Source organism: Spea bombifrons, chromosome 4 (assembly GCF_027358695.1).
Source record: "Spea bombifrons isolate aSpeBom1 chromosome 4, aSpeBom1.2.pri, whole genome shotgun sequence".
Taxonomy (NCBI): domain Eukaryota; kingdom Metazoa; phylum Chordata; class Amphibia; order Anura; family Pelobatidae; genus Spea; species Spea bombifrons.
In genome coordinates this window covers 84689324-84757114 of record NC_071090.1, presented here as the reverse complement: position 1 = coordinate 84757114, position 67791 = coordinate 84689324, and the positions used below count along the sequence as shown (strand labels likewise).

General features: G+C 38.7%; 1 protein-coding gene across 1 annotated transcript; it reads right to left on the bottom strand.

The window, feature by feature from the left end:
- Window positions 1-7204: 7204 nt before the first annotated feature.
- TMC3 (transmembrane channel like 3) lies at window positions 7205-27015 on the bottom strand. The gene is made up of 22 exons (XM_053463764.1): window positions 26907-27015; window positions 26041-26184; window positions 25491-25566; window positions 20378-20459; window positions 18864-18970; window positions 17616-17714; window positions 17208-17350; window positions 16856-17003; window positions 16383-16426; window positions 15971-16118; window positions 15361-15470; window positions 15208-15280; window positions 14385-14615; window positions 14034-14162; window positions 11977-12044; window positions 11493-11621; window positions 10449-10559; window positions 9834-9959; window positions 9370-9448; window positions 9246-9288; window positions 8901-9156; window positions 7205-8146 (listed from the first exon to the last, which is right to left on the bottom strand). Exons 1-22 carry the CDS (start codon window positions 27008-27010, stop codon window positions 7294-7296), a joined length of 3303 nt encoding a protein of 1100 aa, XP_053319739.1. The 5' UTR covers window positions 27011-27015; the 3' UTR covers window positions 7205-7293.
- Between the last annotated feature and the right edge of the window lie 40776 nt (window positions 27016-67791).

Here is a 67791-nt window from a genome sequence, read left to right as displayed (position 1 = left end):
AGTCCTTCCACTTCCTCTTGCGACCGCTGCGAACCGGAACCTACGAAGAACATCCAAACACCGGCGACGAACACCGGACACAAACTGGAACTCCAACCAGAAGTCAGAAGAAGGCGAAGAACAGCCGACGACCTCCGACAACAAGAAGACCGGATCCATGGCAGGCTCCAAACAGGAACAGGGGAGTCCGCATGGGAAAGAACCTCAACAGCAGGTAACGAAGGATCTCAACCCGGAGGGGTACCACCCGGACAGGGCATCAAGCTGAAAAGCAAAGAGAACACGTAACAGTACCAGATACCAATGATACGGTAAGGGAGAGCACAGGTACACAGAAGCTGTAATATCAGAGGCAGTAATCACCACAAAAGCGCCGAAATGCACTAATGACAATAACAGGAGGAAAAGACACCACAAACGAAAATTACCTCACCATGGATCCCGAAGCTAAACGGGAGGGAAGGGAGGGAAAATACTCGCCTCCTGTCTTTATTAAAATTATAATTATTCGGGCACCCAGGCTAGAATAATTTCCAATTTTAAGGCAAGACAGGAGGCTTCCTATTTTGCAGTTTTAACGCCCGACACCAACGCGGGAACTGCAGAGGATAGCGGACGAAAGTAAAAGGTGCGAAAGGTAGCTGCACGAGACCAGTCCGCCGCCGACAAAATATCGCTCAAGGCCCCCCCAGCCCGAAGAGCGCCCGAGGCCGCCGCACCCCTGACCGAGTGGGCGCCAAAAGAGGTCGCTACACCCGCCAGGGAGAGCAACCAACGAACCCACCTGGCTAAGGTAGGGCTCGAGACCGGCTGAAAAGGCCGAACATACGAGATGAGCAACTGAGAAGAAGAGGGAGACCGAAGGGCCGACGTACGTGCCAGGTAAGCCTGAACGCATCTGGCAACGCAAAGTTTAGGATCGTCGGACAGGTAAGGGTAGGCTACGGAAGAGGACAGAGATTTAGTCCTCCTGTGAATGGAGAAGCGAATACCGTCAGGCGAGAAAGAGATAGCCGAGGCATCGAAAGCCCGAACGTCAGAGACCCTGCGAAAAGACAAAAGACATAAGAGCAAGGTAAGTTTAGCTGACAACTGACGTAAAGACAGGGAATCGTTATCGGGCCAGGCCCGAAGGAAATCCAGGACCAGGGCCACATCCCACAGGGAGTCATACCGAGGGGCCGGAGGCCTGGACAATCGAATGCCCCGTAGCAAACGGCACACCAAAGGAGCCTTACCCACAGGCTCACCCGAAAAACCTACATGGCCAACAGAAACGGCTGACCGAAAAAGGTTAACAGTCCTATAAGACTTACCTTCCTGAAACAAGCCGGCCAGGAAATTAAGAACACCCTCTAAAGGGGCCGAATAGGGATCCATGTGTTGTCCCAAACACCAAGAAGCCCATCGTCCCCAAGCCGCCCGGTAAGACTTCCGGGTGCCCGGAGCCCAAGACTCTCGGAGCAGGGACTGAGTGACCTCCGATAGGCCCTGGACAAGCTGGGGTCCCCCGAGATTGTCCACAGGACCAGAGATCGGCGTCCCTCTAGGAGGAGGGGGTGAAACCGCCCCTCCGGGTCCGTCAGAAGAGACGGAAACACCGGAATGGCCAACGGATCCTGAACCGACAGTTCCAGCAGAGCCGGGAACCAGGGCTGCGCATGCCAAAGCGGAGTCACCAGAACCAAGGAGCCTCCTGCACGCCGAAGAAAGTGGACGACCCGAGGAATCAGGGCGAAGGGGGGAAAGGCATAAGCGCCGGACACCGGCCAAACCTGAGTGAAGGCGTCCGTCGCCAGGGCCTCCGGATCTGGAAGCCAGCTGAAGAACTCCCGGAGCTGGCGGTTCGTCCTCGACGCGAAGAGGTCTAGGTGTAGAGGCCCTCGGAGACGCAGGATGTCCTGGAAGACCCCCGGGTGAAGCCTCCAGTCGCTTGCATCTCTCCAATGTCTCGAGAACCAGTCTGCTAACAGGTTCTCCGGACCCGGAAGGTATTCCGCCTGCAAGGTGATGTTGCGAGGGAGACAAAAATCGAAGATGCCTTTCGTCAGATCGGCGAGAAGCTTGGAGCGCGTACCTCCTAGGCGGTTGATGTACCGCACCGCCGAGATGTTGTCCATACGGAGAAGGAGACAGCAATCGGAACGGTCCCTTGCCAAGCTGCGGATAGCGAACGACCCCGCAATCAGCTCCAGACAAATGATATGGAGGGATCGCTCCTCCAGCGACCAGGAGCCTCCCGTTGCCTCGGTGAGGGATGCTGCACCCCAGCCTAGGGAACTGGCGTCGGACTCCAGGATGAAATCGGGTTGGGACCCGAATATGGCCCGGCCGTTCCAGGCCTCCATATGACGAAGCCACCAATTCAACTCTTGACGAGCTTCTTGATCGAGCCGGATCGGCTGATCGTAGGAAGGAAGAGAGCGGAGGTGTCGCGCCTTCAAGCGCTGGAGAGCCCGGTAGTGCAAAGGGGCTGGAAAAATGGCCTGGATGGACGCTGAAAGCAGACCCACTACTCGAGCTAGCATGCGAAGGGAGCAAACCTCCTTCCGCAAAAGGACGCGGATCTCCTTCCGAATAGTCACCATCTTTGACCTCGGGAGACGCAGCATAGCCGCCTTGGAATCTATGATGAACCCCAGGAACTGAATCCGCTGACGAGGAACCAACTCGGACTTGAGCGTGTTGACGATGAAGCCCAACTGATGTAGCGACCGGACCACAAAATCCGTCTGTCCCTGGAGGAGAGTCCGACACCTGGAGAAAAGAAGAATGTCGTCGAGGTAAACAATACACGTAATCCCCCGAGAGCGGAAGAAAGCCATCACCGGCTTGAGGAGCTTCGTGAAGCACCAGGGGGCCGAACTGAGGCCGAACGGAAGAGAGCGGAATTGCCAAAGTTGATCGCCCCAGAGAAACTGAAGGAACTGCCTGTGATCCGGGTGGATAGGGACCGAGAGATAGGCGTCCTTGAGGTCCAACCTCGTGAACCAATCCCCTTCGGACATAAGGTCCCGTAAGAGATGAATACCCTCCATTTTGAAGTGACGGTAAGCCACGAATGCGTTGAGGGACCGGAGATTTATTACGGGGCGAAATTCTCCGGAGCGTTTCCGGACTAAGAACACAGAGCTGAGGAACGAGACGGGACCCCTGGACCGTTCGATAGCTCCCTTGGCCTGGAGAGACCGGAGCTCTGACTCTAAGAGATATTGGTCTGACGTGGATCTGACCGCCGGAGGAGGTTTGCTTACCTGGAACGGGGGAGACACGAAGTCTATCAGATACCCGCGAACCGTTTGGAGGATCCAAGGGTCTGACGTAATCCGCACCCAGTTGCGGAAAAAACGGGAGATCCTGCCAGCGACCTGTGGATGGGAAGAGAGACAGGAAACATCTGTACTCACCGAACCCTGAGCGTCCTCTGGGGAAGCCGGTAGAAGCTCTGCCTCTGCTGCCTCCACGTTGTGGAAAGGGTCGCTGCTGGAAAGCCCCACGGTAGGACGGTTGAGGCTGCTGGGGGTATCTGGAGCCTTGGAAAGAGTAACGGCTGGCGACCCGGCCCCGCGGTCGTCCAGCCCTGGAGGAAAAACGAGGGGCTGGCTGGAAAACCTTCCTCATGGAGAGCTTCGCTTTATTCCACGAAGACAGGAGGGAAACATGACGATTGAGCTCTTTGACAAAGGCGTCGCCAAAGAGCATTCCGTTGGCGGCTGCCCCCAAATCTTTGGAGCCCAGTTCTGCCAGCCGAGGATCCATACGGAGCAGGACCGCCTTACGCCGTTCTGTGGCAACGGCGACGTTGGCGTTTCCCAGAAGGCAGACAGTCCGGAGAGCCCATTCCCGGACAAGCTTGGGATCAAGGGGAGAGGCCTGGAGATAAGCCTTGTCTGCTAAAGACAAAATTTGGGTAATGGGGCCAACAAGATCCAGGATCTTATCCTGGGCGGATTTAAGACCCTGTTCCAAGCCCTTTCTAGGGTATCGCGAGGCGGACAAAAGGGCGACCACATTAGGGTCAAGCTCAGGAGTGAGCGCCACCTTGTCGGGAATGCAGGGACGGGGACATTCAGCCCGTAGCTTATTGCGCACCTCCTTAGATAACGGTTTGCGCAGCCATTTGTGAATATATAGCGCAATGTGCTCAGGAGGAGCCCATTCCGTGGCTCTGGGATGGCGCATTGTGGTGGGGTCGAATAGGGCAGAACCGGAGGGGTCTACGACCGGTAGGTCCGTAGATGTAGAGGCAGAGTGGGGGGTAACCGAGGGGCCTCCGGAATGATGGGGTTCATTAAGAAGGGGTTCCTCCACCAAACACTCACGTACGTATCGTGAGTCTAGAGTCCTGGACGAGGCCAGGTTAAGTGACGCCTCAGAATTATCAGAACCCTCTGCCTGCCATTCGTCTAAAATGGAGAGGGGTAGTTGGAGGGAATCCTCATCATGGTTTGCTAGTGGACAAACCAAAAAGCCCTCAGGAGAGGACTAAAAAGACAAGGAATAAAGCCTAGGGAATCATTCCATAAAAGGCAAGAAACATACAGAAGATAATGTAATGGATAATATATCAAATATTATTAAAACAGAAATCTGTAAAAAACGAATCTGACCTGTCACTATCGGTGAGCAGCAAAGAAAGAGGAAGTGGAAGGACTGGCTAGGGTGTATATACCTTGTGGTGTATGCCTATTGGTTGTTTTTTCTTTGTCAATGTTTCTTTCTTTGCTGCTATTGGTGAGAAGTAAAGGAAGATATGCAAAATAGGAAGCCTCCTGTCTTGCCTTAAAATTGCTAGCAGCTAACATCAATCACACTCATATCATGCCCAGGAAGCCAGTACAATAACTTTATGTAATATATTTTTTTTTCCAATTTCGGCCCCCAAAATTGCGTCTTATACTTGTGGAAATATGATACTTTTTAGTCCTTTATGTGATATACACGCTGTATGTCTTTCAGAATTGTCAAAAACAAATCTGAATGCTTTCTTAGCACTTTCAGCAAATGTGATCAAGGTGTGATTGAAACACTGGTACTTGTGCTAGACAGAATGCACGGTATTTTAATGGTAGTCTGCAGATTACCGGTAGACTGCACGCTAAGGTAGCACCGGGAGCACTTTCCTGCCACTGATTAACTTTTGTTATCCCTGCACGTTAGCCATTATTTTCTCAATGTGCTAGCCAGCCTGTTCCTTTAGCCAGTGTTACCTAAATAAAAGCCATATTATTATATTTTTTTAGAACATGTGACTAATCGGCAGCATTCTGTTCTTTCTCCAGAGAAAGCCTCTGCGTTTGACTCTTTAACCCCTTCGCGACCTTTGCCGGTTCAGGACCGTCATGACAAGAAGGTCACTAAATGACCTTTGACGGTCCTGAACCGTCAAAAAATTAAATAAGCTTAGAAAGTGATCAAGGCTTAAACGGCCTTGCTGCAATGCCTTGATGTCGAGGCATTCAGCAAGGCCGAGATCGGCATCGGGGGCCATGTCTGGCCCCTCCCCGGGGCGTCAACAGCCGCCATACATTGTATGGCGGCGGACGCCCGTTTTAAAAGCGTTTAGGAGGCAATCAACGATCGCCTCCTAAACTTAAATGGTGTCGCTGGAATGCCTCGATCAGGAGGCATCCAGCGACACCAAACACTTACCTCTGGGTGGGCTGTGACCGCTCCGGAGAGCGGTCACAGCCGCAGCTGCCGGTGTTCTTCGCCATCAGCAAGATGGCGGCGGCCTGGGAAAATAAACAATAAAGAAGAAAGCGTTCGCTAGATAGTCTCCAGACCCTCTAGAGAACTCTGGCTCCACTTGCTGGTTGAATACAGGTACTGCATTCAACCATGCAAGTCAATGGAGCCCAGCTTTCTAATCACTATGTGATTAGTAAAATATTAAAAAAAAAAAATTAAATAAAATGTGCTAACATTTAAAAATAATTATGCAGTGATGTCACTAGATGAACCATCCAGTACCAGCAAAATGTGTAAAAAAATATAAAAAAAGTATTAAAAAAATAAAATAAAAAAATAAAGTTTATTATTTTGAGCAAGTGCTAAAATTTCTCAAAAATCTCAACAAAGAGTTAAAATAAAAGCACTTCAAATACCCAAGGGGTGTCTAATATAAAAAAAATGGCTGATGGGGTAAATTGGAGTGGCCTAGCTCAAAGATAGGGCATAGGTACAGACTGACCAAAATGGAGAAAAAAAGCGCACTTCCCAAATGTGGCATTTTAAATCTGAAACAACCCGACAAACCCATGCATGTGGGGTATCACTGCACTCAGGAGATGTTCCTGAACACATATTGGGGTGTTGTTTGATATTGACATATACCAAAACCTGTATATCTATAACTAAAGTACAATTTGTGTGGAAAAAAAATAAAAAAAATTACTATTACAAAGTTTGACAAAGTGTAGTTCTATAATTGGTGCATGGAAAGGGTTAAAATAACATCATTTGGAATACCCTGGGGTGTCTAGTTTTCAAAAATATGTGGTTTGAATGGGTTAAATTGAGTTAACCAGCTTCAAAGATGTTCCAAAGAGGAGATGTAGGCAGACTGACCAGATTTGTTAAAAAAGATTTGGAAATCATAAAACGCTGCTTGTACTTATTGCCCTATAACTTACAAAAAACAGCAAAAAAACATAAAAACATTGGGTATCTCTAAACTCAGGACAAGTAGTAGAATCTATTTAGCTAGTTTTTTTACTTGCTTTTTTAGGTGAGTAAAAGATTTTTCAAATAAAAGTCATAAAATGTGTTTTTTTTTCAATTTTTCACCATGTTTTTTTTATTTTTTTTTATAGTAAATAAGATGATACGATCAAAATAATGGTATCTGAAGAAAGCCCATCTTGTCCTGAAAAAAACAATATATAATTTATGTGGGTTCACTAAATGGGTGAGGAGAAAATTACAGCTGGACACAAGCTCCACAAAAGTGTCAAAACAGCCTCGGTCCCACAGGGTACAAAACGAAAAATGAGCCCGGTCCTTAAGGGGTTAATAGAAGTATTGTGTGTACAGGTAAACACGCAGTAGGAGTGGGTATGCGGCTGATCGGGTCAGGAGCACGGCAGTGGCTGGCACTGAAAGGGTTAAGATTGAAAGTTTGAGGTGTTTGCAGGCAGCCTACATTATCTAGACCAGTGCTGCCTATCCTGGTGATTGCCATGGACCACAAACAATTGAAAATGCAGAGTAAAAATTCCAATGTATTTAATGATTTTCTGTATAATAATTTTGTACAATATTGTATGTAGAATCTGCTCAACTAATAATTTCCTAAACATTGGAACAAATTAACTCACTAAATGCAGAGGCTTTTATGTCAACATGGGCCTTTGCCTTCTTTCTAGTTAGTTTTCCACTGGTTTTTATATATTTGTCCTTGTTATGAATAACTTGAATGTACTGGTCAGTGCTGCTGTTTTGCTGGTCACTACTGGATGTATTGGAAATTGAGTCAGACTCTGTAGGGCATGGCTCATGCTTTTGTTTCGATTTAACTTTGTGGTGGCGTTCCACATATTGTTCATCAAGGTCTATATTTCTTAGATTTATCTTTTTCCGATGGTGGGTTTTGTCTGAGTCAAGGTGGAACCCTCCTTCCCATGATTTGTACTGCATTTTCACCAGATCTCTTCCAGATAAAATCTGACTGTCTGTGCGTTCTCCAATGTAAAATCGAGGAGGGTGTCTAAGATCTGATAGTGAGCGAGGGCGGTGGGATCTACGTATTAAGTCTTTTTGCAATTCTTCCTCTTCTTCCTCACTCAGATGGGGTGAATAAGACCGACGTGGAGTTTGAACAACGTACCTCCTGACATTTCTCGGGTATAATTCCACTATGTCGCCAGTCTCTTCCATTCGGAAGTGTCTCGGTAAACGAGAAGTTGAACGTATAATCTTCTTGCGAGAGTCGTGCTCATTTACAATAAAATATCTTGTATGGGGTCTTTGAGGCACCATGCTTGATACACCCGCTGCACGATGATCTGGAGTTATCTGCCTTATCCCTCTTCTGAAGAGAGGCTCAGACTGGGAATCTTCAACATGCTTCTTGTGATGATGTGTTGGGTTGTAGCTCTTGGTCCGACAGGCATCACTCACACTTCTCATCTTTCCACTTGGGGGCCTCCAGGAAAAAACAAACAAACAAAAAGAACAATAAAACATTAGGAACTAATGAAAACGCGATAGACCCAACTGCATACGCCACCTAGTTATACCTTATAGTCAGCCCCATTTATAGGACAAAAAGTCATGCTATGAAATGGGACCCAACATTATTAGGCTTTTAGGTGGACCTATACATTACCTGTACATATTTTTTTTTACACTTGATTAATGTCACTGGTTTAGAGATACAGTATTTGATTTTACCTTTAATTAACAACTTTACCCAGCCCTGGTAAGTGAACCAAGCCTACGAAGTGTATTACTGCTGTGTCTTTGTAACTTTGTCAGTTAAATGATGTGACACACAGTGGAAAAAGCTCTTCTCTGGCTACTATAAGCTATATAGTGGGAAAAAATACATGTTGGAGGCATTCTACCATTCCACACTTTTATGTTACTGGAGGCAGTTTTCTGTATAAAGGACAAATCTAGTGCAAACTGTAAAGTCATAACTAACACCACAGCAAACAAAAGAATGGTGCTATTGTTTTGCTCCACTTTTACAATTTTGCACCAGAATTATTTTTTTTTTTAAATACATTTGACCCAGCTGTCAATATATCCATAAACTGTTGATATTTTTGTACATACAGAACAGGGGTTCTGAATGAATAAACTGCACAAAAACTGTAAAGTAGTTACAGTTTTTCCTTCTATTGTGTATGTTGCGCATTTATTTGTTTATATGTCTATATTTACACTGTACATACCGATTTGTAACATTCTCATGTCTTTTTTCCTGGATTCCCGACACAGAAGGACTTATATTTGGAGAGTGTAAAATTCCCGGCCGTGTTGCAGATTGAGAGATTGTTTGAATTCTACTGTTCTTGCTTACTGGCGATTCAAAATTCACTACACTACCATTCTTTCTTGGTGTGGATGACCGTGCCGATGACTCCTGGCTGACTATGTCATTGTCTTTCTCTTGCTTTTTGTCATGTCCATCAATATTCTGAAACCGAGCTGACAAATGAAGAAAATGCTCACTTATGACACATTGCAGTTTCCTTAAGACTTAAATTAGACTAAAGATACACAATCACCAGACGTACCTACAGCCAACTTAAAAACTTTTTTCTTGTCCTCAATTCTTTCCTGTGAAAGACATTTAATAAATAACAGCGGTTGTCTGCTGTGACATGGCTCAGAAATCTATGGTTCTGTGCTTAGACTTACGGTTTGGATCTGTGCTCTCAGTTGATTATTGGTGAACTTTAGTGATCTCGCAATACTTTGTAGATAATAAATTAACATGCTGAAAGAGAAGATGTAATTTCACAATAAGAAAAAGATAGGAAATGTATGTATTGCATGGGTAAATATTTGGTGTGGAGAGCAAGGAGGCACAAATCTTCTGCACCCTCCCACACCAGGGAAAGGGGATACCAATGGCTCACCCCAATTTATTTTAGCGGAAAAGTACTTGAAGATGCACTCATGATGTTAATCTTGGACCAACTATGGTATCCACAATAGTGTGAACATTCCTTCTTTTGAAGGTACAATACAACTGAAACTACATCCTGAAGCAATATTGGTTACCTGTATTTTTATTTAAAACTTCTTTAAAATCTTTTTTGCCCATTTTTGGACACAACAGCAAGCACCAAGGTGCTATGGGGATAACATTTAATACTTACAAGAGAAGAAGCAAAGCAGGGACAACCACCACAGGACTGCTCACATAACTCATCACTTTGTTAAACCAAGCAGGAAAATCAGTTTGAATGGTTTCAGAAATAATGTCATAAATTTTCTCTTGCCCACTGTTGAGATGACAGACAGGTTATAGAAAAATGTCCAATATTTCTATAGAATTAAACAGTTGTCTGCTTGTAATAGGGATCAAAAACTCAGGAACAGGATATAGATAGTGGTTTGGAGTAACCCATTATTTGTTGAGCACCATCTGGACTTTATATTTTCTAAGGACCGAGCTCGCCCACTTCCAGACTAGTATTAAAAAACTCAGAAAACTGGCACCGGTCATCGGACACAGGGGTGCCTGGCATCCAGGATACGATCATTGATAATCCTAGTAGGCCGCGGTGGAAACAGTGGCCTAGTGCACAAAGGTCACGAAGAAGTGACAAGCATTGAATGCATAAGTCTGTGATTATATTGTATAGAAGTAGAGGATTATACAGTCACACACTGATATCTCTGTATAGCTAGACATGATTTAAATTGTTTCTGGGTGTACAGGACTTGTGGATTCCTAGATGTGTTTTTAGTGTTTGGGTAATATAACTTACCTAAAGGGTCCACAGTTTATGGATGGCTTATACCTTACAATAGAGAACACTGTTGGCAACATGCATAGGAATAACATAAACAGAAGCATAGCCAGGTAAAAATTATTAGATCTGCAAAGGAAATAAAAAAAAAAATACATATATATTTTTACTTTTTTAATTTTTATGCTACTGAATAATGTGAGTATTTACATGTTACAGAGTAAGTTATAAATGCAATGGCAAAGCTTATCGGCTCATTCTTTCTTAGTATTTCACCTTTAACAGTCACTTTAAAAATGTAATTTTCCTAAATTATACATTAAATATGTTGATTAAAATAAATATTAAAAAACTGCTTAAATAACCTAATTCACGTTGTATGTTTGTCATTCATCAGGCCATATGAAAAAAATGCTTGATCTGCCTCTTACCTTGTACCAAAACCAATTACAATTTCTTAATATGCAGTGCATACTATATATTTAATAAGGATTAATATGGCAGGGTTAGGCAACTCCTTGGTAGAGCTGAAAATACTATGAATAGAGACCAGTATGATCAACATAGAATAAATTACATAAGAAATCTGAATGGTGTAGATGGTTATTTCTCAACACGACCAAGCACCCTGGTTTTGGATATATTTTACCAATCTGTGATCTGAGTCCCAGCGTATTGGTTTATCAAACAGACTGCTTCAAACAGTAAGGGTACGGAGATTATGCATAGCGCGCATGCACAGAACTGGTCAGAACTCCCAGCTGAAGCCACTCTCTCAAATGCTCTAAAACACAGACCCCAAAACAAAGGATGTATGACTTTCTACTCTGTCCAACAGCACAGCAGCTTGAACAATGTACTGAACAAGCCCTTATGCTGAATATCTATTCAGCCTCTCTGATATAACATGTCGCTTTTGTCCAAAATGTGTTAAACGTTAGATTGATAACGACTCCAGAAATGTTTTCCTTGCATTGCTAATAATGCAATAATAATAGTAATAATGCAGACTTATGGTGTAGGATATGTGTTTACAGATATCTCACGCTACCTTCTACTAACCTTGAAGCTCTGAAAACTTGCTGATGGGGAACATTGCATGTCAGAACTGCCCAGCTCCTTAAATACATCAGCCCAATCAATTTAAACACATTGAATGCTGGTAGACACGGAGAGAAAAAGGCTCCCATCCTGCAACAAGAATTACATTTCAGATCTATAATTTAGTCTATGTTACATGCAACTAATTAAATTCCAGGATATTTAATAGTTATGCTTAGAATGCTGTTCAATTATTTTCTTTTTTGTCATATAAGCATATCTGGGCATTATACCCGTGGGCTAAGGAAATCGGAGATGTTTACAGGGCCTCTGGGTGAGGGTGTTTAATCTGTGTGGGGCTGGGGGGAAATCTTTGGCCATGTTCTGTACCCATTTTAAAATCTATATAAACCTATATACATGGCTGGTACCTTCTCGTATCATACCCACTTTTCTTCCCTTCTTTCTATTAGGGGCAGGAGAGCTCCAGGCAGGTGGTACATACCAGATCATTCCTTGGTTGTAGATCAGATGCAGCACATTCTCTGCAATTTTGAATTCACCATACTCTGGCTAAAATAAATTGGAAAACACATAAAAATCTTAACATTCCTTAAGCATTTCACAGGCTTATTACATGGAATAAGTTCCCATTTTTGGGGCAAAACACGGTGTGTTTTATGCATTTTTGCTTTTATTAGCGAATAAAGCTTTGGATTACTCTTAATCTTGGACCTCCATTTTTATTTTATTTTTAACTTGGCTTTTATCCTGATTTTTATCTCACTGGAGCTATTTCCTTGGCGGCCCATGCTGATGAGGATAGAGCAACCTTTATTTGCTCTCACAAATGTAGTTCATTTATTTAAAGCCTATCCCATTACCACAGTGTACCCTAGGTCTTGCATCATTTTATGGCTCTACATATCCACTCTGAAAACCTGTGACCTAGGTATATCATCAGAAGAAGCCACACCCACAGGCGGGGATTATACTGCCCACGCTGCTACAATAGAGCTATATTTAGCTCTATATAGTGTGTTTTTTATGTTATTATTCGCCCTGGCTCCATTAGACATACTGCACTATTTTTCGTTTTTTCTTCATTTTTCAAACCTCCATCCCCTGGTTATACTGGAAGACCCTTACAACCATCATACCCTTAGGCGCGACCGCCACACCCATCCCAAGGAGTAGGTGAGTGCTTGAGTGAAATGTCAAGTTAAGTGATACAGTTACCATCTATGGATGTTTTCTCATATGCATTTCCATGTAAAGTTATTGCTTAATAAATATAAAAATATTGTAGGAGTTACCCTTTAAGATTGCTCACAGAATACAAGCAGGTTCTTGCCTATGTGTTACAATGCAGATGGTTGTGTTCACATCCAACAGCATGCCCCCAAAACAGATGCCAAACGTACTCCGCTCAAAAAATTCAGGTATGTAGTTACATAGTTACATAGGCTGAAAAAAGACATGCGTCCATCAAGTTCAGCCTTTCCTATATCTGTTAATTTGTTGCTGTTGATCCAAAAGAAGGCATTAATAATTTTTTTCCCATTTTTGGACAATTTATTCTTGGTTCACCAGCTTTGCCTTCACATACAAACTTTACCAGCATAGTATTTTATATTTCTATGCGACACAGATATGAATGGAGAGCCTCAAATAATAAAATTATCCATACATTTTCTAGAAAATTGCTTGTGAAAATGCACAGTAAAACATTGTCATTGGCAAGCATACTTTTTGTTACTTTGGTAGAACTGATTAATGCATTCTTTCTTAAAAAATGTATCACCAAAATAACACTATACTGTTGTTTAAGTTAATTTTTAACGGAATGTGTATGTAATGTAGTTCACTATACCCAAAATGATACACATTTGTTTTAATTGCACCACCTAGAGGACAGAGAGGGAATTGTTGCTGACCACATCCACTGTGAATCGTAAGGCAACCCTACAGCATCTGCATTTTTGAAGAAGGTCAGCAAAAGATCAAACAATTGACATCTGTTGTTTGAAGCCTCAAGTTCATGTCTAAATACTGCAATTTATTTGAACAATTATATAACTAGAATTAGTACAATGAGTAAATAGGGGTATTGATGCACTGCAAGCTTATATCATATAATTGTTATTACATTAAATACAATGAGGAAATTCAATTATTTTTTATTACCATTTATACTGCAAACTAACTGATTATCCTTTCAAGTAGAAATTATCAATCAGGAATGCTATATGTATAAACATTGCAAAAATCAAATCATCTCATGCCCCTAAACACTAATACACTGGATTTTTTTTCATTGCTATTATCCTAAATTATTGGTATACCTTACCAGTCCTAGTCATATCTTAAATATAATGTTATAAAAGCCTAAAGTTGTGTTAATAAATTGTTCCCTCCAATGCCTACACACTTTTTTTCTGCAAACACCTTCTCCTATGCTACAGATATCCTCATGATGGCTTTCTTAAGAGATTCTGGAATCAATGGTGGTAAATAGACCATAGTTTGAGTTTGTTATACTAGAAGGCAAGAAATACTCACAAATTTGCTTTCCAGATCCCAACAGCAACAGTCACTCATATAACGTACAAAAAGGCCCCGAAAGAAGTCGATAAGAAGAATACTTGCCACTGTGAAAATCATATCAATAATAGACAGTTTCAGCATCTCCTGTAATAAAGACATATTTATATTATTTAAAGGCTGCCAACATGTATGCGTGTATGTATATTTTTTATTTACAAAGTGCTAACAGGTCATATAATGAGTAAACTAGTCTACAGACTACTACAGGCAGGAATACATTAGGAAAGGAAGTCCCTGCCCCATAGAGCTTACAGTCTAAGTAACATACCTTTTTTACTGTTATCTGTTTAATGTACATCTTCCTACCTGTCCAACATAGGTTTCCCAACATTCATTTTTTTGAAGTGGAGTAACTGAAACAATGGACGAAGATGTCTGGTTAATGAATGCCATGGTTTTTGTCATATTCTGCTCCATATATAATGCCAGGGTCGAGTTTTCTAGACCTGCCACATCAGGAGTAACTGTAGGAAGGACGGTGATAGATGTTGTGGCAAAAAGAGGTGCTGAATCTATCAAAGTGTCATTGCCACTGTTCTGAAAAAACATAGATATAAAACCTTATTATATATTCTCAATAATGGCACAGATCAGGAAATAATAATTATAAGTATACTTTATGTTTGTAATACAAATGTTATGGCCAAGGTATAAGTGTTAAGTCGTCATTTATTTTCTGGTATTTTGCCAGAATATTCAATAGTTAAAGTGCACTTATCACTGATAAATTCTAAAGGTAAACATTTTACTTTGCGTCAGCTGATAAAGGTCCTCTGTACGCCTATGAGGATATACCATTAAAAATCAACGTTTCCAGCTTAAATAGCCATCTACAACATTAGGAATGTCTACGCTGTATTTTTGATCCACTTGATGTTATCTTAATGGATAAAATGTGCTTTTCTTTCAAAACCAAGAACATTTCTAAGTCACCCCAAACTTTTGAACGTAGTGTGTATATGCTACTGGTTCCACTAGCACAATGTATATATCTTATGTGCCATACTTGCCTGCAGTGGACCTTGTCATCCACACATCATTGGATAAAAGGTCCACTTTAAACAATGTCATTTGCTTTAACAAGTGGCAAAGCACTCACCAATACAGTTAAATGTATTACCGTACTTACACTCATGCTATTTACTTTGTCCAGCAAGGCAATGATTAGGCTGTAAAGGTTTCCGAGATATAGTACTAGAACCCTGAAAAAAGTGATAGTTCAACCGGTTAATCATTAGTATACACGTGTTGGACAATTACTTCAGACTTTACTCCATCCTACCTTGCAAGCTGGAACCGTAGTGTAGTTCTTGGATGATACATCTCCAATGCAGCGACCAGCTCAAAGGCTGATGGAGCAATCATGGTGATTAGCGAGACAACCACACTCACCTAAAAGAGGATGTCAGATTTTGTAAGTAACATTTTGTTTAAATATCATTAGTTCATAGCAGCTTGGGGCAATGTAAGCACTGGTGATATAAACAAGGACTGGGCAGCTTTTGAATTTCAAGGCCTACTGCTGGAGATTCCAAAATGCATTTTACGTCTAGGTTGGCCAATTATTGGATCACCGAGAACTGAGTTGAAACCACTCTTATCCTACAAAATCTATACGTAAACTTACTTTGAAAGAAATACAAACCTTAATAACGTTTTTACAACTTCAAATCATGGCTGACATAGAAACAATTAGTGTGCAAATTATTCAAAAACATTAAAATATGTAAATAAAGTACAAAACATGGTGACCATATTTCCTAACACATGCTAAAACACAAGCTAGATTGACTGGATAGGAATTGTCTAAATAGGAAGGTAGCTGTTTCCCTCATCCTATCTTGCACCCGGTGTTATATATCTGACTGTCCACAGTATGTGACTTCTCTTACCTCATTTTTTTCCCAGAGTGTAAGTTCTATTTTTGTGCGTTCCAGTTTTTGAGATCTGTCCACCACAAAATATATGATATAGATGCTGCCAGCGAGTGAAAGTAGGACTAGAATGTTTGCGAGAATCCGGAGGCTTATTGTTACTGCTCTAAATAGAATTGTTACAGCAAAGAAATAATGGTTAATAACAGAATGGTAATCTCAATAATTACATATTTCTATATTCAGTCTTCCAGGTTACCATTAAAGTATTCTTAAGGTGATATATACGTAGACAGCCGCTTCTGTCTCTTTGACCGCATTGCTCCGATCAAGCTTGTAACCGATGCTACGCAAGTGACATTTTTTTATTAATCAAATAATCAGTAATCAATCAGGCAACATACACGATATCATACTCTGTTGTACTTACAAATTTGTACTTTTCCTTTTTTCCTGCTCCTCTAAAATGGCTTCCTGTGCCGAGGGACATAAATAAGCAGTACACTATAAGCAATCAAAATGCAGTTTTGCATTACTAGAACAAGTTATAACACATGCATTAAAAGTATATGGATGAAACCTACTTACTGTAACATACTGTGTATAGACAGAGACTGTGAAGCATAAGTCATTTGTCTGTCTGAAACGCTAGTTATCTGTTCTCGATGGCTTTAATAGTCATTGGCCAGGGTACTCTCAATAATATGAAAACAAATTGTAAAATAGCCAGGGGACATCTCAATTTTATCACACTTCCACTAATATGAAATAATTTTATTATATTATCACATATAAAGTATTCATTAAGCAGACATTTGTGCTATCAGGAATTTTAGTATAGAAAATTAGCTGAAGCCTACATTTTAGCTTCTAAAATATATAAATTAAGCAATAAGCACCTACCCTAATACTGTTAACAATGGCAGCCGTTTTGCTCTCCGCAGCTTCTGGATTCCCGATAAGATAGTCCCATGCACAGAAGATTCTCCAGCAGAAAGTGTAGTTTTCATCAGAAGCACTTGCCAAGCTCAGACGGGAGTTCCTGGCCATCCTAATAAAAAAAATATTGTCTTTCTAACAATATACCATATTTCATATGTAGCTTTCTTATATTAAGAAGCCTTTTTTTGAATGTGTATTTAACTGTATTTGTACATGCAATTCTACTAGTGATGTTCACTAATAAAATACAGGCTGTTTGGATGGAACATTTGCATCAGTCTTTTCTTTCCGAAAAAGAATTCATAAAAATTACTTTCTTAACAATGTAATGAAACTGTAGGCGAACACTGCCATTCCAACGAGGAAATACGCCAGCGGCAGACGGTATCCAGCTCTTCCTATTTTTCTTTCTCGACCATAGTATCCATAAAACAACACAGAGTATTGCAGATAACCCTGCAAACCAGACAGAGCTCTGTTAGAATACAAGGTACTGCATCATTCTTGGAGTTTATCTATTTAATTATTCTCTGCTTGTAAGCATAACATATTTATGTCCAAGATACACTGGTGTGTTTAGCTGGAACCATCTCTTGGCCAAGAACATCCAATCATAATTAGCCAGGATGTCTATTTTGAGATATGCCTGTATATGTTATGTCTTTGTTTCTGATTTTCAATAGATAAAGCAGTTATAGAAGTAATAAATTTTGAGCCTTGCCCCCAATGACCAGATGGTATTGAGGTCCTGTGCTGATGAGACTTCCTTATCAGGGATTTTCTTATTGATGGTGCTTCCAAAAGGGGCCCCAGCTAGGATCTGATGAGAAGAAAATTAAAAAGAGAGATCAGCTGAGAATGCACTAAATAAAATCAAACTGAAGGTGATACAGTATATTACTTGTTCATTTTACCAGCGGAAGAAAAACAATGCTTTATATTATACCCATGCTTTATATCATACTTTCCTTTTAAGTGAACATAAAGCGAGAGTCTCGCCAACTATTTACCTAATATAGGACATGGTTCAACTAGAACACAAGAAACACTACAACTGTCTCTTTGTTTGGTAAATGTGTTATGAAAATGTTAATCTTCTGGGGCAAACATTTTTAGGGGGCACTAATCATTTTTTACATATTACAAGCATGTTTTGTTACATAGATTCTTTATAAACTTAAAGTTAAAAATGCCTTATATCTGTCCTTCAACTGTTTGTGACTGAAAATCAAATGGATGAAAGGATATAATTTATAATAGCAGCAAATCAAACAATCGCAACACCTCAAGGACATAGTGGGATCAGAATAGCAATCCTTGCAATACAGTGCAAACAAAATCCCCAACACAATTCACATCAGTCACGGCTCCTAGCGTGCCGTAATATAGGTGATAAATGGCATGCGTCTTTTATGGAGCTTTAAGTAGTGGCCAGGAGTGACTACAATAAATTAGCCTGAGATATGTATCACATAAGGTTGATGTAAATCAGACGTTGGCCGAAGGGTTCAGAAAGCAGTAAACTATTGTTGACATTGCAATCTAATGCACTTGTCAATCCAAATATTTACTGAAATATAGCCTCATGCTACATAACAAATCACAGTCTGTAAGCGTTCCCAAAAGTTTAGCAAGTCATTTTGTATTCACTTCATAATGAAGAATGGACACCAACCTTTCAGGGGTTGCTATCATAGTTAGTGTCTGGCACACTAACATTTCCAGTTCATACATTGCCTTACCTACTTTAACACAAACCATAAAAAAAATGTTGTCTATTATCAACCCTTCGAAACATAACCTCTGCCCGAAATTACTTTTTATTGCTATTTTTATGAGTGGGCAAAGAATAAAATGTGCAATAATAATTCCTTGAGGAGCCAGCAATATATGGTAATTCAGGGTTTGTACACACATTAATATTATTGTTTTTCCAGATACTTACAAATGACAAGACTACAAGCCTTACCTCTGGTAATACAACAAATGCACCAGTCAATATTGTGAGAACAATGTTAATCCCGAACAACCATCTCAAAAAGATAAAGTAGGATGCCACCCCAGATCCGAAATGACCTGATACAAAAGAGGAAGATACGTTATCTTTCTGTTATAATGGGGAGACCAACATTCTCTCTATTTTTAATTAGAAGCTGCATGCTTGCAAGTTTATAGTCCAGCATTGCCACAAGCCGGGGGAGTCTTATTTTTGTACTATGAGACTCACAGAATATAAACACAAAGATCCTATCACAGGTTGCATATGTATGCATGTACAACCACCACCCAAGACTGTGGCCATACAGATGGCTGCATTAGCAAGCATACTCATTGGCCACTTTATTAGGTACACTTGTTCAATTGCTTGTTAACATAAATAGCTAATCAGCCAATCACATGGCAGCAACTCAATGCATTTAGACATGTGTATGTGGTCAAGACAACTTGCTGAAGTTCAAACTGAGCATGGGGAAGAAAGAGGATTTAAGTGAATTTGAGCGGCCTCCTCGGGTATCAACCAATGAAGGGCAGCTGCTCTTCATTGGTTGATGCCAGACGAGTCCCCTGGAGGTGACGAATAGAGTTGCTCTTACAGACCTTTAACTCCTGACGGCAAAGCCATTGGTCTCCCCAGGCCAAGTTGTCCTGAGGTGCACCTTGCCCTGCCCTTTGCCAGGGAGAATAAAATCCCCATTCCTCCGAGGCCAAGTTGCTCAGAGCTGTTATTTAAGACTCAGACATGGTTCTGAGCAACTTGGCTTGGGAGGAACAGGGATTTTAATCTCCCTGGTAAAGGACAAGCCAAGGGGGAAGCTTGGAGCAGCTTGACCTGGATAGACCAATGGCTTTGGGGAAGGATTTAAATTAAAGGTCCGTAAGAGCGACTCTATTGGTTGCCGGCAGGGGCCTCCTCTGGCATCAACCAATGAAGGGCAGCTACTCTTCATTGGTTGATGCCAGAGGAGCTCCCTACCGGTGACCAATAGATTCGCTTGTACGGACCTTTAACTCCTGATGACGAAACTTGGCCTGGGGAAACCATTGGTCTCCAGGAGTTAAAGGTCCATAAGAGCGACTCTATTGGTCACCAGCAGGGGCCTCCTCTGGCATCAAATAATGAAGGGCAAACCCATCTCCGGACCAGTAAGATGCTGATATAAGGTAAAAATCTTTCCACTGTATAAAATTTCAGGCCCTTGTCATATCTATATCTTGAGGAAGGCAAAACTAATACAAACTTTTACACTCTTCTTTTCCACACAAACAGAAATATGAGATTGTGGTCTATGGGTGTCTGGGGTTTTTTGGTGGAGAAACATGACAAGTGTTTTTTTTTTGTTTGTTTTTTTTTGGAGGGAGATATTCCTTAAAACTCTACTCCAGTAATAACCCTGTCATATTGCTAATTCTTAATATTTCTTATTATTGTGGTTTTTATACAGTTAATATTAACAGGTTACTTATGCATTTCTTAATACTTACTTTCTATCTTCTTTATCCTCATTTCCCATGGGATAAAAAGGACAGCAAAGTTATAGGACAGTCTGGCAAATTTCCTCCAAAGCTACAAGAAAAATGCTAAAAATTAGTTTTATGTATAACCATAAATATGTAACCATAACCATGTAACTAAGAGGTGGCTTTGTCTTACACATACCTGTGCAATATGTTACAAATACAAACACTGTATCTAGAAATATTGCTATAGAGAACAAGTTGAAGATTTTGTATTGTAAACTACTTTATGTGCAATGAATATAATTTGAAGAAAAAAAAAAGTGTTTCATGTGAAACTTCTATTGGAGATGCGTGTAAATTAACATAATATGTTATGCCTATAGAGAAAACAGACAATTTCAGGATATTTTGATGTCCATCTAACATATTTGATTATTCATTGATGTTACAGCTAACAAGTACCTCTTTAATTTTTTTGGTCGTATCTCCTGCACTAAACATTTTATGGTGATTAATCACTCCAGTTTTTGCTAGAAGGCACATTTTCAGTCATCATTGCCTAATCAATACTTAATTAGCTGCGGTTGTCTCAATTAACTTTTTATTGCAGCACAAGATGAGGTTGGTACTGTCACTAGTGCCAGAGTTAACACGGCAAAGCCGTGGACTGTAATGCTCGTGCAGTTGTGGAGCAGATAAGTCGATAGGAAGTTACAGGGACAGTAACGTGTAATACATGCATACATTTTCTACCTCGGGTGTTAATTGGAAAATTATTACAACGCTAAAAACACAGATTGATGCTCACTAGTAATATTTGGGGTTTGTTTACTAAAGAGTGAGCTGGCGGGTGAGTTGCAGTTTTATCTGGCTGACTTTGCTATGAAGGTCTAAGCCATAAATAGCTTGTATGGGCCTATATAAAAAAACATTACAATAGTGATGTTCTTCTAAGTCTTACTTATTGATCTATACTTTATGCAGGACTAGCTCAGTACTAGAGAAATTTGCAGGGGACCCAGCTTCCATGATTTTTTTGGAGGAAACTCCTGCTTTGGTGAATGAGCCATGTTAACTAACTCTGTCCCCTAAACTGTGTTTACTTGATAACTATTGCATTAAAGCACTAAAGACAATTGTTTGCGACACAACTTTATTTCTAATGTAAGTACATATATGAATAAAAAGAATGGCATTTTACATATTTATTCTACCCTCCCTCCCAAATATTTAAATGCTAAGTGCTAATCCGATAATAAAAGAGGTTCCTGTTCAAATGCGTAACATAGTAAACATTTATTAAAACAGAATTAATAAATACTGCAGACTAGAACAAAATGTTCCAACATCTTAGGTTGCATTGAAGACTCAAGACATGCATTTATCCAATGTATGTTTTATCTACAGCTTCATCTTCTCGGAGGTTATTCCATGCACCAACCTTCTTTTCTGCAAAAAGATCCTATCATTAAATGTAGATATTTCTTTATGTTATCTAGAATCAATACCGCCATACTGATTTTTCTGTAATGACTAATTGTATAGCACGTATTTTAGGAATGTATTTAGTACACATAGAAATTATTGCATTTTCTGGAAACCAAAAATGAAGTGATGCCTGGGATTTAAACTAATGGATGCATCATTCATTTCCCAGGAAGTTAATTAATTTTTACAGCACTCTCATTCATTAGTGCCTAACTAAGGTACTTAATTAAACCAAATACGAACCAAGGCTGCGAACTGTGCCAGAATGGGCAGAACTGGTTTCTTTCGTTTCAGCGCAATTCTTTATTTGTATTAAGAACAAGTCAGCGGGTTAAATTAATGGCACATAAATTAGGCCTTGATGTCACTATGCAAGGCTGCACTGCCAAAGATAAAAGTGTGCTTCCCCTTTCCGCTGTCATCAGTATTGTAAGACTATACACGTGTGAGAGAATGTGTAATCCAATAAAATGTTTTTATTACAATGAGAGAAAATTCCAACAGGGAAGATCCTTGACATGATTTAGTTATTTGCAAAACAGAGAGCTGCATATTCTAACAGGCTGGGCTTTAGTTGATGTAAATAAGGTATCGAGACTAGTACATAGTACAGCTAAGAGCCAGACAGTCTGCCTAGTTCCTGGTCCATACCCTGTGATTCAGTGGATGGTGAGCTTTTCCGTTTTAAAGTACAGATTACAGGACCCCTTGCAAACACTGTTGATGACTTCTACGTATGCAGAGTGATGATGTTATAGGAGTGTGTAAGGGATGTGTGGGAGATGTGTGGTACAGCGACATAATGGATTATTCACATGCAACCTAATCTACTGCCTAGAATCTATGTTGAGACTGGGTTGACCCTGGCAAAGCTGGTGGCCCACCACAGCTGACTTGCTCCTGTACTATACCCCAATCCCCTTGGTCAAGTGAGTGGGGACTGCAAGGGCCGCGGCAAGCATTATAGGGTTGTGTCTGTATTGTTATTTAAATCGAATAAAGCAAACACTACAGGGTTGTTCATTCGGTGTAATTTATATGGCCTAGTAGCATCTTAAAAATTCTCCAATTGCGTTAGGAGGCGGATGTGATAGAGCTGTGGAGAGAAAGGGAAGAGGTTGGTGAGGAGGACGGAAGAGGTTGGCAGAGCAGCAGGATTGTAATGTTGCAGACAAGGTTGACATTGTTGCAAAATATGAGGTCCCTGCCATGCTTAGCATGGTCAGCAGGAAGGTCATCATCCATGATGTCTGCAGGACCGTGTGGATTTATGCCTGCAACCAGCACACATCATACATGCCTCTGGGTTGTGATCAAACTGCACTGTGACAAAGCAGTGCAAAATATACACTTCTTTCTATTGAATAACTAAATTGCATAATGAAAGATACACTATCATGGGTACAAGAGAAACAAATAAGAAATTCTATAACTCTGAAATAATTTATTTTCTTATTCTTTAGGCACTATTTGGAAATCGTGTACAAGCAACATAACAAACTAATCACAGTTTGACAAAGCATTAGCATTGCTGGCAGAAGGAAGTTCTGGGCTTTGCACAGAAATAAAGTTGCAATTTCACTATAATGTCTCTCCCAGCAGCTGTATTGTTTCAATTACAAAAGACTGTGCTTTAATATGCATTTTCCTTCTATACTTGATACTCTCCTTTTAAATTTTAATAAGTAAATTCACCTGCCTGTGGATGGTATTCATGTAATGATACAGGGCATATGCCAATCATAGCTTAACAATAGATCGCTATAAAGCACAAATTCCGTCTCCAAGAAATCCTGCCCGTGGCAGTAAATTTGCTTCTCTGCCGATGCTCACAAAGACGATTACTACCAAGCATTTCAATGCAGGTTCTGTTTCCAACACAACCATATTCCAAATTTAAATACAGGGACAAATTGCAGGAGAGTTGTGGTTTAATCTCTCTTATTTCACATTACATTATGAAGGACCACCTCAGTAAGAGATAAAAAAAAAAAAAAAAAAAAAAAATTTGGTGGCTTTGATCCAAACCTATTGAAATTAGTGAAATTGTTTGAAAGTCACTTCACTGATTGATCTATACATGATGAAGACAAAGTACACATGACCAGTGTTTAACCTGTAAATGTATAACTTGAGTAAAAAGGCTTTAGTACTGTATTGTGAGCTCATTTGCCAGATTAGGGCAGCCCATGAGAAATAAGCCCTATCTCAAAAATTGTAATGATTCAATTAAACAAGTATCACTAACCTAAAAGATATGGAGATAGAGTTAATGAGCAGAGACCAAGTGTTCGCTAAAACATGAAGCTGCCAATATATTTTAATAGGCATTGAAAAAGATTCAACGGTTTTATTCGCTGATTCAGTATTTTGTTTATTAAACATATTTATTGGATGTTTTTATAGAAAAGCCAATTGAGGCTTAAGCACGAATACGATACGCTAGGATTAATTAGAATTAATTCAGTTAACTAAAGTGTTTTTAAATTTATATCCGAGGAATAATTTACTTGATTTGAGTAGAAATAATCCAAGATCATACTTATGTCACAAGGCATCAGTCATTTTAATCATATATCAGGTAAAGTCAATATAATGGCCCCCTGTGTCATAAGTCAATACTCTATCAATCCATAGGAACTGTCAGCTGTTTGCACTATTTACACGCTGAATAAAATCTATATAGTCATATAACATCAAATGATCTAGTGCATTATCGTTGATACTGGTTGTCTTTACAAAATACAAACTGAATGATGGGATGATTTTTTAGGGTCCCAGTCCGTTTCAAAAACTCATGTGTTCGATTGTATCAGTTAATTTTAAGATCCCCATCATTTATGGATAATGCATAAAACAATTAGACTCAAAAGACTTTTATTAATGGGTTGGTAAAGACTACTATTTTAGTGTATTTTAAATACATTTTGTAGCAAAGCGTAGCATACAATAAAAAAAGTTTATGATGTGGTATGTATACATACTAAATGTATACTTTTTAGCAATGCCAACACATTGCACACCAAAGAAGTGTGATAGTATGTATGTATGTGTATATATATATATATATATATATGTATATATATATATATATATATATATATATATGAATTTAGATATTCTTACAGTAAACATGGTTTTAAAAATAACCCTTGCAATTTTGGGAAATTCTAACATGCTTTTTTTCTATAGACCCCATTGAATCATTTAAGTGCAGATGTTTAGCTTGCATTGTAGCAGTATTATCAGTGGTTGTCTAGATTCTGCCCCTGAGAATGTGATTTTAAACAGGTCATAGAATAGCAAACCATAATTTTTTTCACTGTTAAAACTGATTTTAGGTTTAGATGGGTTATTGATTCTACTAATCCTGGATAAAAATAATTTGTGTATTACATATAAATATAGAGCATAACCAGAAAGGTGTCAACTATTGGCTCATGTAAATCAAGTGGCACTAGGTCTTCTTTGAATGGTTGGTTTGAAGGGCATACAATTTGCAATAATAGTTGGAAAATATTGTATGTAAGAAAAATAACAAGGAAAGACTGGATGAGTAGGGTAGGAATCGGTTGTTTGATGAAACGTTATGGACTGGCACAAGTATGCTAATTCCATATTGTAAATCATAATCACTCATGTCTCCTACCTCTGCACCTGCAGCCTGATAGCCTCTCGTTCTGGTCAATCTGCCTTCATACTTCAACACAATCTCTTTAGCTTGTCTGTGGAATAAGAATCCATTGAAAACGGTTACTTAGGACTAGTGGTGAGGATACCATTCCTTTGCCATCCTTGCTGACCACTCTTGCACTCATGGGGTTACCAATACACAGCATCATTCATACAGCTCCATTATATACATCTGCTACATCATGTTAATCTAATAATTTCATTAATGTTATAATTTGTTCTCTGTTTGTTGCGGCATCTGTGGCTGGGCAACAAATCATAAAATAAGCCAATTAAGTATTCCATGATAATAAATGATAACATTTCCCATGACTTGATTATATCATTTTACTAATAGGAAATATACAATATAATCTCTCAATTATATAAGGGCATGCTTTAGACATATGGCATAGTTGATGTTAAACAAAAACATCTTGCTGATACAAGAAACCCAGTTGTCAATGTTAACTGGAATATAAAAGTCCAGAAAACCTAGGAAACTTAATAATTCAGATCTATCTTACCTGAGTGAGCGGAGCTTCTGTCTCATTGGCCACGGTCTACATCGAATATTTGCGACAATCTCTTTCTGGATTTGTATGTTCTGGAAGATTGCTTCAGGGTCATTATTCTCCTCTTTGCCATCAGCATCATCGTCATCTGAATTGCTGAATTAAAAAGTGCTTACATTTATTTATATATATATATATATTTATTTATAATTTGTTTGCATGTGTATGTGTATAGACATCCTAGTTTCCTTTGCACATGTGTGTGTACAGATAACGTGACATGGAAAACTCTTAACCCTTTGTTTGCACACATGTATTACATTGAATAACATGGATATCTAGCACCGCATCATACTTGTCAATCTGATTATACTGTCTCACAGTGCCTGCTGTACAAAATTACAGATAAATAATCATGGATCTTCCGTGTATATGATTTTTAAACACACAGAAAAATGAACCATAGCCGTGTATTGCGTTACTATAGAGTAATGTTGATTGTCGCTCTCCATGGTGCTGAAAGTAACAAAGACACCCAGAAATTCAATTGCCTGTGGTCACACTAATAGAAACAAATCCAATGAAATTCACATAAATGCTATGTAATGTCTAAATGTAGGCATTTTCCCCTATTCCCATTCATTTTAACAAACTTTTCACATATTCTAAAACCATTAAAAGTTCACAGCAGCTTTTGCACAGGCAGTACAATGAATTCCAGAATCTACATAGCAGACGCACAAGATATCTTGATATGTGAAGTATATGTGCAATCAAAAAGGGAAACTGTAACATTAAATACAAGCTTTTAGTTAATCTAACTTGATGCAAATCTAACAGAAATTCTGTAGATAGATCCGACCAGATAAAGAGCTCACCTGTGAGGAGGCACTCTGTAAATGCTGGCATTCCTTCTGACAGTCTTGTATCTTTTTGTTGATTTGGGAGGTTTGAGTGCTGAGTGCACACTGACTGCTGTCATGGCAGTGATATAATCCCTTCTGTGTTGGGAGCTGAGTCCTGTGTATACAGCGCAATCTCCTCCTGTTTTATTGCCTTGGAACAGCCCACTTCAGTGACAGATCAAAATGCTACTAGTAATGGCAGGGCTGGCAAAACTGCTTTCCCAACTGAGCACTTAGCTGGGTTTTACACAGCAATAAACATCACATGGAAAAAATAAAACACAAATTAAGTATTAGATCATCACTTAAAACACACATTAAGCCAGGGGCATTTATCAACTTTATTGTCACAATAACACAAAGCTATACTATACAAGTGTTAACTGTTTATTTATAAGGAAACGTTTTTTTTTGTAGACAATACACTCACTTTGCAGTGAGTCCAGCATTACCCACCAGCTTCTATATAGAAAGGATCCTTGTTGCTCTAGGCACCCTCTTGGTTCTACACAAAATTCCTCCAGAAAGCCACCCAAAATCTTTAACCCCTTAAGGACAATGGGCGGTCCCTAAACCCATTGAAAACAATGCATTTTGAGCCCGTACATGTACGGGCTTTGTCATTAAGGGGTTAAATAAAGCAATAGTTAGTCCAGTGTTAATAAGGGGGTGAGAGATAGAGAGAATAGTATTCTGTATCCAGATTACATGAAATATCTTGTTGCTCAAAGTCTTTGTATTTAGATGGGGCAAGTTCAATATAAAAAATGTATTTCCTCCTGAAGAAGTTGGGCAGGACTCAGTGAAACCCATAGAGGACTTTTGTTTTATTATGTTATATTGTTTGCTGAACGTTGATAATCCTTGCTGGTCCTTGTATGGAATGATTTGCGTTTTGCACATTTCTTTTATGTGTCTCCCTAGGTATCTGCACTCTGATATTATGATATTCTGCCATTGGCTGCTTAATTTATTTTGGAGAATCGTGGGATTTGGAATTGTGCAATTGATGAGCCTTCTTTATTAAACACTTTTGTGAATGCATAATATACCCTTATGTATTGCTCTTTTTCAATGATTGGATTTGGTTTATTTTGTTATCCCTACGTATGTGCACCCCATTTATAACTGAATATTATAAATATAACTGAAGTGGTACAAAGCTAGTTTACACAGTTGGCCAAAGGCAAAGACCCAACTGGTACTAAGGTAGCCTTATAATACAGAAATTAGTAGACTCTAAAAATCACCGTATTACAAATAAAAAGTAACATCCCTGAGAGGGATCAGTAATATGACACCACTGCTTCATAAACGGGGTCATTTAAGGGCCATAGTTTTGTGTGTATTTTAAGACGCATTACCAATGAGGCAGAAACCGAAAGGGTTTACTCATACAAGAAGATTATTTATTTGTCTTGGGTTTGATTTTTGGATCACAGAAGATGTAAGAGGCCATGATCCCATTGATCATCCAGACGTACACAACAGAAATACCCCGAAGTCTCTAGATTAAAACAAATTACAATATTAAACACTAGTTTGTGAACTGAGTTAACAATGCATAAGCACAGACCCCCACGAAAATGTTATTTAACCACTGCCATGTTAGGTGACAGATATTGCTAGGATTGAGTACAGACGGCGAATGAGTCGAGGTCAGAGGTGTAATAGAACATCGCAAAGGCACAAATCTTATCACTTGATTGTACCATTAACCAATGAGTTATCATCAAAACATTGAAAATGACATGCATGTGTATTACTAAGTATTTTGTAATGTTGTAACTAGAAGGCCAATAACATAGCTTTCGGGAAAACCCTGATTAACAGAAAGGATGGATTTGGTGAGGTTTTGTCATTTGCTTGCTTCCGTAAGTCTGGCAAGGTCAAAGGTTAATGGAACTCCATGCTAATCAAGCAGTTGAAAAGAACATTTAATTAACAGCAACCTTCATAAAATGGTCAATAGAGTTAACCTCTCTAGGCAATACTTTTTGTCATAAATGTTCAAGGGAATAGTCATGGTAGTTTCCTGAATTCTGTACTACAGAGCCCTGACACTCTATATAGTAGGGATTCTAGGCTTGGCCGGGCTATACTTTTCTTGTAGGTGTAAGTAGGTGTCATCAAAGTCCCTGTTGGTATAATGATCAGGCGTCCAGACACTTTTGTCCATATGGTGTATCTTGTATCCCTAAACATACATTTCAACACCACCCAAATAATTATAGAAATTGTGCAATTAAAGCATTATTTGGGGAGGGTGATGGGCCTTGCTTAAAAGAAATGAGATTTTAAAATATATAGGTAGGTTGGAAAATTTTCCACACCCACCCACAACTTGTGGCATCTCTACAAAATGGTCTATTTATAGGAGTCAGGTAGGAGGGCATCACACAAAGAAAACCTACACAAATAAATATCAAGTGATTCCAGATTAGGTGCACAACTTAGAACAAGTTTCTCAATACATGTATACTCAATATAGCATATTAGTCAAACTGCTCTAAACTATAATAATTCCCAAATGTATTAAAACATATTCCAATTGCAAAGTCATCACAAAGTTATAAGGCAAAAAGGGAGATCCTGCCTGAGATCCCCCAATGTTTCTGTACCCCTGCTACCTTTTTTAAGATACCAAGCCTATTTTGCCTTATGCTTGAATTCAGCTGTGGGTCTGTTTCCACATTGAAAACCAGATTGCAGCTCACCAGTTACAGTAAACCCCCCGGATTAAACAAGAATCAAACTTAAAAGCCTCCTTCAATGCATTTTAACTTCGGTGTACTTTAACCCCTTAAGGACAATGGGCGGTTCCTAAACCCATTGAAAAAAATGCATTTTACATATACGGACTTTGTCATTAAGGGGTTAAATAGTGTCAAACTGTCAAAGCCCAAAAAAGAAAGAGAAAAAAAAAGAATGTCTTGAATTATTATTTTAATTACAATTGGAAAAAAAAACCATCTTATTTATTATCCAAGGCTTCCTCTCCTACATAACAAGTTGCAGACATCTGGCAGACAGTAAGCCTGTGTATCCAACAGATGAAGCATTTTAGTATAACGGTTAATTTGTTTCTGATGCATTAGTAGTATTTAAAAAGTAATATTTACCAGTGACTGTTGTATGGAGTCATACTGTGTCTAGCAGTCACGCTAAACATAATAACCCCTCATAATACGGTAATATAGAATGGTTCCAGCAGGGCTTGAGAAAATCAAGTTAAGTGGCTATCTGGGTTTGGGAGATTTCCAGTATGCGAGGAGTATATATATCGACCTTCAAGGGACATACTATATGTTTGAGAGCAAAGTTCACATGAATGTCTGTGACTCCCAGAAACAGTAATTCTCTATCTATCTATCTATCTATCTATCTATCTATCTATCTATCTATCTATCTATCTATCTATCTATCTATCTATCTATCTATCTATCTATCTATCTAGCTTTCGACAGACACACACAGAGTTATATGTAATGTTTTGGGTTCATGTTTTTTTTGTGTCAACTTAACATATATTTAATGAAAGGGAACATTATTAGTGAGAACAACCTACTGATTTTACTGTTTTATATTTACCACAAATTGATAAACCTTGGGTATTTGAGCTAAACACAGGGATTAGACTGCTGCTACGTTTACATAGAAACACTATGATGAATTGCCGGCAAACAGCAATTAAATGCAAGAGGTTTCTGTCAATTCACTCTCAATCATCAGGAAAATGATGTCGACCCAAGAACAGGAGCTCACTCTCAGTCCATTAAGTGATCTTGGCTTAAGGAAAAGGAGAGGTGAGAGTTGACAACTCTTCCAATTGCATCTAGAACATTTGTGCTCGAAAATTTGAAGAAGTAGTCACAAATTTTAGCCACACTAAAAAACCTCCAAAATTGAAACAAAGTATTTACCATACCATTTTTCATGTAATTCAAAAATCAAAAGAATAAATCTTCATTATGACTACTTCTTCAAATTTTCGAGCACAAATGTTCTAGATGCAATTGGAAGAGTTGTGGACATTTTCATGAATGAGCCACGCTGAGCCGTCCAATAGAGCAAACACTAAAATGTGAACTGAGCTGATAGAGCACCTATTAATGTTATTTCATTTATTTTGCTAAGCCCACTTCTTCGGCACTTTCACAAATCAGTTATTGAATTATTAGATGTGTGTGACATACCATAAGTTTATTACTAGTCGCAAGTGGTAGGAAGATTCAGGTGTCCTTTTAAAAGCAGGTCAATAAAAACAAGTGGCTCAAAGTGTGATGAATTCGTCACTGACAGTAATTCTTAAACCAATGCAACCACTGAGTGAATTCCGCACTATTAGTTTATTTACACTATTCATGTCTGGTTTAAAGTCCTTTTGTGGCCATAAAAATTATTCTTAACAAAGAATGTTCAAATTAATCCAATCTATACATTTGTTGCACTACGGAAATATTTGTGAGTTACAATTTGGATCTCTATTTTTTTATTTTATAAGTGGGAAAATAATGAAATGCAGTCTAAAAGCTTCAAAGTATTGTGGTGGTGCCACCAGATGGACTGCAAGTTCCATCATTCCCAGACACACTGAAGCTTGCTGGAAAAGACATTATACTATCCCTGCTATTATTATATTGGATATTCTGCTAGTTGCTTACGGCTAAAAAACCACACAAACTGGCTCCATTTACAAGATTGTGATGTCAATTGTCATCAGCAGACAGTTATGGTGGGACACATGTAAATACTGTATCTGCAACATCTAAAAACCTCTTCAAGTGTAGTGTTGAAAGCCGAGCTGTAGGATAATACAATTAATTTAATATAAAATATCATTAAGACATATGTAGTTATTTTTATTGATTGATGTAGTGCCATCATATTCAACAGTGTATTTTGTGCAAACATGACATACCAATTTAGATTTATAGAAACAAAAGGTGAGGAGGGCCCTGGTCAAACTAGCATAGTTTAATTTTTAATGGCAGACACAATTAAGCTTTGGACAAAACTGGCAATATATACTACATTATAAGGTAGAAGTAGCCAAAATGTAGATGTCCAGTATGCACGGATGCTTGTAAACTTTTACTTTTTCCAGACTGAAGAAGCACTTCATTTCATTGACAAAAATAAACCATAGTATCCCAAGGTATTGGCATTGACATACTGGTTCTCCTGTTAGCCATAGACAATATAAACTTAATGCATATACAGGCTGATTATCCCTTATCTGAAATGCTTGAGACTAGGAAATTTGGGGTTACAGATCTGCCTTCTTGTCTGTGTCTGCTCCGTTGTTCAGGCTTTCACTTGTAGTCCCGAATCTCTTCTGCTCCATTATTCAGGCTCCCTCAGAACACTTATAGTCCAGGGAAAAAGTCTACTGACTGCAGAGAGGTCAGATACCTCTTTCCTTCCCCCCACAGCTGTGAGTATGCCTTATTTGAACTTTATCTGAAAAACAATTTGGATTTCAGATCATTTTGGGTAAGGGATTTTCGGATACGTGACTCTCGACCTATACTTAGAACATATTCATATAATAGTTGCCCTTTGTTAAAACCAGACTTCCATTTGGGAAATAATATGTATATCACATTGAGTGCCAGATTGTCCGCAAACTGAGCTATTTCTTGGCACTCTAGTGGCTTCCGAGCATCCACTAACAGTGAGGGAGATTGGGGCATTTCTTTTCTAGCTAGAATTGGGGAATCCATCCACCAAAGGAGGCCTGGGGGCAGGTAAAGCCAAATGGCCCCCGTATGGCACACATATTTATATACACACACACTCATTCTAACACGCTCATGCTACACTTCCTATAACAAAGACTTTTAAATACACACTCATGCTAAAGCACAATTACACGATTACTGACTCATACTAACACACACACTCTAACACACATAACAACATACACACACTTACAGATACTCACCCACTCTAATATCCACACATACTAACCCCTACTTCCTACTAACCACTACTTCCCTGACTCCTTTACCCTCTCTCCCACTCCTTCTTCCCTCTATCTCTCCCCTTATACCTTCCTGGAAGCTTCTTTCTAACTGCTTGTAGGCTCACCCAATTCTCTCTCCAAAATGCCACACCGTCCAGTTACTCCCTGTGTCCATTTGTTGGTGCACTGTTGCAGGTAGTGAATAGTTTAATGAGGTATAACTCTTAAGTATTTCAGGCAATTCTGCTTCTTTATTCTCCATGCTGGGACTAAAGCTGTCTTCCCTCACAGATGTCTCTCTGCAGCTCTGTTCTTACTTCTCTGATGCTGTGGAATCTGGACTTTGGAATCTGGCACTCTCTGCAGGCCCAAGATCTCAATGGGTAATTCCAGCTGCCTTATACTCATTCATGATACTATGTAGTTGCCAGGTACAGTGAGTGATACCTTGATTACAGTGGCCTGCTAGCAAGGAGAGCTAGATCCTACTTTTGCCCTCTTTATTCCCTGCTTAGTTCTCCCCTACCCTTGCTGTTGCCAAAGCTTTTGGGGGGGGCATCTCCTCTTGCAGCCTGAGCATCATATCAATCACACAGGAGACTGACAGCTCCTGGAAACCAGTCCTGGACTGTGCTGGGGAAAAACTTCAGTGTCCATGATGACCCAGCTGCAGAGTGATCAGACAGATTTGCTGCACTGGGTTACAATAGTATGAAAGATTACGATAAACTATATCCGCTGGGAGGTTTTTATACTGTCAGCTGTTTAATAACAATCAGCCCTTTCCTTCCCTGTGTCAGGGTTACCCAGCTGTTTGATAACGACCAACTAGTGGCGGCTGGTGGGTAATTCCAATGGGGGTTCACAATATATACATTTTAAAAATGACATGTACATTTACGACGTAATGTACAGGTTAAAATACATTTCCCTAGATTAACCCTAAAGACCCAATCAACTGTAACTGCCCCTAAATTAACCCTAAACACTCCATCAACCATAACTGCCCCTAAATTAACCCTAAACACCCCATCAACCATAACTGCCTCTAAATTAACCCTAAAGACCATCAACCATAACTGACCCTAAATTAACCCTAAAGACCCCATCAACCATAACTGCCCCTAAATTAACCCTAAACACCTCATCAACCATAACTGCCCCTAAATGAACCCTAAACACCTCATCAACCATAATGGCCCCTAAATTAATCCTAAAGACCCCATCAGCCATAACTGCCCCTAAATTAACCCTAAACACCCCATTAACCATAACTGCCCCTAACTTAACCCTAAACACCCCATCAACCATAACTGCCCCTAAATTAACCCTAAACACCCCATCAACCATAACTGCCCCTAAATGAACCCCCACCTCCCCTAAGGTTCAGCAGCCCAAATATTAATTTTATACTTACTTTTAGATGAGTTGCTGACCAGTGTGGACGCTATAAGGAAAGGGGTGGGGCAATCGTCAGTGTGACTGCAGGATTACAGTCAGTGAACCTCAAAGCGCAAAAGGGAAAAAATGCAAAATTCATCAAAAATCCATCTCTGTAAGCAGGACAGAGAGTAAATGTGGATAAATAGTAATGCCTTGGTCACAGAATATTATTTGGTATTACTCTTACTCTTACTCCGTTAAAGTTGCCATGTAGCCAAGTAGCTATTGCTACTTGGGCAGAGGTATAATAACTGATGAGTGGATAAGGAATAGAAACTTATAGTTGGTGCAGATTAGGGCTGTAAACCTTTTTATCATCCAACTTTACATCTTTTCTGAAGGAGTTCAATATGGGCAAAAACACTCTGTCCATTGGAGGAGCTATAGTCTACAAGGCAATCAGTACATTATACATCTTGAATATTTACCTTTGGGGATTTGATAAGTGAAACACAATTGGCCCAGGCATTTTTGAAGGTTCTTTACTGGTTTAGTGTCCATAAAAGTTAAATAAGACTATTGCAGCTGAAAATGAATTGTTTCTTACAGTTGCTAAATTGTACAGCAGTGAGAGATAACATATTTGATTTTGAAGATGCAAGAAAGTTCTTGGATAGGCATGGAAAATATCACGATTCTTTGGCCATCATAAATATATATGATTTTCTAATTTAATGTTTTCTGAATATACATTTAGCTTATATATATATATATATATATATATATATATATATATATATACTATTTACATGTATATTAAAACACTTATTAATACACTTAAACTATATTTTACATTTCTTAACATATTTACCGTTTTATTTTAATATGCATTAACAACCATTCCTTGAGTATTGATAACAACGCATTTTAGAATCAGGTTAAATTAATTAATGTAGTTTCCCTTTAATATAACTCAAATATTCTTGTTTTTGAGCTGAGTAAAAGTGCTGAGCTCATGCAGAAAATAACTCAGACATCTATGAAACACAACCTCACAGAAAATACATAAAAGCATTCAAATCAAATTTGAAACATAAACAGAGAGTAAAGAAAATAAGCGTTATTTGTTATTCTGAAAGCCACTTTAACATTACATTACATTAACATTACTGTCTGGGGATTGTTTAAATATATTTAAAATATTTTGGAATCATTTAATGTATTGGCAAAAAAATTTGTTTAATATAAAATAGTGCATCTGTGAGAAATTCAGAAAAAATCTGCGATAAAGATGTAAATCACACAGCATTTGATAATACTGGTAGATATGAGGAAAGAGAGGGTTACTAAGCCAGTCCTAACTTTAAATTCAAGGGTATAAACGCATTGTACATAAATACATTGTCCCTATAGTCAGAGACATACCAGCTAATACAGGCTGATATAAATGACGTATACTTCTAAATCAGCAAGTTTGTAAATATGTGGCATAAATACATTTGCAATAGGAAAATGATGGCATCTTCTTTTTAAACAATGCTCTTTTAATATATATTTCGACATTCTCTTGCAGTGCATGCTGACCAGTAATGTGACATCATTTGTTAAAATTCCAAATAAGAATAGATTGAGCTCTGCATTTAATACACAAATTCCCAGATTCCTGGATCAGTTACTTCCTGACTTAACTTCATCTCATATCATTGACATTGAAATGTCCTGATTCTTTTTGTAGCCTTGTTCTGTCACCCTAAACGCATTCCTTAAATCTTACACAGTGTCACTTTTGTGTGCTTCCGTGTAAATGAGAGGATAGCAGATAAATTATATAGAAAAGAGGCACAATGTAATTACAGTGTCCAGCAGATAGATGGTATGAGCCCATGTAAAGGTCTTCTGCAGTGGACTTTCTATAAATGTCCCCATAATGCCTAAAATCTAATGAAGCATAAATCAAGATGCCTTGAAATTATACCATTATCACACCACAAAATTCAGGCATGAGAGGTTTATGGCCATTATGAAGGATCAATGTCGACCACTATACTTTGTATTTAGCTTTATACCCAGTTATTAAGGCCATGTCACTTCCATTCACCGTAAAATCACCCCTGTGTGTACAATATAATATTTCATAATAATACATTTCATTGTTGCCAATTGAGTTAACCTAAAAGGAAACATTTTTACTGTTGAATAAAGCAATCTTTAATATTCCATTAGTAAGTTTAATAGCCCAGCAGGTTACATTTGTTTACAGTTAAAAAGAAAAGGGTAAGATGAGATGCCCTATTTTTGTAAATATATTTGGACATCAGTAGAATGTTCTCAACTAACTACAAATCCATTTTTATGGATATGGGGTCTCTATTGCTTGTTTTTTTCTGGCCATTACTTTTTAATAAAGATTATAAAAAGTGGAGCAGGTTATTTGCAAAAATCATGTTTTACATTGAAAATGCAGTTTCCAAATGTTTTTATAGTTAAACTTTTTAACCACATTTAACTCATACCTTTATGATTTATTATATTTTTCTTTGGACTATATTTAGTCCTGAGTTAAGCATTCATTTACATTGGGAGTTAGCAGCTCACAGTCACGCTTGGTGGGGTCCAATGACACTTCTGCACTATAGTTGGTCCCTGTCCTACTCAGTGTTTCAGGTCCCAAACTGACAAGCATACAGCATCACCCCCCCCACACACACACACGGAATATGCAGTATGGAAATGGAAAGAGGTTGCTGGTAAGTTAAAAGTAAGTTGGGAGATTTCTCTTGTTGGTTCTCCACCGACCACTTCCGTGTCCCTGTCTCCTTGCCGTGCAGCTCTGTGACTTCTCTTGCTCCAACTTCTGTCTTCTTTCTTCATCTGCTGCTCCACGTGTCCTTTTGTTTGTTTCTCTATGAATATGCCCTCCAGGTGAATTTTCACAAAAGGGAGCAGCCTCCGGGCACATACTTTCCCTCGATGGAAGGGGGTGGAGGCTGCCCCTGTGGCTCCACCCTTTTACGGAAGTACACAGAGAGGCCAGAATAATGCAGATAGATTTGCAGAGAGAGGTTCAGAATTGCTTCTCTTTCTCAGCAAATCTGTCTTTATTATTATGGCCTCCCGATTAACTTCCCCAAAATGGCAGCACTTTGAGGCACACCTCCTCCCCTGATTGGAGGAACAAGGAAGATAATGTGTCTTGAAGTTCAGAAAGGATGTTAAGTGTGACAAAACTTAGTGAGGGTAGAATGCGAGTGATAGATATTTAAATAATAAAGTTTTGGAATTTCAAACCAACTATCACTAAAGTTATTACACTATAAAAAGCACATGCTATATGAAGTTTATATACATGTATTTAAATAACACTAACATCAAGGGATTGGTAGCAAACTGCCAAAACCCAAAGTTCCATATAATATCTGTAGCTAGTATAATATATCCCTCACGTCATTTTAAATGAATAAGAATAATTGCTAGACCAACACTGATAAAGTATCAGAAAAGCAGATGCCGCCCAGCTCTGTACTAAAGCCACAGCCTGCACAGCTCAATGTGCTCAAGAACTGCTACATTATGTTTGATGCATCTGATCTGGTCTCTGATTTGGGCCCGTGGCATCCAATTTTGCACAACGGAGAAATATTAACTTGCCTTCATTAACTGTGTACTATTGTCTCACTACTGGGCATTTGGGTCCATTACCTGAAACTTTTTCCACCAGACACCAAGGTGTCTAGAATAAAAGCTTTCTGTGAAACATTTATGGTCTTTTTATGCTTTGTTTTTATAAATGTGTTTTGTACAGGACTGACCAGTTCACACTGAGCACGTTGTCTGACAAGGGTTTTCTGCTGTTTTTTTACTTGGCCATATGCCCATACTGTACTGTAAAAGGTCAGAAGAGTACACCACTTGTCCTACATGTCCTTTACTTGCAGGTTGGCATGAATGAATCTAATTTCCAACCAGTGATAACCCTGGGGTTTCTTGTAATCGGGGCCATTGCACTTAAAATGAGCTAATGCCCCATCACATATACTCAGAAGTATGTTCTTGTGCTTACAGGGGATGACTACATTCACACAGTCCCTTTATTTATCCTTTCACTTGTACTATGAGGGCAGAATGAGAGACCTTGTACAGTCAATAGATAATTATGGTACATGTGGTTTTGGTATCTTTTCTAGAGTACCATGTTATTAAAATAAATATGAATACAACCAACTATAAAAAGCACTGGTATTCCTGGAAAGTATTATTATTATACTTTATTTATAAAGCGCCAACAGATTCAGCAGCGCTGTACAAGGTAAAAATGTTTACAGTTAACGACAAGTACAAAATGACAAGCAATTGACATACAGATACAGGTCACTTAACAATCGTCCCCAATAACTCTCCTATGGTCCAGCAAATGCATTATTTAAAAAAAAAAAAAGATCTTCTAGCCGCTATTATATGGATGCTTAATATGTGTACAGTGTATTTGCAAACAAAGAGAAAGACGTGAAAATAGAAAATGAACTTGTATCACCTTTTATGCCTTTTAACACTATTTCTATCAGTACATTGACACCTACTGGTTAAAACTTAAAACGGCACCAGAATTAAATACAAATCCACTAACTTCTACAAAAAAGAAAATAATTCAGTCAGCAATGTGAGCCTGCATTTATTTCTATAAATACTATGTAATTAAATTAAATGTAACCTTAGTTCCTTGATAATTAATTAAGTTATAGTTTTATTTTATTATCTATATGGAAGAATGAATTACAAAATATAAGAATGCTACATATGACAAAAAAAATGTTTCTCTGTACATATAGATAGCTATTTTTCAATTAAAAATCTAAATAAATTAAATTCTAAATAGAGAGCATTTAGGGGAAACATCCCATTGCGCATGAGTTTTGTTTCTTTCATTAACATGGTGTACACAATTTCTTCCTTGACAAATATGATCCACAGGAGTAATTCAAATGATAAGCAGAAACATTTAATACAAACAAAACAACTGTTTCTTCCAGAGATCCATATTAACCCCTTCAGGACCTGGATTTTGATACTAAGGTATTGCTAAAGGACCGGAGCCATTTTTGTGTTTTTGCTATGTCTTTCTTCAACTGTAATTTCTCTCTTATCAATTAGTGCACCCACACAAATCATATATTGTTTTTTTCAGCACAAGTAGGGCTTTCATTTGAAACCATATTAAGCTGGGTAGTACATTGTTTTGTTTGAAATAAACTGGAAAAAGTGGGGAACAAATGAAAAAAACACATGTATTTTCACATTACAATACATACAAATTGTACACACATTGAACCAATGGGGAAAAATGTAGCCAAAATATATTCATTAACTTGTCCTGATTTGGAAACTACCCAACAAGTCCAGGATTTTCATCTATTTTGACCAGTATAGGGCAAATATTGCAAGGCATGCATCACGTTTTTAAAATTTATTTTTTTTTCAAATTTGGCATGGTAGTCTAATAACTGCAATAGTTCTCACAGATACTGATTATCCCCCCAAAATTATATGTTTATGAACAGTAGATAAATCAAGGTGTACAACTAGGGTCATTTTGACACTTTTCTGTATAGAATATGTGCAACTGCAGAAAAAAAACACCAAATTGTGTTCACCAACATCCCCCGGTTCCAACAAGGCCTCACATGCATGGTTCATGCATTTTTTGAGGAAGCTATGAGGGCAAAACTGGAACATGCGCATTTTTATTTCAAATTTGGAAGTTTCAGAAATTGGTTTACTGGGCCCACATCCCATTTGGGACATTTTGGAAGCCCCCCACTGTAAATTACCCCATAAAAGTATATATTTATGAACAGCAGACAAGTCAGGGTGTTCAACTAGGGTAATTTTGACAGCTTTCAGGCAGCCATTTCTTCATTGATGTCTGCCAAAATTTCACGTAAAATGTATTTTATTGCATTTTTAACGCATACATTTCAATGTTGCAATTTATTTCTTGCACAGCATATGTGCAACAGTGGAAGAAAACATCACATTTTGTTCACCAACATCCCCTGGTTCCAACAAGTCCTCACATGCATGGTTCATGCATTTTTTAAGGAAGCTATGAGGGCAAAACTGGAACATGCGCATTTCAATTTTTAAACTTTTTAAAATATTTTTTTTTTATCAGATTACTTGTAAGTGACAGGTTTAGGCCGCTAACATCAATCAGGGAGACCGATCAATAATCAGCGACTTAAAATGTCACCTACATTAATATTTTTTATTAATAATTTGTGTTTTTTCATAATTACCCTAGATGACCCTTCTCTCTTTGTAGGGCAGGGTCATCCAGGGGCTGCCATAATGATCCGATCACTCCTATTGGCCAGGAGTGATCTGATCATCATCAGCCCAGCCCAGCATTTGACCTGGAAGCACCCTGGACTTTCAGGTCAGTGCTGTTATTTTTATTTATTTATTTACTTTATAATTATTTTTTCATTATTTATTTACATTTTGTTACATTTTTTTTAACTCTTTCAATGCTGATGCTCCATTGAAGCACAGCATTGACTGATATTTAGTCCCCACAAGCTTGTGGGGACTAATATTAACCCCTGCAATGCTGTGATGGGGGTCATACACAATCGCAGCATTGAATGGGTTAATTGAGCAAGAGGGGGGTAGGGGTTAATTGAGAAAGGGAGGGGTGGAGGCTGGTCTCCACAATCATGCGGAGACCAAAGAACCCTGTCTCCCTGGCAGCTGGGACACAATCTCCCATAGACTGGAGATTGCAGGGGAGGAGTCTCTTTGATCAGTCCTACAGGACTCGTTTGTGCTGTTGCACCAGCAGCAGAGCCCCATGCAAAATGGGAATTAACCCCTTCAATGCATTGAAGGGGTTAACGCTGCACTGACGCTCTCATGGAGCGATCAGGCAGCAGGGGGGTGTTGTGTCAGGTCCCCACACTTGTGTGGGGACACAATCAGCACACCACCCCCTTTCCTGAAGCTGCCTGTGGCAGCTGAAAACGCGATTGCAGTGTTTTTCAACACTTTTTACAAGTCCTTCAACACTTTTTACAAGTCCTTCAACACTTTTTTACAGCCTAAAAGCCTTGTTGAATGCTATAATAACCTCCCCTTAACAGCTTATCTCTATGCGCCCCTCTAGCCTTGACAACACTGTCACTTGAATCCATGCCCATGCCTCAACTCACAAACACACTGTCTCCACTCCTCTACATGCTCAACTGAGCAGTTGTTGAGAAAGTCTTTCTCTCATAACAGACTACTTTGCTACAATCCCTCCTGCCCTGCTTAAACCAGGGCTCGACAAATCCCAGGCGCCAGGTCGCCATGGCGACAGAGAATTTTGTCCTGGCGCCTAGGTTTTGTCAGCCTCTTACATCCAGAAAAAATTGTGGATGTAAGAGGCTGAGTCACCACACGGGGGCGCTGTTGCTGTCTGCCCAGACTGGGCAGACAGCACAGCCACTCTGAGCCCGCCCCCGAGCCTGAGATCCCTCCCACGGAGTGATCCTGTAGGCTGAAAATGCGGTTGCTGGAAAAGCAGCACTCGTGTTTTCAGCTGCCACAGGCAGCCTCAGGGAAGGGGTTTGTGCGTTGATTGGGTCCCCACACAAGTCTGGGGACCTCACCCAACACCCCCCAGCTGCCTGATCGCTCCATGGGAGCGACAGCGCAGCGTTAACCCCTTCAATGCCGCGATCGCGGCATTTAGGGGTTAATTCCCGTTTTGGGGGCTTTGCTGCTGGTGGTCTGCCTGGCAATGCACAATTGTGTATGACACATTCGTGGCATTGCAGGGGTTAACATTTGTCCCCACAAACTTGTGGGGACTAAATATCTGTCAATGCTGTGCTCCAATGGAACATCAGCATCGAAAGAGTTAAAAAAATGAAAAAAATTAATAAAAAAACAAAACAAACAGCACTGACCTGAAAGTCCAGGGTGCTTCCAGGTCAGATGCTGTGAGTTTAGTAAGTGGGCTGATGATGATCGGATTCCTCCCGACCAACTGTTAGTTTAAAAAAATCCTGGCTCCTAACTTTTTTACCTGGCGCCTAGATTCACAACAAATTTGTCAAGCCCTGGCTTAAACTATATCCTGTCTATGGCCAAACAGCACTATTATTCTTCACTAATGATAGTAACATAGTAATATATTAAAATCTTACTGCATTTGGAGCTGTCACTAGAACACATGGTGTACCCAAACAATCTCAGTGCAGGCCGATGTTCGACTACACACAGACAATTGTGGTTTAAATTGCTGAGTGAAGGTTTTTTGTGAGGAAAGTTACTTTCACTTGGCTCTCATAAACCATCAGCTGACAGGTTTTTAACCACAAATGAACTGATCACATACAGCCAAATACTGATGTAAAAACAAAGCAAGAATTCAGCACATACCTAGCCCAGGGGTGTACCTAGAGTATTTGGCACCGGGTGCGGATCCTGTATGTGGCACCCCCACACTTTAAAACTGCATAACTCATAACTGCTATCATTATATACTGAGGCAGACATTGACAGTGGTATAGCATATCTGCTATAATTATATACTGAGCCAGACATTGACAGTGGTACGGCATAACTGCTATCATTATATACTGAGCCTAATATTGACAGTTGTACAGCATAACGCCTATCACTATATACCGAGCCAGGCACTGATGCTGATAATGCATAACTGCTATGATATACTGAGGCAGACATTGACAGTGGTACAGCATAACTGCTATCATTTTATACTGAGGCAGACATTGGCAGTGGTACAGGATAACTGCTATCATTATAAACTGAGACAGATATTATTGAAGATGGTACAGCATAACTGCTACTATTATATAGTAAGGCAGACATTGATGATGATACAGCCTAACTTCTATCATTATATACTGGGGCAGACATTGACAGTGGTAAATCCTATCACTATATACTAACCACTAACTTACAGTGGAACAGGATAACTACTATCACTATACACTGAGCCAGACATTTACGATGGTACAGCATAACTGCTATCATTATATACTAAGGCAGACATTGATGGTGGTACAGGGTATCTGCTAACATTATATACTGAGACTAGAGTGACCACATCAGCCATGTTTTCAGGACACATACAATTTTAACATATTTCTGACCAGACCAGTTAAAGTGCTGCCCTGTGATTTGATGGCTGAAAAGAATGTAAATGTAAATAATATAATATATATATATATATATATATATATATATATATATATATATATATATATAAATATATAAAACAATAATGATAATATTATACTTAAGTAAGGCATTAAGAAGAGGAATTAAATTCCAAATGGGAATATCTTTGTTGTTGTATTTATTAAAAGTTTTGCAAAATTTGGAAAAAAAAAGATCAATTCATCTTATGTAAAGTTATGGCAGTTACGCTGTAGCACTATCAATGTCTGGCTCAGTGTAAGGTGATGGCAGTTATGCTGTACCACCATCAATGTCTGGCACATTATATAATGATTGCAGTTATGCTGTACCATCTTCAATGTCTGACGCAATATATAGTGATGGGAGTTATGCTGTACCACTGTCAATGTCTGGCCCAGTATAAAGTGATGGGAGTTATGCTGTACCACCGTCAATGTGTTGCTCAGTGTAAAGTGATGGCAGGTATACTGTACCACTGTCAATGTGTTGCTCAGCATAGAGTGATGGGATTTTTGCTGTACCACCATCAATGTCTGACACAATATATAGTGATTACAGTTATGCTGTACCATTGTCAATGTCTGGCTCAGTATATAGTGATGCGTTGTACAAGCACAGAAGAACATATAACAGCAGATGAAAGGATTGGAGAAGAGGAGCAGTACAGTGGAGAGGATAACATAGTAAGCAATGAATTTGATGGCTGAAAAGAATGTAAATGTAAATAATATAATATATATATATATATATATATATATATATATATATATATATATATATATATATATATATATAAATATATAAAACAATAATGATAATATTATACTTAAGTAAGGCATTAAGAAGAGGAATTCAATTCCAAATGGGAATATCTTTGTTGTTGTATTTATTAAAAGTTTTGCAGAATTTGGAAAAAAAAAAGATCAATTTATCTTATGTAAACCTTCACTCGTAGGAGAGGCAGATCTAAGACACTGTTGTCCTGTCACATTCTGCATGTTTACTCTACAGATGTAAAGTCAATTTTGTCCATATTACTTCTATTTTTTAATCAGTACAGCAAACAAGCCAGATTTTAATCACTCCCAAATCTGAACAGTCTTTGGATGACTTTGCATCAACTAAATTAAACTTTAATGAATATCCCACACCAAGTGATTTGAGCCAAGGAAGAGTCTGAATGTAATGTGTATCATGATTCACCACCAACTCTGAGAAGCTGCAGAGAACCTTACTTTCAATTGTGATACTTTTTTAATGATTTTGCTGGCCCGATCATAGAACATAATGTGGCACTGCAATTTACTTTCTCTAATTGGGTGATGCTTCATAATATGATAACTGTTTATGCAAGGTACACAAGTTCATGGCAGTTTGCAAAATACATTAGAAGAGACCTGCTTATCAAGCTATTTGATGAGTCTGTTTCATTAATTGCCATGTATATTTAATGCTGAAAATTAGCATAGACTTGTGACATGTGCCACATCAAGCTGACATCTCTCCAACTGCTACACAAACTCCTCCTAGGAGAGATTATGATATTTTATTTAAATAGTGCCAACAGTTTACACAGCGCTTCTTACAATACATATATTCAAGGGGTATGACAAGACTAGAATTGACATACTAAGACAAACCGATACATTAGGTGGAGAGGGCCCTGCTCACAAGCTTACAATCTTGAGATATGAACTAATATTGAATCAATTGTTTCCATTTCTCTCAAAACCAATAAACACCATTATGTTATTAATCAGTACAGCAAACAAGCCAGATTTTAATCACTCCCAAATCTGAACAGTCTTTGGATGACTTTGCATCAACTAAATTAAACTTTAATGAATATCCCACACCAAGTGATTTGAGCCAAGGAAGAGTCTGAATGTAATGTGTATCATGATTCACCACCAACTCTGAGAAGCTGCAGAGAACCTTACTTTCAATTGTGATACTTTTTTAATGATTTTGCTGGCCCGATCATAGAACATAATGTGGCACTGCAATTTACTTTCTCTAATTGGGTGATGCTTCATAATATGATAACTGTTTATGCAAGGTACACAAGTTCATGGCAGTTTGCAAAATACATTAGAAGAGACCTGCTTATCAAGCTATTTGATGAGTCTGTTTCATTAATTGCCATGTATATTTAATGCTGAAAATTAGCATAGACTTGTGACATGTGCCACATCAAGCTGACATCTCTCCAACTGCTACACAAACTCCTCCTAGGAGAGATTATGATATTTTATTTAAATAGTGCCAACAGTTTACACAGCGCTTCTTACAATACATATATTCAAGGGGTATGACAAGACTAGAATTGACATACTAAGACAAACCGATACATTAGGTGGAGAGGGCCCTGCTCACAAGCTTACAATCTTGAGATATGAACTAATATTGAATCAATTGTTTCCATTTCTCTCAAAACCAATAAACACCATTATGTTATTAATATGCTTCAGCTTTAGAAGCAGTAAGCTACAACCAGGGCTGTCTTTTATTCTTATGGGGTGTTATGCAACCATATGTACATACCCATACAATCACAGAAAACCTTTGTTGTTTTCTAGGGTAACTCAAAAGCCTTCCTTCAAAAATAATGAAGGTGGCATTTAGAAAGATTTACCTACTAGACAATGCAGAATCTATACATAGAGGGAGGATAATGGAGAGACAATTAGGTCTTCTCACTAAGAAGTCAAGTGGACAGTCAAGTTAAGCATTAACTCAACTGAAGTTGCTTGGCCTTGCATGCTAAACAACTTGGAAATTAACTAATCTGTGAGCTGCCTGTCAAGGCATGCTAGTTACAGGAGAGTTTAGTGTGAAATATCACACCCTTCAAATAAATTTAAATAAATAATAATAATAAAAAAAACATGGAATGTAAATGTCCCTTTGGAGGTGTGCGGCCCTGTGGGATGGATGAGGTTAAAAAACAAAAAAAAAAAGCCCATTTTTGCCCCACCCTTAAGTAGGGGGGGATGAAGGCCATAACAGTTTCAAGTTACAGGCAACTTGCAGGTAAAGAAATTTGAAAGTTTCCTCCTTTTTCAACTTGCATATGTTTGCATCAGCTGCATGCTAGTCTTTTGTACGACTTTAATGAGTTTGTAGCTGAAAACACACATTTTTACACAACTCACAGTTTTGTGCATACCAGTCGTTTGCTGAGTCTCTGATCATATCAACTTTACTGCAATAGCAAGATATATAACCATTACTCACAGCATATACCCTCACCTTAATCATTTATATGATAAGTTTAACATCTTAATCACCCACTTGGTATATAACATCACTATATACATGAATGTGTGTATACAATACAGAAGCTTAACAACATAAAGCACAAAGACATTGACAGATATTGTTTGATGTGTCACAGAGAAGACAGGGAACATTTAAGGACAAACACTGACCTCAGTAAACTTTTTTCAGGAAATCTCTGCTAATGTGTCTGGGTTTTCAATGGTCTCATCAAGATAATATTGTAGTGGGTTTCCTGATTTTTATAGTCTGACTGAAGTGAAATGTTCTGTAGAACATTGTCATTTTAATGCATAATACTTTATACAATGCAATATCATTTTGCCTTTCAGCCTCAAATACGTGAAATATTATGTTATGTCTCTGTGGTGTGATATCATCTGTTAGTCACACCATGCTGTTAATGAATTTATAGTGTAACCTTTCTACTGACACACAACAGTCCAGGTTTGACCAGGGGTCTCTAGGTAAAGAGCTGCTTCTCCAGGTCTCCAGGTCTTTTCCTTTTTTCCATTTAGCTATGCCTACTTTCCCTTCTACTTAAGACAGTCTGGAGTAAGCTTTGCCTCTATGTGTGACTTGCCCCATCCATGTGTGGCTAGCCCACACCCTTACAAAGGCACTCCCACAGAAGTGGTAGAGCTCCAGGTAACCTTCCCAGGGAAGCTCCTAGGTATGGCCTTTTCTATAAGGTGTTCTGTACAGTGTTAAAATAGCTACATATGTTCTGGAGGCTGTCTAAAATTAACAAATTCAAAACTTTTATTTAAAAAGTAGCACCCCTGAATTTGTATGATTATTTGTTGTGTTTTTTTTTTTTTTTTTTTTATAAATATGGGTACCAAGGGTTTGAAAGATACCATCAAATGCTCTTTTTGCACTGGTAAAACACAGATCTATCGCTACATTTGGAAAGGAATAGCTGTTGAAGCTGTTCTCCACAATCCCTTGTTCACTGCTGGTACAAACACTATTTAAACAGATATCTTAAAGTCTGATAGGCAGTGGTAAAATTGTGTACAAAGTATTTCTGAAGAATTCTTTAGATTATTAAGGAGTCTACTAAGTAAAATGAGTTGAGAGCCCTATCTCACCACAGGGTCTTCTTCTGCGCAATTATTTAGTACATGCCAACTAAAGGATGCATGTCGAGCCTCATCTGTGCAGTTGCTTAGATTTTAGATTTAGAAACCTTATTCTTTTCACTAAAGAAGACACCATTTAGGTTGGGCACCAGAATTTAATATTAAGCCACTTCTATTGTTTTCATTAATAACACTCGGCTAAGTCAGCTAAGATGCCACCAGCGCCCACAGTGAAAGCACTAACTATGTCATGCACACAGCTGGGCACACAGATCATCAAAGGATACATTAAATTAGAGAAAAGTGTCATTTTTGTTCAGTGTCACCATGCTCCCTTGCATGTGGCTTAAGACCCAGCAGTATTTGAACTAAGGCCAAATGTGTTTGTAGTGATTAGGAAATAAATTAGCAACATAGTCAACCTATTACAGTGAATGTGCTATGAAATGCAATCGGGTAGTACACATATTTAATTCTTAAACACTGATTGAAACAATGATGTGGTGTAAATAGAAATCTCAAACTAATTCTGTCACATTTGAACAAAATGAAACCAGGCCAGAGAAGGTCATTAACACAATGAGAGTGTGCAGTTTATACTGATTTTGTGTTGAAGTTTGGCAATGATAGTTTCATAGATTTTTTTAAAATCAAAGTTTATTGTTTTTATTGTTATTAAAGAAAGAGTAGTGTAACAAACAGAAATATAATAAAAAATAATATCAAACATATAAACATCATATACATCTGGTAAATGCAACACAACATAACAAAATATGCCTCTATATGTGCTTAAATATATGTTTGTATGTAATTTTTAATGTCACCAGATGCTTGGGGGACCTCGAGAGAGTGCATCCCATATAGGGTATACCGGAATGCTTTTTTTTTTTTTTTATACAGACAATTTTTTTTTATACAGACAATTCATCTGATGTGGACTGCTACTACCAAATGCATAATTGACACTGGCCTAATGTGAAGTTTGCTGTTGCAGTGCCGTAATGATAACACTTTAGAAAATATGAGGCCTAGTAGGGTAAAAACATTGTCACTGGGGTAGGTAATAATAGGTGTTAACATGTTGGGCATATTTTATGTTCTTACAGGCAGGTCATTGGCAAGTGATACCTTGTACTAGGTATAACTCATACAAAGCTATAATTCAAATATTTTATTGCATACACTTTTACCTGCTGGCACAGCCTGCAGCAGTGTGCACACCACTTCACGGTAATACAGGCCATTGAAGTGCACACCATAACATTATAACCACTGACAGGTGGAATAGCACTGGTAATCTCGTTATCGCACTTGTCAGTGGTTGGGATACATGAGGCAACAAGTGAACATTTTGTCCTCAAAGTCGATGTGTTGGAAGCGGGCAAAAATTGGCAAATGTAATGTTTTGTGGGATGTTCCCAGTCTGCAGTGGTCAGTACCTATCAAAAGTGTTCCAAGGAAGGAAAAGCAGTAAACCGGCGACAGGGTCATGGGCGACCAAGGCTCATTGAAGCACATGGGGGCAAAGGCTTGCCCGTGTGGTCAGATTCAACAGATGAGCTACTGTAGCTCAAATTGCTGAAAAGGATAATACTGGTTCTGATTAAAAAAAAGGTGTCAGAACACATAGTGCATCACAGTTTCTTGTGTATGCGACCAGTCAAGGTGACCATGCTGGCCCCTGTCTATTGCTGAAAGCACCTACAATGGGCACATGAGCATAAAAACAGGCCCATGAAGTCATGGAAGAAGGTGGCCTGGTCTGATGAATCACAATTTGTTTTACATCATGTGGATTGTCGGGTGCATGTGGGTCGCTTACCTGGAGAACACATGGCACCAGGATGCACCATGGGAAGAAGGCAAGCCAGAGGATGCTTTGGGCAATGTTCTGCTGGGAAACCTTGGGTCCGCCCATTCATGTGGATGTTGCAGACTATATACACTTTCATGGACATGGTATTCACTAATGGAATTGGTCATGTATTAATTAGACAAGTACTAAAGTGTCATGTATGTAGGTAGCATGTGCCCAGCTACCACTATAACCCACCAAATAAAGACACGGAGACACAAGAATCGTTCAGGAATGGTTTTAGAAACACAACAATAAGTTCAAGGTGTTGACTTGGCCTCCAACTTCCCCAGATCTCAATCCAATCAAGCATCTGTGGGATGTGCTGGACAAACAAGTCTGATCCATGGAAACCCAGTGTCAGGGACTGGGTCCATAGAGACGACTGTAATGACCTAGAGCGCCCAAAGATGGTGTTCAGGAGTTATTGCGCAGTAGCGGAGTTTGACAGGGCCTGGTGCAAGGTGACTGCACTCCCCCAAGTGTTGAGCACCTAGGGTTGTGCGGCCACATACCAGGGCCCTGACATAGCAGGGCAAAACAGAACCTGGTGACATTCCACAGGCACCCTCACATCTTATGGCCATAGTATGCTTAGCCCACCACTATGCCAATTACACAAATATTTGGTGGGTCCTAGCACTAAACCCTGCCTACTGAATTACTAATAAACTGAAACTAAACATTAAACCTAAACACAGAACAGAGATAAAACATACCTATAGACTGCAGACTGTGATAAACATAACAAATGGGTGGGGCACGCCTTATAAAGGAAACAGAAGCTGAAGCTAAGAGCAGGACTGAAACAAAGTATCAGAAGTAAACGGCTGAGCACAGGAAAATCCAGGAATGGATTACAGCAAAGGAGGAACTGTAGCAAGACAGGGGAACTGTAGCGAGAGAAGCAGCTCTGCAGCCTGAATGGGGCCTGACACCCCACCTCGCAACTTACATGACATAAAGGATCTGCGTCTTGGTGCCAGATACCACAGCAGATCTTCGATGGGTGAGGCCTGGTTTGGTGGCAAAAGGCGGAAATAGCATTGTTGAAAATCTTGCTTGAATACTGGTGAAAATTCATACTACCTTTTATAACACACAGCTAGTCCAATCCCCACATCAAACCACTTCTACAGAAAGAGCTCCAGAAAGCCTACCTTGGAAAGTTCCTATGGAATACATGACATGTGCTTCTTAGTAAACTAAACCATATGATTCTGGACAATATACATTCTGAATACTCATCTTGCTCAACCCTTACAATAATAAAATCATAAAGTTACTAAAAAATAATAATCATTATTTATCAACGAGCATTTTTTAAGTATTTATTGTAAGTTTTTTGTTATGCACATAAAATATCTAACTTACTATTAGTATGTTGGGAATAAGGAAAAAATAATGTTATAAATATTTATTTGTAGAGAGGCATGAGTTGTGAGGAATCCAATCCATAAACAATAGTGTATCTACCAAATATCAACATTTACAATCACTGCATCCAATTTCAAACAGCTTAATATATTTTAACTTAACTGTCGCAAGTTACGTCAAAATCCTGAGCTACATCTGCAAGTTAGCCTTGTATAGTGTGTAGCTGAATTTGTAAAACGAGGTTTAAGTAATCTCCTCACATGAACTGGCTCAGTGAATAGGATGGTTTTACTTATCTGCCAACTCCCTTTCAAGTACACCTGATATACTAGAATTTATTTTACCCTAAAGGAACACTAATGCATATGGTGCAGGAATATGGTGCAGGAAGTCCAAATGTGACTTAAGATTCTCCATTTTTTTAAATTTCAATTCACCGTCTTGACCAGTAAGGGGAGCTAGAGTTTTAGTTGTTTATGTTTAAAAAAAAAAAAAAAATTCATTTTCAAGCTGTAGAATTTACTGTTTAGACAGCAGTGGATCAATATTTGGCAGGGAATTGTGAATACATGAACTTTATCCTTGTTTGGCTTACTGCAATGCACAGAAATATAATCATCCTCTCTGGTTTCTCCAACAGGCCAGCATACAGAAACCAGTTTTGTTATAAGATCAGAATGAATTTGATTAGTTATTGTCTGGATAGTGCAAACAAGTTCTGTGTTTCTGTGCAGTAAGAAAGGTTGTGGCATATTAAAACAGATTTTAACCCGACATCTTTTTACCAATACATGTACAGCATTTTCAACATCCTAATGACGTGGAAGTTCCCTAAGGGTTAAAGCTATCATGAATCTGCTAAAATATAGTCTTTTGACCACTTTCATCAAGTAAGATCATTAGACATATTGCATTTCTACACCACTTGTCCCTTAATTGTTGAATTTGTGTCTCTTCTTAATTTCAGGATAACCCTATACATGAGCCTTTAAAAATATGACATACAAATAAAACATATTTGTACATTATCCCACAATGACTTGAATTAGGTATCTGCATGGTTTAAAATTTCTGTTATGTGTGCAGGAGGTAGGAAATCATCTATGTTTTTGATTTAAACAAAAATTATAACTTTACAGATGTTGAAACTTTTTTGTTTTACCTGATAGAGATCACTCAAAATACTTTTTAACTGTTAAATTATTTACACACAACTAGCCAGGGCCGGCCCTATAATGGGGCAGACTGGGGCAATTGCCCCAGGCGGCACTTTAGAAGGGGCGGCACTTTGCAGCCCCAAGCGCTTTTTTTTTTTGAAGCGGAGGAGAGAGAGGGGCACCGAGTGGTTTTCGCTTACCCGCTCGGCGCCCCTCTCTCTCTCCTCTGCGGCGAGTCTCCCTGTTCGGTCCCGGTGCCGGCTTGTAATGCAGAGCGCCGGAAGTGACGTCAATTTCCGGCGCTCAGCGTTACAAGCCGGCACCGTGGCAGAGCAGGGAGACTCGCCGCAGGACTGTTTAAAGGTAAGTACCGGGGGGGGGGGGGTCGTAGATTGTGGCGTCGGCGAAGTTTAAAATGCGTCTGCGGGGGGGGGGGGCCGCGTTTTAAACTTCGCCCCAGGCGGCGTTAAGTCTTCGGCCGGCCCTGCAACTAGCCAATACTTCCCATTTGCAGAGCCAGAAGACTGAACAAAGTCCTGTACACAAGTTTCATGACACCTTCTTTACACAAACCTTCAATCCTTATGAGTCCAGTAAGTAAACTTCACCCTGTAACACTGATCGTGGCCTGCATCAGTTGCAATAGTTAACCTGGGATGTGAACACCCCAGCTTTTGTTACCCAGGATGACAATAGCCCCAAAGCTTAAAAACTCACAAGCAATAAAGGGTTACTGTAATGTTACAGCTTTGAGCATAACCAAATGTATTAATTAAAACTACTTATAGCTAGTGCTTTTTGTTTGGCAATGTAATTACCAGTGTAATTGTTTAAGAGATATTCAGTTTAACTCATGGAAGCTGAGATCTGTGCCATTATCTGATCTTATTTTCTATTATATATTTTAATATATACAGTGTGTTTATTTAATGTGTTGAGCTGTAAAATGTAGAATTTCTGACAGATCTGCTCCAGAAAAAGAAAATACTGTTTATTTCTGCGGAAGGTCAGACTTGGGTAACCAGGAATCAGACTTTTATTGTGATTGGAAAAAAAGGGAATATGGAAATAATTACCCTTGCACTGCAAATTGAACAACTGCGTACTTGTGGATAACCAATGAGCCATGGTGTGCTTGTTATTGTTACAGATTGTATTGTGTTCATAACAATGCTATAAAAGTGTTTATGTGAATGGCAGACAGCCAGCAAGGAAGTTGCAAAGGTGTGTGTGTCTTGCTTTGAAAAACTACAAAATTGTGCTGGATTTATTAGAGCTAAAATAGGAGACACAGACCGGATTAAATCAGATGATTTGTTACACATTTAAAGACAGGTCCAGACTGAGGAAGAAAAACAGCCCCAGCATTTTAAGGCCAACTATACTCCAGGCCACATGCACGCTTTAATGCAAATCTGCCGCACAATTCCAATTTGCCAAATGGCCAGCCCGGGCCTGTGTGAAGATGATCTTGACGAATTATATCAACAACACCTAATTAATTCCTATTTTGGTTGCTATAAAGTGCAAGTTTCAGTTTGCGCTAAGCATGCTGGGATTTGCAGTGCTTAACAGCTGGAGTGCTAGAGGTTACATATACCTTTCTGCACTATATTGCTTTTAATACTGCAGGGCAGGTATACTAATAAAAAAGTTTACCATGGACTCTATATACGTAAACCCATGAATTACATATGAATATTTTAGTTCCTTCTAAGCTATGAAATATATTTTATAGGAAGCAATGATCTGAAGATGGCACTAGTGTTTAAGCAGAAGGGAGAGCTATAATAATACTGTGTATACTGTGTAAATATCACTTTAGCTGGAGCTGATGAAAAGCACAGTAGTGAAGTCTCTGGTGTTAATGCTTCAGTCTATCAGCATTTCTGCATCTAAAATTAACAACACAGAATAATTATATTTCTTGAAAATGAAGTGGAATTCTGTGGCTTTTAGATCTTCACAGAGCACAAATTACTTAGTGTGTAGTATTGGGTAGGAATGTCTGGTTGATCAAGACAAAATAATTAATGTCCAGATTTCCAACTCAAATTAACTACTTTTTGTACAATATATTTGCATTGGTTAAAGCTACTGTAGGCAGAATTTCATTATTAAGTTACATTAATAAAAGAAAACCCATTTATTCCATTCACTCATAGAACAAATGGCATGTTGGGTAAGGAGATAGTTCATGATAATTCTGGATGCATGAGCACATGCCATGCTGGCAGTTTTTGACATCTCAGCAATGGAAAAAATATGACTGATTCAGATCTGCTTTGGTAGATTTCATTAAAATTTAAAGCCTATTGAATTTATTCCACAACATGTAATAATCCTGAAATAGATTGTTGATGCAAAAGATGGTAATTCTATAATTTGACATTTTAAACGAGACCTGTCTTAATAAGCTAATTTTAGATTTGTCATTATTGTTATATAACTGGGTAAAGTCCGTAGCGGACTTTACCCAGTTATATTACAATAATGACAAATCAAAACTCATTTCCACAAAGATAAATTACTTGTAGACTTTTCCAGAATCTAGCAGTCCTGCACTACGGAATATAGAAATGCAAAAGGTGACATTTTACTGTGTCATCTCTGTATGTTAATATTAAAAACCCCATATATTCAGAACTTTTTGACTCTTTTTATTTACACTGGAACCAATTCCCTACTGTGATATTAAAGCTACCCAGTGACAAATAATATGAGTAAACAATATACTTTACAATGTGTCATCATGATATTACATGATGCAAGCAAGATTACAAAAATGTGATTTTTTTTCTACTTTGGTATTAAGGTTTAAATAAGGCTTTACTTCTCCAAAGTGATGATGTATAAATTGTGATGATGTATAATTTGTACGGCTTCATCAAATATAGAAAAGGGAAATCATGGTTTAGCAAACATATGGTAAAAAATGATAAAAATATTTTGGTCCTTTGGTTATGAAAAGCCTGAAGGAGTTAAAGTGTTGTGAGTTCTTTTTAAATGCTTTCTTCTAAAATGGAAAAAAGCACTTACTTGACATGCTGCAGAAGCTGTCCTAATCCTCCATGGTGTGCCAAGTCTCACCACTGATTGGATGATTGGAGCTGCCAATCAGCGGCAAGAAAATGTTGCCATTGATTCCATACATGTCCAGAATGGTCTGAACAGTTGTCTGTGTTTGCACAGCCAGCAATGGAGCTGACTGGAAGTGAAACACGTGCAAGGAATAGGACAACACAAACGTTTAAAGGGACTATACGGTTATCATATGCATTAAAGTGTGTATGATGGCTGAAGAGTCCCTTAACCCCTTTGTTACACAGGACGTAAAATGACATTCCCTAAAACATGCTCTAGGTGTTTGCTCCAGTGGGGACGTTTACATGGGAGATCATTCCACTGGGTTCTTCCCTGCCAGCTGGAGCCAGCATTGCTAGCTTCCTGCTGCTGGATCCGGTGTAATAGCACTTATCGCGAGTGCAATGGATCACTCTGTGATCAGCAGCAGTGGTAATCAAAGTGAAGAGACACTGTTCCATCGTCTTCAATAAATACTTAAAAAATGAAAACCTTATATTATTAAACATGGGAAACCTCCCGTTAACCTGTCTGATCATTTCATTAATGATTAAAACTGGAGTTTGCAGGAAAATAGATACAACTTTGAGATATCACTATTAATTAAGGCTAACCTCAGTGAGTTTCTCCTACAAGAAGGACTGAATTATTCTGGCATATAGCGGGTAGAGTGGAGAGGATGCATAAGGATATCAGGGGGTTGAACTGTTCAAATCTCTTGCAAACTCTCTCCTTAGTAAATAGACCTCTTTGACTTGAGCTGGACATGAGGACACCTGACCAATCTAGTTGTGCATTACCAATTGTGGTCCATAACTTCAGAGGCTAATAATTGTTTCTATCCTTCCATATGGGTAAAATTTAGAATGACTTATTTCTGTGTACCATAAACGGTACATAAGTGATTGCAGAACACAGCTATTAATAATGTTTATGGGTTGGCTAGCCATGACTAAAACAGCGTATTTTCCAAGTTTTTGCAATAAAGATAAAATGCAAAAAAAAAAACACACAAAAAATAAAACAACAAAAACACAATGGTGTCTGGGATCATTTAATGGTGTGAATAATGCTTACCACAAGACTTTTTTGGCAGACCAAGACAAAGCTTAGTTTTGTGTGGCCTCTGCAAAACCTTGCAATTATGTTCCCAGGAAATCCATGGATATTACAAGCTATATGTTTTTCCTATAGTAGTGCTGGTGTGTGAACTATAATGTGGGCGTCCAAATGACACGAAACAGCTGTACACTGGTGTTATTTTTTTTAACAAACCATTGCATGACACCACACAGGTTTAAGGTAATATTTTATGGTATATACAATCACACAGTAATATCCAGAACTTATATAAAGGAGAAGGGAGATGTACTGGCTAATTAATCTTGTATCAGTTTTAGGACACCAAATATTTTTAAACATTTAATTAGACAAGTATTAAAGTGTCATGTATGTAGGAAGCATGTACCCAGCTACCGAAATGGATAAAACAGACCACAGCTCACTTTATTAACAAAACCAGACTGTGTTGGCCTTAAAACACTTTATTTAACATAAATACATAAACAATCAAACAATAAATACCAATAGAAACATATACATACCAAAACATAAAACCCTTCAAACATATCCAACACAGTACCTGAACTTAACCCCGTCCTTGCTGGCCGCTCGCCACCGCACAATCGAAAGCACAGGTACTCATCTCCCCCTTGTCCAAACAAACATGACATCTAACTTCCGCTGTCCAAAAACCAATGCTAACCACCAGCCGACCATAAGCTCGATGGGCACGTCCAATAAAACACCAGAGGTCAGGGGAGGATTGAGCCTTCCTTCACACCAGCATCCAAACTCCGTAACTTACCAAACCAGACCGGCAAGGACACACAAACCGCCAGCTGTGACAATAGAAAAGAAAGTTAGTACATGAAATTAGGGAGTGTATGGCGAGAGGGAGATAGGAAGGAGAGTGTGCATGGCCAAACACCTTTCCCCTGCGCAGAAACTGCAGGTTTACCAGAATAAAAGCTCTCCATATTTTCATATGTCTTTATTAATTTTCCTCAAAATTCATATAAAATAGAAGCAACGGGATTGTGAAGAGTATTCATAAAACATATAACACCAATTACATTAAAAACCAGAGGAAGTGTCAAATCCTTCATTCAAAATGGCTGCAATGCAATGCTTTGCCAGAGATATACATGGTCACATTTTGAAAACAGCAATACTGGTGCCCCTCTTCTGCATGCACTTGCTTTCTAACGTAGGAAAGAACATCATAGAGGCTACCATTAGCAGTTCAGGTACAATGCATTTATGGATGGAAAAGGTAACAACAGGCTGACAATCAAGTTCTCTTAAAGGACAGGTTGACAAGAGTTGTAATTAAAGGACATTACTGTTTTTCTTTTGGGCCCGCAGAGTCTGTGTGTGTGTGCTTCTCACCACACATCTGACTTTAGTACACATAAGGCATCCATGTGTATGTAAGAAACATAAGCCTGAAGAGTTTTACAGACAAAGTTTGTATTTAAATATATGTATTTCACTCCAAAGTTAGCAATTTGGCATTGAATGGATAAAATAAATAATATTTTCACGTTCATCAAGAAATGTAGGTGATAAAGTGCTTTATTATGTATTCACTTATGCATGCCCCCCAACTGTCCCCGATTTTGGGTCTCTGTCCCGATGACCCACCCTTCCTCTGCAAAGCCGGACAGAGGAAGGGTGAGGCGAGATCCGTACTCACCTCAGATCACAATCTCCCTCTAGTGGGCTCAACATTAGGGAGTGCAAGGTCTGTCACTTCAGACCTCGCTTTACTGCTCCCTAATCACTACCCGCAGGCATATAATGCCGAACGCGGGGATATGACGTCATCCCTGCGCTCTGCAGAAGTAGCCGGCACGTAGTGATGATGGAGTAGAAAAGCAAAGTCTGAAGTGACAGACCTCACACTCCCACCACAGGATGCAGGATACAGGGTGGAGGCGGAAGGAAGAAGGATGAAGGATGGTGGAAGAGGTAAGAGATGGTGAGAAAGGGGTGTGTATGTGTTTGTAAGCTGTGTGTGTGTATGGGCCGGTGTGTGTAAGAGCAGCATAGGTATTTGTTAGCTGGTGTGTAAGGGCAGTATACATGTATATGTGTGTGTAAGGGCAGTGTACGTGTATATGTGTGTGTAAAGGCAGTGTATGTGTATATGTGTGTTTTTGGGCAGGTGTGTGTAAGGGCAGTGTATGTGTATGTGTGTGTTTATGGGCAGGTGTGTGTAAAGGCAGTGTGTAAGGGTCCTGGGAGGGAAGCTAACATTAGCCTTTTTTAATGCTGCTGCTGTGAACTAATCTCCCAATGATGCTCAGCCAGCATTATGGTGGACGCCTGGCTGGCTGAGAATCATGGGAATTTTAGTTCACAGCTAGCATCTGCAGCTCTACTGTTGCTGCACTTCCCATGATGTTCAGCCAGTGCATGGAAGTAGTATGTTTGACTGAGCCTCATAGGAATTCAATTCATTGTGTTGGTTATTTTTAATATGCTTGACTGTGCTGACAAAAATGAAGCGCAAGCGCGACATTGTAAAGTGCAAATGCTTGTATCAGTGAGTTTCGCGAGATTGGGAGAAAAAAAAGTGTCCCTCTTTCACATTTTGGGAGGTATGCTTATGGTGTACATTCACATATGGTGTCGCTGTTTGGTGCAGCATATTGTTCCGTTAATTAACTGTGTTAAAATGTAGTTTGAAAACTGGGGACCTGTGCCTTCCAAACACAATGAAACACCAACCCATCATGCAGCTGTAATGTTAGTTATGCTGGAGTAACTGGATATACATGATTGCTTCATCAAGAGGAAACCTAAGAAGACTGACCTTAGTTATATGTTGCACCTGAAGACATTATCTTAGATGAAATCATTGTGTACTTAATTGACACTTTTACCTAATTAGAATGCGGTGATATAACACTACATGATCATTCAATCAATGCATAATACCTTAACTGAACCTGGCAATGCATCAAGCATGATATGAATTCTCACAGCACTGTAAGCATAACATTGATCTCACTGGCTGGCTACGCAAAGAATCATCTAACCAAAAGAAATTATCTTCAAAATGTATATTTTAATTATTTCATTTATTTACAAATATAGATTTTGCTTAATTGTTCCGCTTTCTTGATCAAGTTTATATTATGTAAAAGCTTGTCTTTTTGGTATCTTATGCTCTCTTAATTTATGAAACAAATGTATAAGCAATATAAGTGGAAGATCTGATGATTATGTAAAGGTGTCTCTAAAATAAGATGGTTAAATCAAAATGTATTTTTTGCAGGAAAGGACTGTATAGCATACAGTTATGCAAATATGCTTCTTAGGTTTCATTAAGATTTCTGGTAAAACCAAAAAAAAGCTTTAAACATATTTCCAATAAAAGGGCTGTAAGGTTATTTGCATAATTGTTCACTTGAGTCAGCCATAGAGATGACTAGCAGTAAGTACCACATACTTAAATTGGTAAGCAGGAGATCATCTGAATGCACCTCTTACAAACCATGGGCATTTAAATGCCTTAATCTGGGGCAGCACCACCAGCTGCCCTCTCTGCGTTGCCATCCTTCTTATGAGCACTGGGAAATGACATCATATGCCGGTGATTTTAAAGAGAAGCAGTGCCAGGTTAAAGTAAATTATGAACACAGTGCTGACTCTACAGTGTTAAGGAGCCAGTTGGGGAGAAGATTGATTTCATTTGTAATCAGCCTATTGGGTGGTGGCATTCCAGGAAGCCTTTGTCGACCTACTATTTAATAGTATTTACTACTGTAACTAAGGTCACTCAGACACACTATCGGGGCCATGTATAAAACTGTCACAGATGCAAAAATGAGAAATAGTGTGTATTGTTGCAGGTTCCTGACTAGACCTACCTCACAGGTGAATCATTAATGGTGTACAGAGAGGCCTATAAATAACAAGAGAAGTGGGGTAAAAAGGCAGTGTAGTCTCACAGACTTAGCATTATGGTGAATAAGATTATATAGAACTTCCCAAAATTAAAGTAGTGGCGTGCTAAGCAATATTTGGCCATCTAGTGTGATTAAATCCTCAATATTTATGCCTTAGATAAGTGTCTTTAAATACTATTAGTTAGGTGTGCACTGATTGCTTGCTTTGTTGTGTGAACATATTGGTAATTTCAGCAGCATCACAAGATCTGAGAGGTCCAAGCCCACAAATAAGGAATAATGGCCACTTTCGACAATATGTTTTTGAAGAGGGCATACATTTATACGGGGAGAATTATGTAAATTAGGACCAGGAATTATAATTAAAAAAAATGAGCATTCTGGATAGACTATGGTGGAGAGAAATGACGTCAAGGGAATGCCAACCAGAAGAGTGTCACAGTCGTCAAGATGGGAGTGAGGGTTTTTGTGGAATGATGGGTGAAAATGTTAAAATGTGTTAAAGAAACATTAGGTGCAGATTCTTGTAAGGTGATAATAGTGAAGTATGAAAGAGAAAAGCAAAAGCCTTGCTGACACCAGTGCAGCAGGCTTGAAGTAGGTGAGATATCTGTAGCTTTAGGATAATTTTAGGGAAAGTATGGGTGTGCAGAACTATACAATTCTAAATTAATGTGATATCACAGATAAAATTTAGACTTAATTCTGGGAGAAATTTGAAAGCAGTGGAGGGTTTCACAAAGTTGAATACCAGATGAAGTCTGTCAGAAGAAAAGAGCCAAGTAGCAGCATTTAGAGCAGACTGTAGTTGACAGAGTTGAATAATAGGAGGGTTGCGGAAGTCAAGAAGACAGATATTCAAGTTAGGGTTTTGTGGCAACTTGGATGTGATATAGCTGTATGCAAATAACAATTTTTAAGTTGCAGTAAAAGCATACATGTATATCTTTAGGTTGAGTAAGTAAGTAAAGGAGTCACCATGACAGTAACTGTTGTTGTTTATAATTCCAGTAAATTGCATAGTAAACATTGCACCCCATTTACCAGTTAAATGAAGTACTAGTTTTATTTCTGACAAAGTGTAAATTAACCAGTTATACATTGTTGCACACCATGTGGGTGTGCATACATAACATAAATTCAATGTGTCCCACACTTTGTGTAATAAGTTCTTGCCACCCATGAATTAAGCATTGTCCCTGTCACGGGGCATATGCTCAAATACTACGGAGTATGTCGAAATCTGCAATTCATTAGTTTCAATCAGTAATTTGGCAGGAAAAGATAACTACTCATGCAAAGTCACTAAATGTTATTGGCAGCTCATTATGAACAATGTATTAATGGTGCAATATCTGAAGTATAAGTAATAACGAAAAATGAAAATAAGCAGGAAGCAGTGATTCACCCGGAGACTCCAGGTTAAACCTAGAGATTTCCCAGGTAAGTATATCAGATCACCTATATGTCCATCCTCAATAACTCACCAAGACTAAATTATTGTGCATCTGGCTGTAGAAAGTTCCATCATCGTGGTTAATGGACAGACATTAACAAACTCCCTCAATTACTTAGCAAACCTATAATACATTCATGTGTGCCTCCATATTTCTAAATTGATAAAAAGGAACTCAGAGTGATGTTTCCTGTTCAATGTATTAACACGAGATGTGGACATAGCATTAATGACATAATCGGATATCTCTAATGAAATATAGATTGAAATATCATGTATTGCCCCATAACCTTCGACTAATCAATTAAAAGCTAATATATACATATTGATTTCACTTTTCCTATTATAGATCCTATTAAATTGATGTTTTTATCTATAATAGTCAAATGTGGAATGTGGATCTGTTAAAGACAAAAAAAAACTCCTCACGTATCTGTGAGTAAATGTTCACTTTGTCAAATACTTTAACTGAACAGAATTAACGATCAAATGGGATTCTGGTTTGCCATGAACTTCTAAAGTCCTGAAGATTGGTGCAATATTTTAAATGAAAGTGAACAGAAGACTAAAATAGGAAAATAAGGATTTCTTTGCTTAATCTAATAAAAGTTGTCCTGTGATCTGCTATCCAAGGACTCTTCAAAATGCTGGCAGTGGACAACTACCCTAACAAAACAAAAGCAATATTTGTACTGGCAATTACAAGTTGACTTAAAAGGAAATTGTATTTTTGTTCTTAAAAAAAGATTGGTAATGTAAATGGTTATGTACTGTGGTTATTTACTTAGGACTTATGAATTCCACTCAGTTCCAATCTTAGTGTTGCTTGGCATTTTTTATCAATGTTACTGGGTTTCGGTAAACATGTCACAGTTAAGATTTATGCCACCTAAAAAGAGCCGTAGTTTAAGATCCTGTATGGCACACAGGGGTGTTTATTTCAGATTTCTACAGTGCATATAAATTCTTTAGATGCATCATCTGGATTCTAGACAAAATTTTAGATAGTCTGGAAAATATTTAAAGATATATTCCTTTCAGTCACACTAATAATCAGGACATAACATTTACTCCCTTTGTGGTAAAATATTATTGGGTTCAAGAGTTATTTGATTTGTCAACAAGTGAAAATGTTCCAAGAGATGTTACTCATCTGGGCACTGGTACTTTTACCTAGGAAACCAATCTTATACTTCACTAAGGACCTCGTGGAGTCATAATCTATCTTTGATAGCATTAATACCATGTCTAGTGGTCTGTATATTAGATTTCGCATCATTACAATGAAACTTAAATTAATTGTTATCAGTAGTGTCACACCCATTCCATAAAAACTATTCAAGATATGGAAATATAACCAAACCCTCCTTCCCCAGGATGACTGCTTGTGGTTGTATACACAAACTTTCAAATAATAATCAAAAAGAAAAAGGTACACCATAAATTAAACCAACCAGCATTTATGTGCATTTCTTAGAACTCCACTTTATGACTGTAATATAAAGATACAGTGAAGTGAAAATCCAATTTTATATTCTCTGTACTTGAATAATTCCTTCCTATCTAGATACTTAAATACTGTAGTACATATACAGTATAATATCCTAAGATCCAAATATCCTACAATTGCAATACTTATTAATGCCAATATTTGTTCATACAAGTTCAAATGAAATTTATGATTCCTCAAAAGCAGGTTTAGAAGTGGTTCTACGCATCAAACCTTCCAGTCGGTGACGTTACTACAGAGGTTGAGGCTGCGACGGGGCCCGTGCCTCTAGGGGGCCCAGTACGACCCTTGCGACCCCTTGTTCCTGTCTCCTCCTACAAGTTCAAAATAGTTTAGAAATAGCCCTTCCAACTGAGACCATACCGGTCCCAATCGGAAGGACCCTTTCTAAACTATTTTCAACCGGCACAGGGAAACAGGAGCCTATCGGGGCCATATTACATCACGTGACGCAGCCATGAAATCGAGGATGCTCACGCAGCGTGTTAGCAGACGGAGAGAAAGGTGCAGGAGCAATGAGAGGTAAGCGGGGGCGGGCAGGAGGTGAGATGTATGTATATCTGTTTGTCTTTATGTATGTATGTGAGCATGGATGTGTAATTGTGTGTGTGAGCATGGATGTGTAATTGTGTGTGTGAGCATGGATGTGTAATTGTGTGTGTGAGCATGGATGTGTAATTGTGTGTGTGAGCATGGATGTGTAATTGTGTGTGTGTGACCTCCATGGTGAGCAATACAGCCATGTTAGGATTAGATAGGATTTACCAAAATGTATGTACTTTGACATAGTGGTGGGCTAAACAATATATGACCATATAGTGTGTGGGAATATCAGGACGTGTCAGTTCTGAGCTGAATTGTCCCCCAAGAAGGCCAGGTCTTCAAACATTTTAGTGAATATCCCAAGATATTATATATATATATATATATATATATATATATATATATATTTTCCTTGTGGGCATAGCCTTGGTTCAGCTCAGTCCTTAATAACCTTTTTTTATTCTACAGATTTCTTTGTTTTTTTTATTTTTGGATTAGATTATTACTAAAGTGTGTAACATTTGAGAACTTTCTGTCTTCAGGCCATGCTCTTTTGTTGTCTATTTTAATATCTTTGCTTGATTATAGATATATACATTTTTATATGTATTTTTAAAAGCCTGGCAACCCACAGCATTTTTTAAGTGCTCTCTGCTACGCCAACTAAATGAAATACAGAATGATGTAGTCTGATATTTTAATGTAGCCAGTCTGCTAAATAAGCTAAATTACATAGATTTGCCGACTGTATGTACGTGTTATCACATCCAAGGTATTGTTCTCCGTTTCTGGCAATTTTTAATCCCACCGTTCCAAGCAACATATCATGTTGTGTTTTCCCTCCTCTGCAAGTGGGCTTGATATTGTATGAATTATTGCATCTGAGGACAATGGGCTTTCTGAGCCTGTCAAGTCATTAATATTCCACATGTGGCCACAGTGACTCACATTTGATTTCTACTCCACCAGAGACTGGAAATCTGGCAGTGATACAGATGATTTGTTTAAAGAGATGCCATTTGAATTGGGCTGTCTGCTATCATACAAACAGTTATGGAATATCACCAGATGTTCTTAACTAGTAAATTCTTATTTATATATGTAAGGGAAACTGGAAAACTGTTTTTAACTTCTATTTCTGTAATAAAAATCGATACACAATTTTGAGTATATCCTTTGAATATATTCAATGTTTGTCAATATTCTCCATTTATACACAATACTGTACGGAGGAAATAAATAAAAAAAAGCAACATGCAACAGAGGCAACAGTGCAAAAGCATAGGAAACAAGTCAAGTTTTGGCATAGCTTCATGGGCACAAAGAGAAAAGGGTCTGCAGTAAAATGTTAGTAAAGCTAGTCATATCTCCTCATTTCATTACTTAACTATTAACAACTGCACCTGTAGCTGTTAAGATCTAATAAAGCCACACAGGTTACAAAATATTCCCTAAGGGAAGAAAAACTTGGTGTCTGGTATCTAACCTTAAGTGTGCTTATATACTATATTCACCTTCTATAAGCTTTTTATAGAAGCCCTTCTTTAGTGATAGGGCACAAAGTTGCAGCATATAAAAAAATCACTGGACACAAGATAGAAGGTACAATAGGCCTGTTTGATAAATAGCAGCTTACTTTTTGCCAGTTAAAAGAATATCCCAGGGAACAATGTTAGGTTTGCAAACCATGGTAAGGGTCCCTGTGGCGGAGCATCTGGAGAGCCAGGTGGGCCAGTGTTCCTACATCACTAATTGCTGTCTAACATCCAGGCCAGAACTTGTATTCTACACAAGAGCTCCGCGTGCATGGGCTAATTGGAGATCACCAGTGGCAGATCAGGTAGTGTGTAAATAGAGGGGATCAGCCTGATGCAAGCACGAGAAGCCATTGTTATGCCAGCTTGGAGAACTCATGAGGAGTGGTTTCTCTCTACAAAAGTCTGTTTTGCTATTGAACTCTGAATTATTGGAAAGTAGGAAAGCCTCCCAATTGGAGATAGCTGTATCTAGCAGGTGTTCAAGCAACGAGCAAGGAGTATGTTTTGTTAATTTTGATTTTCATCTGCTACTGTAATGTTTGCCTAATAAACATTGAAAATTGAGCTGGATGTGCATTGGGCATCATTTATGCTAGAAGATTGTGGTTACTAAAAGATCCTTGACAAAATTCTGACATATGGTCAAGAATGCGGGTAGCCAGATAAGTCTGTCAATCGATAGCCTAAATGTGATAGGCTCTACTTTTTCACATACATAGGGGGCTATATAGTCTACCATCTAGAAGATTATTTATTATAGCACGGCATCTAACAATAGCCTTTTAGTGGCCTGTTTCAATTAAGCAGCCAGATAAGTCTATGGGTAGAAGCAATTTAGAGCTCAACATGGAGGATGTTGTCAAGGCTCTGCTCCAAGCCACCTCTGTGCAACATGCGGCCACCCGGAGAGCTGCAGAGAACAGTGCAGCCCTGCAACAACTGGTGCTGGCTCAGGCTGAGTGCTAAAAGCCTGGACTAATCACAGTTTTTTTCTTTTCACCTGCACAAATACATGTACATGTTTTAAATATATATTTATGTATATATGAGTGAACTAATGTATTTTAATTTAATAATATACACTTCTTATTTTGCTGCTTATAAAAGGGAGCTATTTTCTTAAAAAAAAAACTACTGAAATAAATATATAAAATATGTATTTATCTATACAATTATATACCGTATTTTTCGCTCCATAAGACGCAGTTTTTTTCCTCCCAAAGTAGGATGAAAAATCAGCCGCGTCTTATGGAGCGAAGATGCAGGCAGGGAGGGGGGGGCATATACTCACCAAAAGCGCACCGGGTGCCGCTCATCAGGGGGTGCCAACTTGCCGGCACCCCTCCAGAGACGGACAGTAATGTCCGCCGCTGGAGGAGCAGGCTTGCAAGAGAGCGGTATCGGAGGTCTTTAACAGACCTCCGGCTCCCTTGAGTGATTTTAAGCCGGTTCCCTTGAACCGGCTTAATATCACTCAAGGGAGCCGGAGGTCTGTTAAAGACCTCCGATACTGCTCCCTTGCGATCCGCGCGGCAACTGCTGCTGTGGGCGCGGCTTCAGTGCCGCCGGGATCTGACAACAAACCCCGGCGGCACTGAAGCCGCGCCCACAGTGCCCTCTGACCCGGAAGAAGACAGAAGAAGAGGAGCGAAGAGGAGGATTGCTGTAAGAAGAAGACTGCTGTAAGAAGAAAAGAGGTAGAAAAGAAGGTAGGAAATCATTCAGTAAGACTGAGTGACAGTGAGAGTGGATTGGTATGTGTGGAATCTGTGGATTGGTATATGTGTGGATTGGTATGTGTGGAATCTGTGGATTGGTAATGATGGTTCTTTATGCTGCTGTTGGCTATTGTTCATGTTAAGTTATTCAGTTATTGTAATAAATATTTTAGCCCATTTTTTAGCTCAAAATATTTTTTCCTTTTTTTTCTCCTCTAAAATCTAGGTGCGTCTTATCAGCAGGTGCGTCTTATAGAGCGAAAAATACGGTATATATATATATATATATATATATATATATATATATATATATATATATAAGACCTGTTAAGGAAAAGATGATTGTTATTGTGTCCTAATATGTTAAACTATAGAATTCAAAGAGAACAATACCTGAACAAAACAGAACACTAACTGTAAATAAATGCTCATTAGCATACCATATCCAAATGTAGTCATATTGATTATTTGGTTATGCCATATTTTACATTGTTTATGTATATTTTACATGATTCATTGACAGTGTCATGAAAAATGATAATTCTTGGAGCTTGTCACAATACCCACTCCTCATCTGTTCAATATCTTACAGACATATTGCATGAAACATTGGCAAAGTAACTACTAACCACAATCGGTAACATTTGTAGCAAGAATCCATGAACTTAACATTATGTCATTCAAATGCGGGGGCTCATAACTGAGTTGGCAGGCAT

What these genes read in the sequence shown, in the direction of transcription:
- TMC3 (XM_053463764.1), bottom strand. Translation starts at nt 27,010, where the DNA reads ATGACAGCAGTCAGTGTGCACTCAGCACTCAAACCTCCCAAATCAACA. An exon ending in TTCATTACATTGTTAAGAAA is followed by an intron (nt 17,004 to 17,207) that starts GTAATTTTTATG and finishes TTTTTTTATTAG; the next exon opens with GATGGCCAGGAACTCCCGTC. An exon ending in AGTTTTTAAGTTGGCTGTAG is followed by an intron (nt 9,157 to 9,245) that starts GTACGTCTGGTG and finishes TTCATTTGTCAG; the next exon opens with CTCGGTTTCAGAATATTGAT.